Source organism: Triticum urartu, chromosome 5A (assembly GCF_056163025.1).
Source record: "Triticum urartu cultivar PI428250 chromosome 5A, HENAU_Tu73, whole genome shotgun sequence".
NCBI classification, from domain to species: Eukaryota; Viridiplantae; Streptophyta; class Magnoliopsida; order Poales; family Poaceae; genus Triticum; species Triticum urartu.
The window spans coordinates 454,802,503-454,874,591 of record NC_141877.1 but is presented as its reverse complement, the minus strand read 5'-3'; the positions used below and the strand labels follow the sequence as shown (position 1 = coordinate 454,874,591).

Here is a 72,089-nt window from a genome sequence, read left to right as displayed (position 1 = left end):
TAGTAAGTTCACCCAGAGCAGAGTGTATGGCTAGCCGATGGTGTGACCAGATACCCTTAACCATTGGTACACATGTTTTTTCGTCCGACCTAATTATCTTGGAGTCACAAGGATTGGATGTGATATTGGGTGTGGACTGGATGTCAAAGTTTGGAGGAAGCATTGACTGTGCTAGTAAGTCGATTTATCTCACCACCCCGGAAGGGAAAAGGATTAAGTATGTATCTAGGCATGTGCCTAGGAGGAGTCAAGTGAATGCCCTTACGGGAGTTGTTCAGGAGGAAGTGCCTGTAGTGAATGATTACCCGGATGTTTTTCCATAGGAGTTACCAGGCATGCCACCGGATAGAGACATTGAGTTTTTGATAGAGCTGTTGCCAGGTACAGGACCAATATCCAAGAGACCCTATCGGATGCCAGCAAATGATCTGGAAGAAATTAAGAAACAGAAGAAGGAGTTATTGGAGAAAGGATACATCCGAAGAAGTTCATCACCTTGGGGAGCCCCAGTACTTTTGGTTGAGAAGAAGGATAAATCCCTGAGGATGGTTGTTGATTATCGAGCATTAAATGAAGTGACGATTAAGAACAAGTACCCACTGCCAATGATCAATGATCTGTTTGATCAGTTGCAAGGAGCTAAAGTGTTTTCGAAGATCGATTTGCGATCGGGGTATCATCAGTTGAAGATACGAGAGAAGGACATACCGAAGACAGCGTTCACAACACAATATGTATTATACGAGTACACGGTCATGTCATTTGGACTGACTAACGCCCCTACCCATTTCATGAGCATGATGAACAAGGTGTTCATGGTATATTTGGACAAGTTTGTTGTGGTGTTTATTGATGATATTATGGTATACTCGAAAAACGAGGAGGAGCACAAGGAGCATCTGCGCTTAGTTCTCGAGAAACTCAGGGAACACCAGTTGTATGCTAAGTTTAGCAAATGCGAATTTTGGTTGAAGGAAGTCGGGTTCCTTGGACATGTTATATCGGGAGAAGGTATAGCAGTAGACCCCAGCAAAATTCAGTCAGTCACTGAATGGTTGGCACCCACTTCAGTTAGCGAGATCCACAGTTTTCTTGGACTCGCGGGATACTACCGGAGATTCATCGAGAATTTTTCCAAGATTGCAAAGCCAATGACTGAACTGTTGAAGAAGGATACTAAGTTTAAATGGACAGAAGATTACGAGGCAAGTTTCCAGGAATTGAAGAAACGTTTGACTACAGCGCCAGTACTAACACTGCCAGATATACATAAGGAGTTCCAAGTGTACTGCGATGCCTCACACTTAGGACTTGGATGTGTGCTTATGCAGGATGGGAGAGTCGTTTCGTATGCCTCACGACAACTAAAACCCCATGAGTTGAACTATGCCACGCACGATTTGGAGTTAGCAGCCGTAGTACATGCATTGAAGACCTGGAGACATTACCTTATTGGAAACCGTTGTGATGTGTACACGGACCATAAGAGTTTGAAGTACATTTTCACCCAGCAGGAACTGAACCTTAGACAGAGGAGATGGTTGGAACTTATAAAGGATTATGACATGAAGCTACACTATCATCCAGGAAAGGCCAATGTCGTAGCAGACGCCTTGAGCCGGAAGAGTTATGCTAATATCCTTGAAAGTAAGGGACTGCCGAAGGAATTAGCAGAGGACATCATGGAACTTCGATTGGAGATTATTCCTAGAGGATTTATTGCAATAATGGAGGTCCAGTTGACATTGCTGGACAAGATTCGGGAATCCCAGAAGGAGGACAAGGAGATTGCCAAGATAAAGGAGAAGATGGGCAAAGGAAAGGCCAAAGGTTTTTGTGAGGATGAGCATGATACCTTATGGTTTGAGGACCGAATCTATGTGCCCAATAACCAGAAGATCAGGAAGTTAATACTTCGAGAGGCCCATGACTCACCATACTCGATACACCCCGGAAACACCAAGATGTATTTGGATTTGAAGGAACGTTTCTGGTGGACCGGTATGAAGAAGGATATTGCCGAGTATGTAGCCGTATGTGATGTATGTCAACGCGTGAACGCAGAGCATCAGAAGCCAGCAGGACTGTTACAGCCTATGCTGATACCCAAATGGAAGTGGGATAAACTGGGCATGGACTTTATCACCGGATTGCCCAGGACCAAAGCAGGATATGATTCCATATGGGTAGTAGTTGATCGCTTGACCAAAGTAGCTCACTTCATCCCAGTGAAAACCACCTATACGAGTGCAAAGTTGGCCAAGATATATATGTCCAGTATCGTATGTCTGCATGGAGTTCCGAGGACCATCGTATCAGATCGAGGAACACAGTTTACCTCAAAGTTTTGGCACCAGTTGCACCAGACCCTGGGAACGAGATTGGAGTTTAGTACAGCATTTCACCCGCAGACGGATGGACAAACAGAGAGAGTCAACCAAATTTTGGAGGACATGTTGAGAGCCTGTGCGCTAGATTATGGATCTAGTTGGGATGACAATTTGCCATATGCAGAGTTTTCCTACAACAATAGCTATCAAGCCAGTTTGAAGATGGCACCGTTTGAAGCCCTGTATGGACGAAGATGCAGAACACCGTTAATGTGGGACGAGGTAGGAGACCGACAATTGTTTGGACCAGACTTGATCAAGGAGTCTGAGGAGAAGGTTAAATTGATTCGTGACAGACTGAAGATTGCTTAGTCCAGGCAGAAGAGTTATGCTGACTCAAAACGCAAGGAGGTAACCTATGAAATTGGAGATCGAGCATATCTGCGAGTATCACCCTTGCGAGGAGTGAAGCGTTTTGGAGTTAAGGGAAAGTTAGCCCCGAGATTTGTAGGACCGTATCGTATTTTGGAACAGATGGGAGAAGTTGCCTACAAGTTGGAGTTACCCGAGGGATTGTCAGGAGTTCATGACGTGTTTCACGTTTCACAGCTGAAGAAGTGTCATGCTGAGATGGCAGATATACTGCTAAGAGATACAGTACCCCTGGAGGCGATTCAGTTGGATAGTGATTTGACTTATGAGGAGAAACCAATTAAGATTCTTGAGTTTGCCAGCAGAATCACCCTAAGTAAGGTTATCAAGTTTTGTAAAGTTCAGTGGAGCCACCATACCGAGGACGAAGCCACCTGGGAACGAGAGGATGATCTTCGCAAAGACCACCCGCACCTATTTTCTAGCCAGCCCGAATCTCGAGGGCGAGATTCATCTTAAGGGGGGTAGGTTTTTAACATCCCAAATTTTCAATTTGGAATGTTATACATTAGATCATCATTGCATGTCATGTTTTATTGCTTTTCCGTTCTGCAATCCTCGAAATCCTAAGCAACTCAAGGACCCTCGGAGAGAGTTGGGGATTTCCCGGTTTTCATATTTGATTCTTTTATCAAATTTTGAAACGAGGATTGTGGTTTTAATTATTTTTCTCTCCGAAAATATTTCATATTAACATACAAGAGAGGAGATAAAATGACTTCTCCAAAATAAATGAAATATTGGAGGAAAAATATTAAATCAAATATTTGTTTTATTTGGATTTTATTGCAATTTTGTTTGTATTAGAAAAAAATTCACGTTTTCCAAAATTGCATTTTAGGGCCAACAAAATGTTCATCTCGTTCTAAATATTTTATTTAGACGGTGAAATTTTATTTTGGCATTTTTAGATTTTTATTTATTTTTTTAGGATTTTATTTCGGTTGGCGAAATTATTTTAAAAAAAAAGTTTCGCGCCCGACTGGGCCTAAGGCCCAGCCGAGCCAGGCCGGCCCGAGTCGCCACCGCCTCCCGCGCGCGCGCCGCCGCCTCCGACCCGGACTCCAAGTCCGAGCCGGACTCCCCCCCCTGCCGCCGCTGTCTTGCCCCCTCCCCCAAGCAGCCGCCGTCCCCTCCCCTTTAAATACCGCCGCCACCCCCCTATAGCCCAAGTCGCCGCCGCCCGCAGCCCCTCGCCCCGCCGCCTGCAGCTGCCCCCGCCCCCCACGCCGCCCCGTTGCCGCACCGGAGCCCCGCCGGAGCCGAGCCAAGGTAGTCGCCGCACCGCCCCGGTTTTCTAAAGAAAAACCGTTCGGTTTTTTTGAAACCCTAGATCCGTTTTTTCGGATTCGTCGATTTTTTGGTTCTTCTAGTTAGCGGACGTTCGTCCGAACGTTCGTTTTAACGAACGGTTCTTCGCCCTTTAGGTACAGCTAACGAACGCTCGTTCGTTAGTCTGTTCGTCAGTTTTCTTTTATCGGATTTATTCCGCGATTTTCTCTGATCGCGATTTCTGATTCGATCTTAGTTTCTGTTTATCTTTTCGCTTGTTAGTCGGAATCAGGCGATTCAAGCGCCTAGAGTTTCATCTCGAAACCCTCTTTCCGTTTAACCAACTCAAACAAGTATTCTCTACTATAAAATTTGACCTAGTTTCAGATTAGTAAACGAAGCTTCTTTCTTTCGCCGTTTGAGTTTCGTTGCTCCATTTGATTTGATTCTTTTTGCGAACCAGAGTTCTTAATTTGAACTTTCTAGTCAACCTCTTTTATTTGAGTTTTGCTTGTGCATCGTTGCTTGTTACTTATGTATGCTATTGTTTGCTTGCGATAGAACACCCGGAGTGCGAAGCGTGCTACTACGAGTCCCTAGGTTTCGCAGATCGTCAGCAAGGCAAGTAACACTTTGATCATACCCCTTTGTCACCCAGTTTTTATGCATTAGTTCCAATCCTCAAACATTGCATGATTAGGATGTCATTAACTTGTGGGTTGGGAAGTAGTTGATGAGGCAGAACCTATTACCCTGTTACATTCAAACCCTTGGGAGTTACTCTACGCGTTGCTTATATACTATGCTATGCTATGCTTGTAGACGTGGTTTGGGTTTGAGTGAAATACATGACAGATGTGAGCTTGTTAATTAATGGTTCAACTTAAGGTGGCAACTTAATCAAACAACTGGGTGGATTGAGGCACCTGGAGTACCAAGTGCTGCCTGTATTTTTTGGAAATCCCGGAGTACCCATGTGATCTTCCTATGGACCGCCACCCAGGCTCAAAGGGAACTAAGATGATTCATACTAGAAACTTCCGTGTGCAGCCACAAGCTATTACGGGCTCTAGCATAGTTGAGTAAGTTACATGAAGCTCTTGAAGAGGCAGATCAGCAGGTAGTGGGATGTAGGTTTGGTATGGTCTGTCCAGAGTAGAGAGTTAATGTTTCTGAAAGACTGTGTCTCGGTCATCCGTTTCTCAAACACCCTGTAGTGCGAGAAATCCAACGGAGGAGATCGAGTCTTGTGGGGAAAAGTGCGCAAACCTCTGCAGAGTGTACAATCTAATCATCGTTAGCCGTGTCCCCGATTATGGACAATTCTTGAGTATCTAGTACTTGGGTTATCACATGTATCTCATCATGTTTAATTAATATTGTTGGGTTGTTAATCACTTTAATTGGGATTGAGTTGGGGGAACCTTCTCAATGATGTTTCAACTACCATGATAGTAAAATTAAAATCTATTCCTTTGTTGTAGGGAAAAATTGGCTTTTCGCAAAAATTATAAACCATAGAGCTTTCCACCAGCCATATATGCATATAGTGATAGCATTATTTTGTTCTTGCTCTACTGTGTTACATTGCCAGCATATTCCATGTGCTGACCCGTTTTCGGGCTGCAACGTATTATGTTGCAGACTTTTCAGACGAGGAGTAAGGTTCGTTATGTCGTTGCCGTGCAGCTCAGCCATGCCGTTGGAGTTGATGGACTCACTTTATCTTCCAAGCCTTCCGCTGTTACCGTATTAGATGGCCTTAAGCCATATTATTGTAATAAGTTCTCTCTTGAGACATTCGATGTAATAAGTGTGTGATTGCTACTCTGTTATAAATCCTTCGAGTACTGTGTGTGTCAGCATTACCGATCCAGGGATCACACTGAAGCATAGAGACTTGACCATCTGAGGTCGGGTCGCTACATTGATATCTTTTATAATGGACTAACCGATGCTTCTAGAGACCACCTGGATAGTTGTGCTTGTTGTGTTTTCAGGGAAAGAACTGTTGACCAACCTGAATTGCTATTGAATAATATATTGAGTAATGATAATGATTTGACACTTCCTGAACCAATTCCTAAGCCAACTCCGAAGAAAAGAGGTATTCTATTTCTCGGTACTGAAGATATGCAAGAGGCAAAGAAATCTATGAAATAAAAAGGTATTAAAGCTGAAGGTGTTAAGAATTTACCGCCTATTGAAGAAATACATGTTGGGGAACGCAGTAATTTCAAAAAAATCCTACGCACATGCAAGATCATGGTGATGCATAGCAACAAGAGGGGAGAGTGTTGTCCACGTACCCTCGTAGACCGTAAGCGGAAGCATTTTGACAACGCAGTTGATGTAGTCATACATCTTCATGATCGACCGATCCTAGTACCGAAAGTACGACACCTCCAAGATCTGCACACGTTTGGCTCGGTGACATCCCACGAACTCACAATCCAACAGAGTGTTGAGGGAGAGCTCCGTCAGCATGATGGCATGATGACGGTGATGATGATGCTACCGGAACAGGGCTTTACCTAAGCACCGCTACGATATGACCGAGGTGGATTATGGTGCAGGGGGGCACCGCACATGGCTAAGAGATCAATGATCAACTTGTGTGTCTACGGGGTGCCCCCCTCCCCCGTATATAAAGGAGTGGAGGAGGGGGGAGGGCCGGCCCTCTATGACGCACCCTGGAGGAGTCCTACTCCCTCCGGGAGTAGGATTCCGCCCCTCCCTAGTTGGACTAGGAGAGAAGGAAGGGGGAGAGAGGGAGGAAGGAAAGGGGGGCACCGCGCCCCTTCCTAGTCCAATCCGGACCAGAGGGAGAGGGGCGCGTGGCCTGCCCTGGCTGCCTCTCTCTCTCCCCATTAAAGCCCATTAGGGCCCATATACTCCCCGGGGGGTTCTGATGTCTACTACACAACCTTCTTCTTGTAGAGGTTGTTGGGCCTCCAAGTGCAGAGGTTTGTAGGATAGTAGCAAATTTCCCTCAAGTGGATGACCTAAGGTTTATCAATCCGTAGGAGGCGTAGGATGAAGATGGTCTCTCTCAAGCAACCCTGCAACCAAATAACAAAGAGTTTCTTGTGTCCTCAACACACCCAATACAATGGTAAATTGTATAGGTGCACTAGTTCAGTGAAGAGATGGTTATACAAGTGCAATATGGATGGTAGATAAAGGTATTTGTAATCTGAAATTATGAAAATAGCAAGGAAACTAATGATAAAAGTGAGCGTAAACGGTATTGCAATGCTAGGAAACAAGGCCTCGGGTTCATACTTTCGCTAGTGCAAGTCCCCTAAACAATAATAACATAATTGGATCATATAACTATCCCTCAACACGCAACAAAGAGTCACTCCAAAGTCACTAATAGCGGAGAACAAACGAAGAGATTATGGTAGGGTACGAAACCACCTCAAAGTTATTCTTTCCAATCAATCCGTTGGGCTATTCCTATAAGTGTCACAAACAGCCCTAGAGTGCGTACTAGAATAACACCTTAAGACACAAATCAACCAAAACCCTAATGTCACCTAGATACTCCAATGTCACCTCAAGTATCCATGGGTATTATTATAAGATATGCATCACACAATCTCAGATTCATCTATTCAACCAACACACAGAACCTCAAAGAGTGCCCCAAAGTTTCTACCGGAGAATCACGACGAAAACGTGTGCCAACCCCTATGCATAGGTTCATGGGCGGAACCCGCAAGTTGGTCACCAAAACATACATCAAGTGAATCACGTGGTATCCCATTGTCACCACAGATACGCACGGCAAGACATACATCAAGTGTTCTATCTTTAAAGACTCAATCCGATAAGATTACTTCAAGGGGAAAACTCAATTCATTACAAGAGAGTAGAGGAGGGAGAAAACATCATAAGATCCAACTATAATAGCAAAGCTCGCGATACATCAAGATCGTACCACCTCAGGAACGCGCGCGCGAGAGAGAGATCAAACACATAGCTACTGGTACATACCCTCAGCCCCGAGGGAGAACTACTCCCTCCTCGTCATGGAGAGCACCGGGATGATGAAGATGGCCACCGGAGAGGGATTGCCCCCTCTGGCAGGGTGCCGGAACGGGTCTAGATTGGCTTTCGGTGGCTACGGAGGCTTCTGGCGACGGAACTCCCGATCTATTGTGTGTTCTGGAAGTTTCAGGATACGTAGGTATATATGGGTGCATGAAGTATGTCGGTGTAGCTTCGAGGGGCCCACGAGGCAGGGGGCACGCCCTAGGGCGGCGCCCCCCACCCTCGTGAGCACCTCCCTTGGCTCCTGACGTGGGGTCCAAGTCCATCCGGTAGCTTTCCTTCCAAAAATAACTTCTCCAGTTGATTTCGTTCCGTTTCGACTCCGTTTGATATTCCTTTTCTTCGAAACACTGAAATAGGCAAAAAAAAACAGCAATTCTGGGCTGGGCCTCCGGTTAATAGGTTAGTCCCAAAAATAATACAAAAGTAGATAATAAAGCCCAATATTGCCCAAAACAGTAGATAACATAGCATGGAGCAATCAAAAATTATAGATACGTTGGAGACGTATCAAGCATCCCCAAGCTTAATTCCTGCTCGTCCTCGAGTAGGTAAATGATAAAAACAGAATTTTTGATGCGGAGTGCTACTTGGCATAATTTCAATGTAATTGTTCTTAATTGTGGTATGGATATTCGGATCCGAAAGATTCAAGACAAAAGTTCATATTGACATAAAAATGATAATACTTCAAGTATACTAACTAAGCAATTATGTCTTCTCAAAATAACATGGCCAAAGAAAGCTATCCCTACAAAATCATATAGCCTGGCTATGCTCTATCTTCACCACACAAAATATTTAAATCATGCACAACCCCGATGACAAGCCAAGCAATTGTTTCATACTTTTGATGTTCTCAAACTTTTTCAATCTTCACGCAATACATGAGCGTGAGCCATGGAAATAGCACGATAGGTGGAATAGAATGGTGGTTGTGGAGAAGACAAAAAGGAGAAGATAGTTTCACATCAACTCGGCGTATCAACGGGCTATGGAGATGCCTATCAATAGATATCAATGTTAGTGAGTAGGGATTGCCATGCAACGGATGCACTAGAGCTATAAATGTATGAAAGCTCAACAAGAAACTAAGTGGGTGTGCATCCAACTTGCTTGCTCACGAAGACCTAGGGCATTTTGAGGAAGCCCATCATTGGAATATACAAGCCAAGTTCTATAATGAAAGATTCCCACTAGTATATGAAAGTGACAACATAGGAGACTCTCTATCATGAAGATCATGGTGCTACTTTGAAGCACAATTGTGGTAAAAGGATAGTAGCATTGCCCCTTCTCTCTTTTTCTCTCTTTTAGTTTTTTATTATTTTATTTGGGCCTTTTGTATTTTTTATGGCCTCTTTTCTCTTTTTTTCTTTGGGCTTCTTTGGCCTCTTTTTTTTCATTTTTGTCCAGAGTCTCATCCCGACTTGTGGGGGAATCATAGTCTCCATCATCCTTTCCTCGCTGGGACAATGCTCTAATATTGATTATCATCACACTTTTATTTACTTACAACTCAAGAATTACAACTCGATACTTAGAACAAGATATGACTCTATATGAATACCTCCGGCGGTGTACCGGGATGTGCAATGACTCATGAGTGACATGTATGAAAGAATTATGAACGGTGGCTTTGCCACAAATACAATGTCAACTACATGATCATGCATAGCAATATGACAATGATGGAGCGTGTGATAATAAACAGAACGGTGGAAAGTTGCATGGCAATATATCTCGGAATGGCTATGGAAATGCCATGATAGGTAGGTATGGTGGCTGTTTTGAGGAAGGTATATGGTGGGTTTATGGTACCGGCGAAAGTTGCGGGGTACTAGAGAGGCTAGCAATGGTGGAAGGGTGAGAGTGGGTATAATCCATGGACTCAACATTAGTCATAAAGAACTCACATACTTATTGCAAAAATGTATTAGTTATCGAAACAAAGTACTACGCGCATGCTCCTAGGGGGATAGATTGGTAGGAAAAGACCATCTCTCGTCCCCGACCGCCACTCATAAGGAGGACAATCAATAAATAAATCATGCTCCGACTTCATCACATAACAGTTCACCATACGTGCATGCTATGGGAATCACAATCTTCAACACAAGTATTTCTCAATTTCCTAACCACTCAACTAGCATGACTCTAATATCACCATATCCATATCTCAAAACAATTATCAAGTATCAAATTTCTCACAGTATTCAACACACTCATAAGAGAATTTTATTATTCTTGAATACCTAGCATATTAGGATTTTAAGAAAATTACCATGCTATTTAAGACTCTCAAAATAATCTAAGTGAAGCATGAGAGTTCATCTATTTCTTCAAAATAAAACTACCACCATGCTCTAAAAGATATAAGTGAAGCACTAGAGCAAATGACAAGCTACTCCGAAAGATATAAGTGAAGATCAATGAGTAGTCGAATAATTATGCAACTATGTGAAGACTCTCTAACATTTAATAATTTCAGATCTTGATACTTTATTCAAACATCAATAAAAACAAAATAAAATGACATTCTAAGAATAGCAAACATCATGTGAAGCAGCAAAAACTTAGGATCAACCGATACTAACCGATAGTTGTTGAAGAAGAAAGGTGGGATGCCAACCGGGGCATCCCCAAGCTTAGACGCTTGAGACTTCTTGAGATATTATCTTGGGGTGCATTGGGCATCCCCAAGCTTGAGATTTTGTGTCTCCTTAATTCCTCTCATATCACGGTCTCCCTAAATCTCAAAAGCTTCATCCACACAAAACTCAACAAGGACTCGTGAGATAAGTTAGTGTAAACCATTGCAAAAACCTTATCACACTCTACTGTAGCAAATCACTAAAATTATTATTAGACATTGCATACTAAATGCCTCTGCATATTTAATAGTCCTATCCTCAAATAGAATCATTAAAGAAGCAAACATATGCAAACATAACAGCAATCTGCCTAAACAGGATGGTCTGTAAAGAATGCAGCAACATCCATACTTCCCTAGCTCCAAAAATTATGAAAGAAAATTCCCACTGTAGTAAATTTATCATATCTTAATATGCAAAAGTTTTCAATATTTTATCACATTCTGACTTTTCTAGGGAATTACTGCAACATCGGTAAACTTTCTGTTTTCAAACAGCAACATGTGGACTTCTAAAATAGGCATAGTAAATACTATCAATGCCACTTTTATTGAAATAAAAGATGCAAAACATTGTTCTAAATAACAGCAAGCAAATCCTAACAAAATAAATTGACGCTCCAAGCAAAACACATATCATGTGGCAAATAAAAATATAGCTCCAAGTAAAGTTACCGATGAATGAAGACGAAAGAGGGGATGCCTTCCGGGGCATCCCCAAGCTTAGGCTCTTGGTTGTCCTTGATTATTACCTTGGAGTGCCTTGAGAATCCCCAAGCTCAGGCTCTTGCCACTCCTTATTCCATAGTCCATCGAATCCTTACCCAAAACTTGAAAACTTCACAACACAAAACTTAACAGAAAACTCGTAAGCTCCGTTAGTATAAAATAAATCACCACTTCAAGGTACTGTAATGAACTCATTCTTTATTTATATTGGTGTTAAACCTACTGTATTCCAACTTCTCTATGTTTTATAAACTATTTTACTAGCCATAGATTCATCAAAATAAGTAAACAACACATGAAAAACAGAATCTGTCAAAAGCAGAACAGTCTGTAGTAATCTGGATCAAACGTATACTTCTGGAACTCATAAAATTATAAAATAAATTTATGGACCTGAGTAATTTATCTATTAAGCATCTTCAAAAATAATTAACTAAATATCACTCTCCAAATAAAAATGGCAGCAATTCTCGTGAGCGCTAAAGTTTCTGTTTTTTACAGCAAGATCAACAAGACTTTCCCCAAGTCTTCCCAACGGTTCTACTTGGCACAAACACTAAATAAACACATAAAACCACATCTAAACAGAGGCTAGACGAATTATTTTTTACTAAACAGGAGCAAAAAGTAAGGAACAAAAATAAAATTGGGTTGCCTCCCAACAAGCGCTATCGTTTAATGCCCCTAGCTAGGCATGTTGAATTCAATGATGCTCACATAAAAGATAAGAATTGAAACATAAAGAGAGCATCATGAAGAATATGACTAGCACATTTAAGTCTAAAATACTTCCTATGCATAGGGATTTTGTGAGCAAACAACTTATGGGAACAATAATCAACTAGCATAGGAGGGCAAAATAAGCATAACTTCGAAACTTTAAGCACATAGAGAGGAAACTTGATATTATTGCAATTCCTACAAGCATATATTCCTCCCTCATAATAATTTTCAGTAGCATAATGAATAAATTCAACAATATAACCAGCACTTAAAGCATTCTTTTCATGATCTAGAAGCATAGAAAATTTATTACTCTCCACATAAGCAAAATTCTTCTTATTCGGAGTAGTGGGAGTATCATAGGAAACTTGAATACTATAAATTGTTTCCACATTAAAAGAGTAATGTTCGGAGAAGGGGTAATCATAACCATGACAAGTTTTATAAATATAATCCCTACTTTTTATAGCATAAGTATAATCACAATAATCATCATAAGTAGGAGGAATGCTATCATCATTATAATCTTGCATATCAAAACGTGGGAGACTAAAAATATCATCTTCATTAAGCGTAGCATCCCCAAGCTTAGGGAAAACATTAATTGCAGCAAATATATTCTCAAAAACATCATCTTCATCAAACATAGCATCCCCAAGCTTGGGCCTTTTCATATCATAGGCATAATCACTCATAATTAATAGTATGGATAGCACCAATAGTATAGCAATTATCATATTCTTCCAAGCAAGTGCCAAAAAGATTTTCAAGATCATAAGAAGTATCATTATCTTCCACAATTATATTTTCATGAGGCACAATAGTAATAGGGGCAGCATTATTTAGGGGAGGTATCTTTTTACCTCTCTTCTTTTTTATTTTCTTCTTCTTCACCACATCATGTGTGGGTTCAATCCTCTTTTTGGAGCTCCTTATTAATGAAATTGGTTGAATAGGAGGCTCCTCCTCGTTACCCGATCCATCATAAGAAATAATAGGAGGATATTGGGAAGTCTCTCCCCTTTCATTAGTATTCTCTTCATCTTCTATTTGTTTTCTTTTCTTTATGTAGTTGGCAATATAAGGATTTTCAATGCAATTCACCGCACAATACATATAATTTTTCTCTAGATCAAAATGAAGAACTTTATCAAGATTAAACTTTGGAATACCCTCAGTTATACGTTTCATTTCCTCATACGCCAAAAGAAGACTAAGCTCTTTATGATGCTCAAGGGTAATCAAATTATCACAATTTTTGGATACGATTCGGTCATGAAACAATTGGCATTGGAGATTTAAATGACCATGTTCATTGCAAAGTTCACAAGGGGCACGAAAAATATTGAATTTTTCAGCACAATCATCAAGACTTTCTTGCAACAATTCAGTTTCTAAGTACTTATGCCTCTTGCAATATCTATCTTCCATATTTGGTGTGTACTTACAAACCCAATGCACTCCACAAAAATTGACATGTTTATAGGAGACATTTTCATCATAACTAGTGCAATCATCATTAGTATGATGGATATTCAAAGAATTCATACTAACAACATTGCAATCATGCTCATCATTCAAATATTTAGTGCCAAACATTTTATAGATTTCTTCTTCTAGCACTTGAGCACAATTATCCTTTCCATCATACTCACGAAAGATATTAAAAAGGTAAAGCGTATGAGACAAACTCAATTCCATTTTTTTATAGTTTTCTTTTATAAACTAAACTAGTGATAAAACAAGAAACTAAAAGACTCGATTGCAAGATCTAAAGATAAACCTTCAAGCGCTAACCTCCCCGGCAACGGCGCCAGAAAAGAGCTTGATGTCTACTACACAACCTTCTTCATGTAGACATTGTTGGGCCTCCAAGTGCAGAGGTTTGTAGGACAGTAGCAATTTTCCGTCAAGCGGATGACCTAAGGTTTATCAATCCGTAGGATGAAGATGGTCTCTCTCAAGCAACCCTGCAACCAAATAACAAAGAGTCTCTTGTGTCCTCAACACACCCAATACAATGGTAAATTGTATAGGTGCACTAGTTCAGTGAAGAGATGGTGATACAAGTGCGATATGGATGGTAGATAAAGGTATTTGTAATCTGAAATTATAAAAATAGCAAGGTAACTAATGATAAAAGTGAGCGTAAACGGTATTGCAATGCTAGGAAACAAGGCCTCGGGTTCATACTTTCGCTAGTGCAAGTCCCCTAAACAATAATAACATAATTGGATCATATAACTATCCCTCAACATGCAACAAAGAGTCACTCCAAAGTCACTAATAGCGGAGAACAAACAAAGAGATTATGGTAGGGTACGAAACCACCTCAAAGTTATTCTTTCCAATCAATCCGTTGGGCTATTCCTATAAGTGTCACAAACAGCCCTAGAGTGCATACTAGAATAACACCTTAAGACACAAATCAACCAAAACCCTAATGTCACCTAGATACTCCAATGTCACCTCAAGTATCCATGGGTATTATTATAAGATATGCATCACACAATCTCAGATTCATCTATTCAACCAACACACAGAACCTCAAAGAGTGCCCCAAAGTTTCTACCGGAGAATCACGACGAAAACGTGTGCCAACCCCTATGCATAGGTTCATGGGCGGAACCCGCAAGTTGGTCACCAAAACATACATCAAGTGAATCACGTGGTATCCCATTGTCACCACAGATACGCACGGCAAGACATACATCAAGTGTTCTCAAATCTTTAAAGACTCAATCCGATAAGATTACTTCAAGGGGAAAACTCAATTCATTACAAGAGAGTAGAGGGGGGAGAAAACATCATAAGATCCAACTATAATAGCAAAGCTCACGATATATCAAGATCGTACCACCTCAAGAACGCGCGCGAGAGAGAGAGAGAGATCAAACACATAGCTACTGGTACATACCCTCAGCCCCGAGGGAGAACTACTCCCTCCTCGTCATGGAGAGCACCGGGATGATGAAGATGGCCACCGGAGAGGGATTGCCCCCTCTGGCAGGGTGCCGGAACGGGCCTAGATTGGCTTTCGGTGGCTACGGAGGCTTCTGGCGACAGAACTCCTGATCTATTGTGTGTTCTGGAAGTTTTCAGGATATGTAGGTATATATGGGTGCATGAAGTATGTCGGTGTAGCTTCAGGGGCCCCACGAGGCAGGGGGCGCGCCCTAGGGCGGCGCCCCCACCCATGTGAGCACCTCCATTGGCTCCTGACGTGGGGTCCAATTCCATCCGGTAGCTTTCCTTCCAAAAATAACTTCTCCAGTTGATTTCGTTCCGTTTCGACTCCGTTTGATATTCCTTTTCTTCGAAACACTGAAATAGGCAAAAAAAACAGCAATTCTGGGCTGGGCCTCCGGTTAATAGGTTAGTCCCAAAAATAATATAAAAGTGGATAATAAAGCCCAATATTGCCCAAAACAGTAGATAACATAGCATGGAGCAATCAAAAATTATAGATACGTTGGAGACGTATCAAGCATCCCCAAGCTTAATTCCTGCTCGTCCTCGAGTAGGTAAATGATAAAAACAGAATTTTTGATGCGGAGTGCTACTTGGCATAATTTCAATGTAATTCTTCTTAATTGTGGTATGGATATTCAGATCCGAAAGATTCAAGACAAAAGTTCATATTGACATAAAAATGATAATACTTCAAGTATACTAACTAAGCAATTATGTCTTCTCAAAATAACATGGCCAAAGAAAGCTATCCCTACAAAATCGTATAGCCTGGCTATGCTCTATCTTCACCACACAAAATATTTAAATCATGCACAACCCCGATGACAAGCCAAGCAATTGTTTCATACTTTTGATGTTCTCAAACTTTTTCAATCTTCACGCAATACATGAGCGTGAGCCATGGAAATAGCACTATAGGTGGAATAGAATGGTGGTTGTGGAGAAGACAAAAAGGAGAAGATAGTTTCACATCAACTCGGCGTATCAACGGGCTATGGAGATGCCCATCAATAGATATCAATGTTAGTGAGTAGGGATTGCCATGCAACGGATGCACTAGAGCTATAAATGTATGAAAGCTCAACAAGAAACTAAGTGGGTGTGCATCCAACTTGCTTGCTCACGAAGACCTAGGGCATTTTGAGGAAGCCCATCATTGGAATATACAAGCCAAGTTCTATAATGAAAGATTCCCACTAGTATATGAAAGTGACAACATAGGAGACTCTCTATCATGAAGATCATGGTGCTACTTTGAAGCACAATTGTGGTAAAAGGATAGTAGCATTGCCCCTTCTCTCTTTTTCTCTCATTTAGTTTTTTATTATTTTATTTGGGCATTTTGTATTTTTTATGGCCTCTTTTCTCTTTTTTTATTTGGGCTTCTTTGGCCTCTTTTTTTTCATTTTTGTCCAGAGTCTCATCCCGACTTGTGGGGGAATCATAGTCTCCATCATCCTTTCCTCGCTGGGACAATGCTCTAATATTGATTATCATCACACTTTTATTTACTTACAACTCAAGAATTACAACTCGATACTTAGAACAAGATATGACTCTATATGAATGCCTCCGGCGGTGTACCGGGATGTGCAATGACTCATGAGTGACATGTATGAAAGAATTATGAACGGTGGCTTTGCCACAAATACAATGTCAACTACATGATCATGCATAGCAATATGACAATGATGGAGCGTGTGATAATAAACAGAACGGTGGAAAGTTGCATGGCAATATATCTCGGAATGGCTATGGAAATGCCATGATAGGTAGGTATGGTGGCTGTTTTGAGGAAGGTATATGGTGGGTTTATGGTACCGGCGAAAGTTGCGGGGTACTAGAGAGGCTAGCAATGGTGGAAGGGTGAGAGTGCGTATAATCCATGGACTCAACATTAGTCATAAAGAACTCACATACTTATTGCAAAAATCTATTAGTTATCGAAACAAAGTACTACGCGCATGCTCCTAGGGGGATAGATTGGTAGGAAAAGACCATCGCTCGTCCCCGACTGCCACTCATAAGGAGGACAATCAATAAATAAATCATGCTCCGACTTCATCACATAACAGTTCACCATACGTGCATGCTATGGGAATCACAATCTTCAACACAAGTATTTCTCAATTTCCTAACCACTCAACTAGCATGACTCTAATATCACCATCTCCATATCTCAAAACAATTATCAAGTATCAAATTTCTCACAGTATTCAACACACTCATAAGAGAATTTTATTATTCTTGAATACCTAGCATATTAGGATTTTAAGAAAATTACCATGCTATTTAAGACTCTCAAAATAATCTAAGTGAAGCATGAGAGTTCATCTATTTCTTCAAAATAAAACTACCACCATGCTCTAAAAGATATAAGTGAAGCACTAGAGCAAATGACAAGCTACTCCGAAAGATATAAGTGAAGATCAATGAGTAGTCGAATAATTATGCAACTATGTGAAGACTCTCTAACATTTAATAATTTCAGATCTTGATACTTTATTCAAACATCAATAAAAACAAAATAAAATGACATTCTAAGAATAGCAAACATCATGTGAAGAAGCAAAAACTTAGGATCAACCGATACTAAGGATAGTTGTTGAAGAAGAAAGGTGGGATGCCAACCGGGGCATCCCCAAGCTTAGACGCTTGAGACTTCTTGAGATATTATCTTGGGGTGCATTGGGCATCCCCAAGCTTGAGATTTTGTGTCTCCTTAATTCCTCTCATATCACGGTCTCCCTAAATCTCAAAAGCTTCATCCACACAAAACTCAACAAGGACTCGTGAGATAAGTTAGTGTAAACCATTGCAAAAACCTTATCACACTCTACTGTAGAAAATCACTAAAATTATTATTAGACATTGCATACTAAATGCCTCTGCATATTTAATAGTCCTATCCTCAAATAGAATCATTAAAGAAGCAAACATAACAGCAATCTGCCTAAACAGGATGGTCTGTAAAGAATGCAGCAACATCCATACTTCCCTAGCTCCAAAAATTATGAAAGAAAATTCCCACTGTTGTAAATTTATCATAGCTTAATATGCAAAAGTTTTCAACATTTTATCACATTCTGACTTTTCTAGGGAATTACTGCAACATCGGTAAACTTTCTGTTTTCAAACAGCAACATGTGGACTTCTAAAATAGGCATAGTAAATACTATCAATGCCACTTTTATTGAAATAAAAGATGCAAAACATTGTTCTAAATAACAGCAAGAAAATCCTAACAAAATAAATTGACGCTCCAAGCAAAACACATATCATGTGGCAAATAAAAATATAGCTCCAAGTAAAGTTACCGATGAACGAAGACGAAAGAGGGGATGCCTTCCGGGGCATCCCCAAGCTTAGGCTCTTGGCTGTCCTTGATTATTACCTTGGAGTGCCTTGAGAATCCCCAAGCTCAGGCTCTTGCCACTCCTTATTCCATAGTCCATCGAATCCTTACCCAAAACTTGAAAACTTCACAACAGAAAACTTAACAGAAAACTCGTAAGCTCCGTTAGTATAAAATAAATCACCACTTCAAGGTACTGTAATGAACTCATTCTTTATTTATATTGGTGTTAAACCTACTGTATTCCAACTTCTCTATGTTTTATAAACTATTTTACTAGCCATAGATTCATCAAAATAAGTAAACAACACATGAAAAACAGAATCTGTCAAAAGCAGAACAGTCTGTAGTAATCTGGATCAAACGTATACTTCTGGAACTCATAAAATTATAAAATAAATTTATGGACCTGAGTAATTTATCTATTAAGCATCTTCAAAAATAATTAACTAAATATCACTCTCCAAATAAAAATGGAAGCAATTCTCGTGAGCGCTAAAGTTTCTGTTTTTTTACAGCAAGATCAACAAGACTTTCCCCAAGTCTTCCCAACGGTTCTACTTGGCACAAACACTAAATAAACACATCAAACCACATCTAAACAGAGGCTAGAAGAATTATTTTTTACTAAACAGGAGCAAAAAGTAAGGAACAAAAATAAAATTGGGTTGCCTCCCAACAAGCGCTATCGTTTAACGCCCCTAGCTAGGCATGCTGAATTCAATGATGCTCACATAAAAGATAAGAATTGAAACATAAAGAGAGCATCATGAAGAATATGACTAGCACATTTAAGTCTAACATACTTCCTATGCATAGGGATTTTGTGAGCAAACAACTTATGGGAACAATAATCAACTAGCATAGGAGGGCAAAATAAGCATAACTTCGAAACTTTAAGCACATAGAGAGGAAACTTGATATTATTGCAATTCCTAAAAGCATATATTCCTCCCTCATAATAATTTTAAGTAGCATCATGAATAAATTCAACAATATAACCAGCACTTAAAGAATTCTTTTCATGATCTACAAGCATAGAAAATTTATTAATCTCCACATAAGCAAAATTCTTATTATTCGGAGTAGTGGGAGTATCATAGGAAACTTGAATACTATAAATTGTTTCCACATTAAAAGAGTAATGTTCGGAGAAGGGGTAATCATAACCATGACAAGTTTTATAAATATAATCCCTACTTTTTATAGCATAAGTATAATCACAATAATCATCATAAGTAGGAGGAATGCTATCATCATTATAAACTTGCATATCAAAACGTGGGAGACTAAAAATATCATCTTCATTAAGCGTAGCATCCCCAAGCTTAGGACAAACATTAATTGCATCAAATATATTCTCAAAAACATCATCTTCATCAAACATAGCATCCCCAAGCTTGGGCCTTTTCATATCATAGGCATAATCACTCTCATAATTAATAGTATGGATAGCACCAATAGTATAGCAATTATCATATTCTTCCAAGCAAGTGCCAAAAAGATTTTCAAGATCATAAGAAGTATCATTATATTCCACAATTATATTTTCATGAGGCACAATATTAATAGGGGCAGCATTATTTAGGGGAGATATCTTTTTACCTCTCTTCTTTTTTCTTTTCTTCTTCTTCACCACATCATGTGTGGGTTCAATCCTCTTTTTGGAGCTCCTTATTAATGAAATTGGTTGAATAGGAGGCTCCTCCTCGTTACCCGATCCATCATAAGAAATAATAGGAGGATATTGGGAAGTCTCTCCCCTTTCATTAGTATTCTCTTCATCTTCTATTTGTTTTCTTTTCTTTATGTAGTTGGCAATATAAGGATTTTCAATGCAATTCACCGCACAATACATATAAATTTTCTCTAGATCAACATGAAGAACTTTATCAAGATTAAACTTTGGAATACCCACAGTTATACGTTTCATTTCCTCATACGCCGAAAGAATACTAAGCTCTTTACGATGCTCAAGGGTAATCAAATTATCACAATTTTTGGATACGATTCGGTCATGAAACAATTGGCATTGGAGATTTAAATGACCATGTTCATTGCAAAGTTCACAAGGGGCACGAAAAATATTGAATTTTTCAGCACAATCATCAAGACTTTCTTGCAACAATTCAGTTTCTAAGTACTTATGCCTCTTGCAATATCTATCTTCCATATTTGGTGTGTACTTACAAACCCAATGCACTCCACAAAAATTGACATGTTTATAGGAGACATTTTCATCATAACTAGTGCAATCATCATTAGTATGATGGATATTCAAAGAATTCATACTAACAACATTGCAATCATGCTCATCATTCAAATATTTAGTGCCAAACATTTTATAGATTTCTTCTTCTAGCACTTGAGCACAATTATCCTTTCCATCATACTCACGAAAGATATTAAAAAGGTAAAGCGTATGAGACAAACTCAATTCCATTTTTTTATAGTTTTCTTTTATAAACTAAACTAGTGATAAAACAAGAAACTAAAAGACTCGATTGCAAGATCTAAAGATAAACCTTCAAGCGCTAACCTCCCCGGCAACGGCGCCAGAAAAGAGCTTGATGTCTACTACACAACCTTCTTCATGTAGACATTGTTGGGCCTCCAAGTGCAGAGGTTTGTAGGACAGTAGCAATTTTCCGTCAAGCGGATGACCTAAGGTTTATCAATCCGTAGGAGGCGTAGGATGAAGATGGTCTCTCTCAAGCAACCCTGCAACCAAATAACAAAGAGTCTCTTGTGTCCCCAACACACCCAATACAATGGTAAATTGTATAGGTGCCCTAGTTCGGCGAAGAGATGGTGATACAAGTGCAATATGGATGGTAGATAAAGGTATTTGTAATTTGAAATTATACAAACCGCAAGGTAACTAATGATAAAAGTGAGCGTAAACGATATTGCAATGCCAGGAAACAAGGCCTAGGGTTCATACTTTCGCTAGTGCAAGTCCCCTCAACAATAATAACATAATTGGATCATATAACTATCCCTCAACATGCAACAAAGAGTCACTCCAAAGTCACTAATAGTGTAGAACAAATGAAGAGATTATGGTAGGGTATGAAACCACCTCAAAGTTATTCTTTCCAATCAATCCGTTGGGCTATTCCTATAAGTGTCACAAACAGCCCTAGAGTTCGTACTAGAATAACACCTTAAGACACAAATCAACCAAAACCCTAATGTCACCTAGATACTCCAATGTCACCTCAAGTATCCATGGGTATGATTATACGATATGCATCACACAATCTCAGATTCATCTATTCAACCAACACATCGAACCTCAAAGAGTGCCCCGAAGTTTCTACCGGAGAATCACGACGAAAACGTGTGCCAACCCCTATGCATAGGTTCATGGGCAGAACCCGCAAGTTGGTCACCAAAACATACATCAAGTGAATCACGTGGTATCCCATTGTCACCACAGATACGCATGGCAAGACATACATCAAGTGTTCTCAAATCTTTAAAGACTCAATCCGATAAGATTACTTCAAGGGGAAAACTCAATTCATTACAAGAGAGTAGAGGGGGGAGAAAACATCATAAGATCCAACTATAATAGCAAAGCTCGTGATACATCAAGATCATACCACCTCAATAACACAAGAGAGAAAGATCAAACACATAGCTACTGGTACATACCCTCAGCTCCGAGGGAGAACTACTCCCTCCTCGTCATGGAGAGCACCGGGATGATGAAGATTGCCACTGGAGAGGGATTGCCCCCTCCGGCAGGGTGCCGAAACGGGTCTAGATTGGCTTTCGGTGGCTACGGAGGCTTCTGGCGGCGGAACTCCCGATCTATTGTGTGTTCTGGAAGTTTCAGGATACGTAGGTATATATGGGTGCAGGAAGTACGTCGGTGGAGCTTCGGGGGCCCCACGAGGCAGGGGGGCGTGCCCTAGGGGGGTGCCCCCACCCTCGTGAGCACCTCCCTTGGCTCCTGACGTGGGGTCCAAGTCCATCCGGTAGCTTTCCTTCCAAAAATAACTTCTCCAGTTGATTTCGTTCCGTTTCGACTCCGTTTGATATTCCTTTTCTTCGAAACACTGAAATAGGCAAAAAACAACAATTCTAGGCTGGGCCTCCGGTTAATAGGTTAGTCCCAAAAATAATATAAAAGTGGATAATAAAGCCCAATATTGCCCAAAATAGTAGATAACATAGCATGGAGGAATCAAAAATTATAGATACGTTCGAGACGTATCAGGTTCCGGTAACCCCCCGATACTTTGGTATATGCGCGAACTCACTCGGAACCTTTCCGATGTCCAATCATAGGATTCCAATGTATCGATCTTTATGTATAGACCATTTCGAAACTCCTCGTCATTCCCGTGATCATATCCGGGACACCGAACAACCTTCGGTTCATCAAAACACATAAACTCATAATACCGATCATCATCGAACGTTAAGCGTGCGGACCCTACGGGTTCGAGAACTATGTAGACATGACCGAGACGTGTCTTCGGTCAATAACCAATAACGGAACCTGGATGTTCATATTGTCTCCCACATATTCTACAAAGATCTTTATCGGTCAAACCGCATAATGATATACGTTGTTCCCTTTATCATCGGTATGTTACTTGCCCGAGATTCAATCGTCGGTATCTCAATACCTAGTTCAATCTCGTTACCGGCAAGTCTCTTTACTCGTTCCATAATGCTACATCCTGTAACTAACTCATTAACTACATTTCTTGCAAGGCTTATAGTGATGTACATTACCGAGAGGGCCCACAGATACCTCTCCTACAATCGGAGTGACAAATCCTAATCTCGATCTATGCCAACTCAACAAACACCATCGGAGACACCTGTAGAGCACCTTTATAATCACCCAGTTACGTTGTGACGTTTGGTAGCACAGAAAGTGTTCCTCTGGTATTCGGGAGTTGCATGATCTCATAGTCATAGGAACACGTATAAGTTATGGAGAAAGCAATTGCAACAAACTAAACGATCATCGTGCTAAGCTAACGGATGGGTCAAGTCAATCACATCATTCTCTAATGATGTGATGCCGTTAATCAAATGAAAACTCATGTCTATGGTTAGGAAACTTAACCATCTTTGGTTAACGAGCTAGTCAACTAGAGGCATACTAGTGACACTCTATTTGTCTATGTATTCACACATGTACTAAGTTTCCGGTTAATACAATTCTGGAATGAATAATAAACATTTATCATGATATAAGAAAATATAAATAACAACTTTATTATTGCCTCTAGGGCATATTTCCTCCAGTCTCCCACTTGCACTAGAGTCAATAATCTAGTTCACATCGTCATGTGATTTAACACCAATATTTCACATATTTATGTGATTAGTTCACATCTCCATGTGACTAACACCTAAAGGGTTTACTAGAGCCAATAATCTAGTTCACATCACTATGTGATTAACACCCAAAGAGTGATCATGTTTTGCTTGTGAGAGAAATTTAGTCAACGGGTCTGCCACATTCAGAGCCGTATGTATTTTGCAAATTTTCTATGTCTACAATGCTTTGCACGGAGCTACTCTAGCTAATTGCTCCCACTTTCAATATGTATATAGATCGACACTTAGAGTCATCCAGATCTGTGTCAAAGCTTGGAACGACGTAACTCTTTAGGATAAACTCTTTGACACCTCCATAACCGAGAAACATTTCCTTATTCCACTAAGGATATTTTTCACCGCTATCCAGTGATCCACTCCTGGATCACTATTGTACCCTCTTGCCAAACTTATGGTGAGGTACACAATAGGTCTAGTACACAGCATAGCATATTTGATAGAACCTATGACTGAGGCATAGGGAATGAAAAATGTGTGCGGTGCCTCTACTAACGCCAATGTGTCCATTTTCATAACCGTGTGCGATTGGTATTCCTATCACACACGCACACTGGTCTGAAACATTTGCCGTATTACTATGAATCGCACATGCATATGATACGAAACTGTGTGTGCATCCACCGAGCATCGCAAATGTTTGATGTCGAAGAACCATCTGTTCTCTTTTTTTCATCGCACAAGCAGTTTCCTTTCTAACCGTGTGCACATTATTTTATTAGCTCCTGTATATTTTTATTTTTGTCTGTAATTTATTATTCGAATTAGAAATTTTGAAATATGAAACATGCAATTCGAATTCTCAGCACAATGGTTCAACAACGAATCATAAATAAAATTGTCAGTACAATATGTTCAATAATTACAGGATTGGACAACAATTAACTATGATGAACCATAATATTTAAAGGCGGTAAAGGTGAAGAGACAAGTGTAAATCATTTTGACTGCCGATGGTGTTGCAGAAGTGGAATCCCCATAATGTGCCTTCCTGCATGCCATAGGCACGAACCAATTTTGTCCAACCCCTTGTGACGATCGCCCGCCCATCCTTCACATATACTTATCAGAAATGTTCTAGTGCTCCCACTCACTTTCTTGTAAATAAAGGCTTCACTGCAAGTCTGTATAAAACCATATGCTTTGATCACTTGATCATAGCATATATTCCAACTCCGAGATGCTTGCACCAGTCCATAGATGGATCGGTGGAGCTTGCTCACTTTGTTAGCACCTTTAGGATTGAAAAAGCCTTCTGTTGCATCATATACAACTCTTCTTTAAGAAATCCATTAGGGAATCCATTTTTGACATCCATTTGCCAGATTTCATAAAATGCGGCAATTGCTAACATGATCCGGACAGACTTTTAAGCATCGATACAAGTGAGAAAATCTCACCGTAGTCAACACCTTGATCTTGTCAAAAACATTTTGAGACAATTCGAGCTTTGTAGATAGTAACACTACTATTAGCGTCCGTCTTCCTCTTGAAGATCCATTTATTCTCAATGACTCACCAATCATATTATGCTCAACGCAAACACCAAATAACATTTATTTTAGGTTCAACACTAATCCCGAAGGTAAAGGGAGTGTGCGATGGTGATCTTATCAACCTTGGAATCATTTCCAAAACACATCGTCACCTCGTCCTCAACTAGTCTTTGTTTATTTTGCAACTCCCGTTTTGAGTTACTACTCTTAGCAAATGAACTAGTATCAAATACCGAGGGGTTTGCTATAAACACTAGTAAAGTACACATCAATAACATGTATATCAAATATACCTTTGTTCAGTTTGCCATCCTTCTTATCCGCCAAGTATCTAGGGCAGTTCCACTTCCAGTGACCATTTCCTTTGCAGTAGAAGCACTCTGTTTTAGGCTTGGGTCTAGCTTTGGGCTTCTTCATGGGAGTTGCAACTTTCTTGCCATTCTTCTTGAAGTTCCCTTTCTTTTCCTTGCCCTTTTACTTGAAACTAGTGGTCTTGTCAACCATCAACACTTGATGCTTTTTCTTGATTTCTACCTTCGCCGATTTCAGCATCGTGAAGAGCTTTGGGAATCGTTTCTGTTATCCCTTGCATATTTTAGTTCATCACAAAGTTCTAGTAACTTGGTGATAGTGACTAGAGAGCTCTGTCAATCACTATCTTATCGGGAAGATTAACTCCCACTTGATTCAAGTGATTGTAGTACTCAGACATTCTGAGCACATGCTCACTCGTTGAGCTATTCTCCTCCATCTTTTAGGCAAAGTACTGTTAGAGGTCTCATACCTCTTGACCCGGGCATGAGTATGAGATACCAATTTCAACTCTTGGAACATATTATATGCTCCTTGGTGTTCAAAACATTTTTAAGTCCCGGTTCTAAGCCGTAAAGCATGGTGCACTAAAGTATCAAGTAGTCATCATAGCGAGCTTGTCAAACGTTCATAACTTCTGCATCTGCTCCTGCAATAGGTCCGTCACCTAGCGGTGCATCAAGGACATAATTCTTCTGTGCAGCAATGAGGATAGTCCTCAGATCACGGACCTAGTCCATTATACGTCTCCGTCGTATACTTTTCCAAACACTTTTGCCCTTGTTTTGGACTCTAACTTGCATGATTTGAATGGAACTAACCCGGACTGACGCTGTTTTTAGCAGAATTGCCATGGTGTTATTTTTGTGCAGAAATAAAAGTTCTCGGAATGGCCTGAAAATCAACGAAGATTATTTTTGGAATATATAAAAAATACTGGCGAAAGAATCAACGTCAGGGGCCCACACCTTGTCCACGCGGGTGGGGGTGCGCCTACCCCCCTGGGCGCGCCCCCCTACCTCGTTGGCCCCCTGACGCTCCACCGACATCAACTCTAACTCCATATATTCGTGTCTGAGGAGAAAAAGTAAGAGATAAGGATTCATTGTGTTTTACGATATGTAGCCGCCGCCAAGCCCTAAACTCTCTCGGGAGGGCTGATCTGGAGTCCGTTCGGGGATCCGGAGAGGGGAATCCGTCGCCATCATCATCATCAACCTTCCTCCATCACCAATTTCATGATGCTCACCACCGTATGTGAGTAATTCCATCGTAGGCTTGCTGGACGGTGATGGGTTGGATGAGATTTATCATGTAATCGAGTTAGTTTTGTTAGGGTTTGATCCCTAGTATCCACTATGTTCTGAGATTGATGTTGCTATGACTTTGCTATGCTTAATGCTTGTCACTAGGGCCCGAGTGCCATGATTTCAGATCTGAACCTATTATGTTTTCATGAATATATGTGAGTTCTTGATCCTATCTTGCAAGTCTATAGTCACCTATTATGTGTTATGATCCGTTAACCCCGAAGTGACAATAATCAGGATACTTACCGGTGATGACCGTAGTTTGAGGAGTTCATGTATTCACTAAGTGTTAATGCTTTGGTCCGGTACTCTATTAAAAGGAGGCCTTAATATCCCTTAGTTTCCGATAGAACCCCGCTGCCATGGGAGGGTAGGACAAAAGATGTCATGCAAGTTCTTTTCCATAAGCACGTATGACTATGTTCGAAATACATGCCTACATTACATTGATGAACTGGAGCTAGTTCTGTGTCACCCTATGTTGTAACTGTTGCATGATTGATCGCATCCGACGTAATTATCCATCACTGATCCATTGCCTACGAGCTTTTCATATATTGTTCTTCGCTTATTTACTTTTCCGTTGCTACTATTACAATCACTATAAGACCACAAATATTACTTTTGCCACTACCACTACTATCATATTACTTTGCTACTAAACACTTTGCTGCAGATATTAAGTTTCCGGGTGTGGTTGAATTGACAACTCAGCTGCTAATACTTGAGAATATTCTTTGGCTCCCCTTGTGTCGAATCAATAAATTTGGGTTGAATACTCTACCCTCGAAAATTGTTGCGATCCCCTATAGTTGTGGGTTATCAAGACTATTTTCTGGCGCCGTTGCCTGGGAGCATAGCTCTATTCTTTGAGTCACTTGGGATTTATATCTGCTTATCACTATGAAGAACTTGAAAGATCAAAGAACCAAGATTTTTCCCTCAACTACGAGGGGAGGTAAGGAACTGCCATCTAGCTCTGCACTTGATTCACCTTCTATTTTGAGTAAACTTGCGACACCTACACATGCTATTGATTCTGATAAGTCGCATGCCATTGATGATGCCGCTTCTGCTATGCATGATGCTTATGATGAAACTACTTCTATGCTTGATACTACTGTGCCACTAGGTGAATTTCTTGATGAACAACTTGCTATGGTTAGAGAGAATGAAATTATTGAAACTGTTGTTCCTGAGGGTTATGTTATGGATGAAGAAACTGTTAGAGACTTCTTAGCTTGCAATGATATATCTGATCTTAAGAAATTATTAGCTAAGCTTGAAGAAAAGTCTTTGAATGCTAGAATGAAATATGACCCTGCTTTTACTACTTCACCTATCTTTGTTACTGATAAGGATTATGATTTCTCTATCAATCCTGAGTTAATTACTTTAGTTGAATCCGATCCTTTTTATGGCTATGAATCTGAAGTTGTTGTGGCACATCTTACTAAATTAAATGATATAGCCACCCTGTTCACTAATGATGAGAAAACTCGTTATTACTTTATCCTTAAGTTGTTTCCACTCTCGTTAAAGGGTGATGCTAAAACATGGTTTAATTCTCTTGATCCTCGTTGTGTGCGTAGTCCCCAGGATATGATTTATTACTTCTCTGCTAAATATTTCCCCGCTCATAAGAAACAAGCTGCCTTAAGGGAAATATATATTTTTGTGCGAACTAAAGAAGAGAGTCTCCCACAAGCTTGGGGGAGGCTTCTTCAATTACTTAATGCTTTGCCTGATCATCCTCTCAAGAAAAATGAAATACTTGATATCTTTCATAATGGACTAACCGATGCTTCCAGAGACTACCTGGATAGTTGTGCTGGTTCTGTTTTCAGGGAAAGAACTGTTGATCAAGCTGAATTGCTATTGAATAATATGTTGACTAATTAAAATAATTGGACACTTCCTGAACCAACTCCTAAGCCAACTCCGAAGAAAAGGGGTATTCTATTTCTCAATCCTGAAGATATGCAAGAGGCAAAGAAATCTATGAAAGAAAAAGGTATTAAAGCTGAAGATGTTAAGAATTTACCACCTATTGAAGAAATACATGGTCTTGGTAACCCGATACATGTAGTAAAGGTAAATTCTCTCTATAGATTTGATAAATGCGAAATCCAATTTACTAAGTTTGCTAGCCAATACTTTGATGACTTTATGGTTAAACAATAAAACTTCAATGCTTATGTTGGTAGACAATTGGAACACAATGCTGATATGCTTGAACACTTGAGTGATTATATGTCTAGAGTTAAAGGTGAACTTAAACTTATTAGTAAACATGCTTCTATAGTTACCACTCAAGTAGAACAAGTGCTTAAAGCTCAGAATGATTTGCTCAATGAATTAAATAATAAGAAGAATGATAATCCTGTTAAAGTTATGACTACAGGATGTAAAATGACTCGGGAACCTTTGTATCCTCAGGGCCACCCTAAGAGAATTGAGCAAGATTTTGAGAGAATTAATGTTGATGCACCTAGTTCTTCTAAGAAGAAGAAGAAGAAAAATGATAGGACTTTAGATGCTTCTAGTGAACCTGTTATTGACACACCTGAGAATCCCAATGATATTTCTATTTCTCATGCTGAAACACAATCTGGTAATGAACATGAACCTAGTGATAATGTTAATGATGATGTTCATGTTGATGCTGAACCTAGCAATGACAATGATGTAGAGATTGAACCTGTTGTTGATCTTGATAACCCACAATCAAAGAATCAACGTTATGATAAGAGAGACTTTGTTGCTAAGAAGCACGGTAAGGAAAGAGAACCATGGGTTCAGAAACCCATGCCTTTTCCTCCTAGACCATCCAAGAAAAAGGATGATGAGGATTTTGAGCGCTTTGCTGAAATGATTAGACCTATCTTTTTGCTTATGCGTTTGACTGATATGCTTAAAATGAACCCTTATGCTAAATACATGAAGGATATTGTTACTAATAAAAGAAAGATACCGGAAGCTGAAATTTCCACCATGCTTGCTAATTACACTTTTAAAGGTGGAATACCAAAGAAACTTGGAGATCCAGGAGTACCAACTATACCATGCTCCATTAGAAGAAACTATGTTAAAACTGCTTTATGTGATCTTGGAGCCGGTGTTAGTGTTATGCCTCTTTCCTTATATCGTAGACTTGATTTGAATAAGTTGACACCTACTGAAATATCTTTGCAAATGGCTGATAAATCAACTGCTATATATGTCGGTATTTGCGAGGATGTGCCTGTTGTGGTTGCAAACGTTACTATTTTAACGAACTTTGTTATTCTTGATATTCCCGAGGACGATAGCATGTCTATTATTCTTGGAAGACCCTTTTTGAATACTGCAGGGGCTGTTATTGATTGCAACAAAGGCAATGTCACTTCTCATGTTAATGGTAATGAGCATACGGTACACTTTCCGAGAAAACAACCTCAACTCCACAGTATCAATTCTATTGAAAAAATTTCAACAATCACTATTGGAGGTTTTGAATTTCCTCTTCCTACTGTCAAGAAGAAATATGATATTCGTATTGTTGGGGACATGCATATCCCCGTTGAGGTAACCTAGTGTTATTCGAAAATTCTCCGGTTTTATGTTATTCAAAAAGAGTTTGTTAACAAGACTTGATCAACCTTGTTAGTGGATTCCTTTTGATGAGCATGAGATGGATGAATTTAGAAGGCACAACTCTCTGTACCCTCTTTTTGCTTTGTGTTATTTATATTAAATAAAGAAAAAATAGTATTTTCTGTCTGTTTTCTGAATTATCCATGCAATAAAAAATACCTCGAAAATAAAAGTTCTCCAAATGCCCTAAAAATGAAATATGATTTTTTCCAGAATATTTAAGAATTATTGGCACTAAAAACACATCAGGGGGAGTAGCCACGTGTCCACGAGGGTGGAGGGCGCGCCCCCTACCTCATGGACCCCACGTGGGTCCCCTCCACTTATCCTTGCACCCATACACTTCATCTTGCTCCAGAAAAAAAATCATCCACCTGCTCAAACCTGAGTTCTTGCTCATCTTGCTGCCATTTTCGATCACCTTGCTCAAAGCTCCATTCACAAAACTGCTTTGGGGGATTGTTCTTTGGTATGTGACTCCTCCAATGGTCCAATTAGTTTTTGTTCTAGTGCTTTATTTATTGCAAATTTTTGCTGCTTAGGTGACCCCGTTCTTGAGCTTGCATGTCAAATTTATGTGGTCAAAAGTAGTTCTAATGCATGATTTAGCCTCTGGGCACTTGTAGGAGTAGTTGCTATCGATCTTGTTGAGTTTGGTTCACTTTTATTTTGAGTCACTAAAAATTTCAGAAATTTTTCAGAGGAAGATATATGTTTAGGAAAATGTACCAAGCAAGGAAGCAAGGTCCAAGGCCTGCAATACGTGAGCCAGACCATGAACTACCAAGAGAAGCTCAAGTGCGGCCTTGTGAATGGCCGTCAAAAAATTTCATGGTCCAGGCAGGAATTAAAGAGGAATTTGAAGCATATGTGCATAGCCCTGATCTTGCGGGCTTCGTGGTAGATAAGTGCCCTCAGTACTACTACCTAACTGATTCATTTTTGAGGAGGTTTAAATTTACATCATCACACAATTCTCAAACTGTCCTGTTTGATCTTTATGATAAATCTTATACCATGGACTTAGAAGATTTTGATACTGCTTGTAAACTCCCACAGTGGGGTAATATTAGTGAACCTCGCAAATCTGAATATAAAGATTTTCTTGCTAGTATCACTATGGGGTAATCTAGAGAAATAACACAAGGTACTATAGGGAGCATTCATTTTCCTGCCATACATTATTTTGCTCTCTTTATAGGTAGATGCATTAACGGTAAGGACGAGGCATGTCACATGTGCGTTCCCGATCTTAGTCTTCTCAAGAGTGTTGTATTAAGAGATAGACAATATAACTTGGGGGCCATTGTTGCACGTAGGTTGCATAATAATAGAATTAATGGAGATTTCTTTGGTGGAATGTATGCAATCCGTTTAGCTAATTTTCTTGAGATACCCATACGTGGAGATGATATTGAGTTGCCTCCTGCTTATTTAGATTATAATGCTATTGTTTGTCATCAGTTTCCTGAGAGGAACGATCAGTCCCTCCAGTATCGACTAATCTTTGACAGACGACGTACCTATCATGTCGCTCTCCCTGCTCCTACTTTCTTTGACTTTCAGGCAAAAGGGAGATATGTTATAACCAGGGAGGAGGTGAATGAGTACGAGAGGAGGACGGAGGCAGCCCGCCTCCAAGCTGCAGCCCTTCAGGCAGTAGCTAATGCATCTCAGTACGACCCCAGCTTCAACTTTGGATATCCACCAGGCCATCCATGGGCATAGACCAACTTAGGCCAAAAGCCTAAGCTTGGGGGAGTACACATTTCTCACCGACATTACATTCATGTTCACACACTCATTCCAATTGTTGGTGCTCATACTTTTTCATTATATCATCCATGCTAGTTTATTTTCCTTTTAAGCTTTCTTCTTGTGTGTTTGAAAAACCTTAATAAAAATAAAAAAAATTAGTTGTAGCCTTTAGCTAGTTTACTTTCCATGCCTGTAGTGGTAGTAATTAAAAGAAAACCCAAAAATATTTCTCGTTCTTCTTTTGCTTGTTGGGAGATTTCCCATGTAAATAGTTTTATTTCTTTACGTGTTCTTTGGTGGTCGAGAGCAGAAGACCTTGATGAAAATGTTGAGTGGCTCTTATATGCATTATTGTTGATCTAACAAAGAGCCCATAGTACCTTGTCTTCTCCCTTGAATTGAATGCTTGCAGATTCCAGCTTAGTCCAATGCACGTGCACTATTATTATTATCCACACTATTCGGTCATGCAAATGAAAGGCAATAATGGAGATATATGATGAACTGATTGAGATGAGAAAAGCCAGTATGAACTCGACCTCTCTTGTTTTTGTAAATATGATTAGTTCGTCGTTCCTGATTCGGCCTATTATGAATGAAACATGTTTGCAATGACAATTAGATATTATAGTTGCTTATGCTGTCGGATCTGGGGTTCCAGCAGACCCTTCAGGTTCGAACACTGGGGTGCGCGTGAAGGCTTTCTCCCTCTCGATCCACTCCCTAGCTCTCTAAGATCTTTCGGACGAACTTGACGAACTCACAACATAGAAAGACACAAGATTTATACTGGTTTTGACACAAGATCCAGTGTGGTGGTGGTGGATTGCCTCTTTTGCTAATGATGAACAGTTAAAGAGGAAGAACAACCTCCTGAGGTCGAGGTGTTCTTGTGCTTGGTGTGCTTGTGTGGGTGAGATGATCTTGGATCTTCTCTCGACTTGCGATGGTGTCGATCCTCTGCCCTCCCCCACTAAGGTGGCTAGTTCTACTTATATAGGCCCTGGTCCTCTCCCCAAATATTGAGCAGGAAGGGAGCCAACAACGGCCAATGCGACAGGGGACAACTAGTAGAGGCTATCCTGACAAAAGGTGGTCTTCGACTGCAAAAGGCTCTGGTGATGACGCCGTGTTGGGCTCCATGGTCACCTCCGCCTTGCCATCCTTCTGGTCTTGGTCTTGTTGCACCAATATGGAAACCTTTGCTTGATGCATTGGTACTCCGTGCCCGTGCTTGCCCCCTTAGCACCAAAGGGGAAACAAGGACGCTGCACGCGCTGGCGCTCGCCCGGTCCTTGATCGTCATGGCTCACGTCATGAGGACTTCGCGAGGTTTGTCTTGCATTCATCTCTCCGCCCCTCGTGAGCCTGCCTGGCGAGGTCGCTCTTGAGGAGGTCTTGCGTCGTCCGCCCCGCGAGGCTTGGCCCCTCGCGAGGGTCTTGAATGTCTTGTCGATGAAGATGGGCCGTACGAACCTGCCAGCCCAGCCACGCCGTGGGCTGCAGGCAGGCAAGACTGGGGACCCCCGTTCCCAGAACGCCGACAGTAGCCCCTGGGCCCAAGGTGCGCTCGAGCTTGGCTTCGTGGCGAAGCCAAAGGGTCAAGCGCAGAGCGCCGCGGGCCCCAAAAGCCTGCAGCCTCGGTTGACACATGGCGGTTGATTGGACGTGGGCGTCTCCGCTTCCCCACGCTGCATCGGCAACTGCCCGACTTGACAAGTCTCTGCGGCATGCAAGGAAAACCATCATTACCTGTGATCGTGGGGGTGCTGGTTGGCCTTCTTCTGCTATAAATGGGGAGGGGGGCAGAGCCCCAATCGCCCATCTCTTCCCATTCCGTCTGCTTCTTCCTCCTCTGCTCCGCCACCGACTCCAATGGCGCCGTCGAATAGGTTCACCGCCGCGGAGAAAGGAAAGGCCCCTCACGAGGGGCCAGGCTCCCCGGCGCCTAAACGGGGACGCGGCCGTCCCCGCAAGCTCTCCACGACTCCCGACGTGGCCCCCTGCTCCTGGGGTGGCGCCGCGCGTGGAGGGCGTCGATCCGGTCGTGGTAGCCCCGTCTATGAGGGGAGACGTGACGTGGTTGCACGACCTCTCCGGCCACGCTTCCACTTGGCAGAGGTGCTGCCGGAGTTCGTTGTCTGGTCAGTGGATCCGGCTGGCAACTGGCTCTAGCTTTCGCGCTTCCTTGCCGACCAACTGTCGGCCCCTGGTCCGGGCGGGCTCTGGCTGCAGGCGGACAGTTGCTGCAGCAGGGCTTCCTGGGTCGCGGTCGAAGTCTCCGCCGCGGGCAACATAGCTCTGGCCCGTGGTTGGCAGACGTTCGCTCACGCAAGCGGCCTGGGCAAGCAGTGCACCCTCCATTTCAAGTCTGATGGTGATGCGACCCTCTACGTGAGGGTGTTTGGGGAAGATGGTCGCCGTGCCGGGTGCTTCCCTGAGACGAACGGCGGCGAGGAGGTGCTCGGTCTCGGCGATGGCCGCTGCGAGGGCGAGCCCGCCGGCCGCACCTCGTCCAGCTACGGTGGCTCTTCTCTTGGCGAAAGCTCCAGCAGTGGTGGCTACGACCAGTCGCCACGCCGCCACGCTCGCTTCGAAGGTGGTGGCGGGTCGTCCCGTCGTCGCGCCTCCGTGAAGCGCGAGGAGGGATCCGGCTAAGCTCAGGACATCCCTGGAAGCATGTCCCCGCGGTTCGCTGCAGCGCTGCTTTTGCTTTGTTCCTCTTTTCTTTCCTGCATCAAAATGAAACCAGAATGGGCCCGGATGGGCGTGTATCGAACTGTGATTCCTCAATCATTATGCTATGCTTGTTATTTCTATGCTGTGTCATTTATTTTGTGCAGAGATAACTTATCCTGGCGCACTCGGGGCTGCCTCTTCTTCACGAGGCACTTGTCTCCTCGTGCTCGTCTTGGCTTAGTGGTTGCTCAGGAACTGCAAAAAATTTGTTGTTAGGGGGCTCGCTAGGAGACTTATCGTTCACCCGAGCTTTAACCCAGTGCTTCATATCACGGTACCCGAGGGGCACAGATTAGGAGAGGTGTGCCGGCTTGTGGGCTCGAATGAGGGTGCCTCCCGATAAAGCAGACCGAAGGCAGAGGGAAGGACCAACACAGGAGGAAGAAACCCTCGCGAAGGCGCCTGCCTAGCCCCCTTGCGCGGTACACGCGAGAGAGAAAACAAGCAAACTGGGTTTGGAAGAAAAACGGCAAAAAGCAACGGAACCAAATCAGCTGGGAACACCAGAAGCAACTTCGATTAAGAGAAGGCGAGCCAACTACGGAAAGCAAATGAAAAGCCGCGTCCGGCACCTAGTCTAGTCTTCGACATGTTCTCACGAGCGCGGAGCTAAGTGCTGCCACTAGGCATGGGAGGGAGCCCCCGAGACCCGAGGGCGGCTCTCCGGAGACTCCGGGGCTTTTATAGCCCCACTCATTATTACGTGAGAGTGTCACGGGTGGCGATTCTTCACAGGCACCAGGCCTTACTTCACAGGCACTGGGCCTTGCTTCATGGATAGAACCTCCGGAGGTGCTGGATGTTCCAGGCGTTCTGGATGGGCACCCCGTCCTGCGTCTCCAGGCGCGCGGCGCCAGGCCTGGAGATATGGACGACCCTGAACGGGGCCTCCCACATGGGTGAGAGCTTGTGCAACCCTTCCCTGGAGAGGACCCGCCTCAGGACGAAGTCGCCTGCCTGGGGCGTCCTGGAGCGGATGTTGCGGAAGTGGTACCTGTTGGGGAACGTAGTAATTTGAAAAATGTCCTACGCACACGCAAGATCATGGTGATGCATAGCAACGAGAGGGGAGAGTGTTGTCTACGTACCCTCGTAAACCGAAGCGGAAGCGTAGACGCAACATAGAGGAAGTAGTCGTACGTCTTCCCGATCCAACCGATCCAAGCACCGTTACTCTGGCACCTCCGAGTTCTTGGCACACGCTCAGCTCGATGATGCTCCCTGGGCTCCGATCCAGCAAAGCTTCGGGGAGGAGTTCCATCAGCACGATGGCATGGTGACGATCTTGATGTTCAACCGTCGTAGGGCTTCGCCTAAGCACCGCTATAATATGACCGAGGTGGAATATGGTGGAGGGGGGCACCGCACACGGCTAAGGAATGATCACGAAGATCAACTTGTGTGCCTAGAGGTGCCCCCTGTCCCCGTATATAAAGGAGCAAGGGAGGAGGAGGTCGGCCCTAGGAGGGGGCGCGCTAAGTGTGGAGTCCTACTAGGACTCCCTAGTCCTAGTAGGATTCCACCTCCCATATGGAATAGGAAAAGAGGAAGGGAAAAGGAGAAGGAAGGAAGGGGGCGCCCCCCTTCCCTAGTCCAATTCGGACCAGACCAAGGGGAGGGGTGCGGCCACCCTTGAGGCCCTTTTTCTTCTTTCCCGTATGGCCCAATAAGGCCCAATACGTATTCCCGTAACTCTTCGATACTCCGAAAAATACCCGAATCACTCGGAACCTTTCCGATGTCCGAATATAGTCGTCCAATATATCGATCTTTACGTCTCGACCATTTCGAGACTCCTCGTCATGTTCCTGATCTCATCCGGGACTCCGAACTCCTTCGGTACATCAAAACTCATAAACTCATAATATAACTGTCATCGAAACCTTAAGCGTGCGGACCCTACGGGTTCGAGAACAATGTAGACATGACTGAGACACGTCTCCAGTCAATAACCAATAGCGGAACCTGGATGCTCATATTGGCTCCCACATATTCTACGAAGATCTTTATCGGTCAGACCGCATAACAACATACGTTGTTTCCTTTGTCATCGCTATGTTACTTGCCCGAGATTCGATCGTCGGTATCTTAATACCTAGTTCAATCTCGTTACCGGCAAGTCTCTTTACTCGTTCCATAATACATCATCTCACAACTAACTCATTAGTTGCAATGCTTGCAAGGCTTATGTGATGTGCATTACCGAGAGGGCCCATAGATACCTCCCCGATAATCGGAGTGACAAATCCTAATCTCGAAATACGCCAACCCAACATGTACCTTTGGAGACACCTGTAGAGCTCCTTTATAATCACCCAGTTATGTTGTGACGTTTGGTATCACACAAAGTGTTCCTCCGGCAAACGGGAGTTGCATAATCTCATAGTCATAGGAACATGTATAAGTCATGAAGAAAGCAATAGCAACATACTAAACGATCGGGTGCTAAGCTAATGGAATGGGTCATGTCAATCACATCATTCTCCTAATGATGTGATCTCGTTAATCAAATAACAACTCGTTTGTTCATGGTTAGGAAACATAACCATCTTCGATTAACGAGCTAGTCAAGTAGAGGCATACTAGTGACACTCTGTTTGTCTATGTATTCACACATGTATTATGTTTCCGGTTAATACAATTCGAGCATGAATAATAAACATTTATCATGATATAAGGAAATAAATAATAACTTTATTATTGCCTCTAGGGCATATTTCCTTCAGTACCGCCGCAACGCCTGCTGGTACCTTGCCACCCTCAGCGCAGCTTCGCGGCGTCGTTCCTCCCCCAGTACGAGGTCCATCCCCTGCGTGGCGTCCTGCTGTGTTACATCAAACGCCAGTACCCATGTGGAGCGATGTTTGACCTAGTGAGGGAGGACCGCTTAGGCTCCGTAGATGAGGAAGAATGGGGTCTCGCCCGTCGGCTTAGTGGCGGTGGTGCAGATGGACCACAGCACGGACTGGAGCTCGTCGGGCCAGCCCCTGCCGCAGGCCTCGAGCTTCTTCTTGAAGGTCCTGGTCTTGAGGCCTCTCAGGACCTCCGCGTTGGCACGCTTAGCCTGGCCATTGCTTCTGGGGTGCGCCACCGAAGCGTAGTAGATCTGTGTTCCATGGTTAGCACAGTATGTTTTGAAGAGGTTACTGGTGAACTGTGAGCCGTTGTCGGTGATGATGCGGTTGGGGACCCCGAAACGGCTCATGAGGCCCTTGATGAACTTGACCGCGGAACCAGCTGGGATGGTGCAGACGGCTTCCACTTCCGCCCACTTGGTGAACTTGTCGATGGCGACGTAGAGGCAGCGGTAGCCCCCTGGCGCTCGAGGGAATGGGCCCAAGATATCCAGCCCCCAGACCGCGAACGGCCATGTGAGCGTTATAGTCTGGAGGCCCTGAGTCGGCCGATGGATCTGCTTGGCGTGGAACTGGCAAGCTTCGCAGTACTTCACCAGCTCGGCTACGTCATTGAGCACCGTGGGCCAGTAGAACCCACTGCGGAACACCTTGCCGACGAGGGTCCGTGGCGACAAGTGGTTTCCGCAGTCGGCGCCGTGTATGTCCATCAGCAACTCCTTCCCTTGGTCCATGGAAATGCAACACAGCGAAACATCATTCGGTCGCTTCCTGTACAACTCACTATCCCTGATGCAGTATACCATGGCTTGACGGGCCACGCGCTCTGCGTCCTCTTCCTTCTTCGGTAGCGCCCCTTGCATTAGATATTCCTCGAATTCCTTGGTCCAACATCCCTCCTGAGGCTCGAGCGCCAAGAGCAAGTGGGCTCCTGAGGTTGGGCCACAAGCTGGGGCTCCCGTGGCTAGCGGTTGTGGGAGTTCTTCCCGAGGCCGCGCCGTGCTTGAAAGTGGCGACATCGCTGACGGCTTGAAGAGCCGCTCCTCGAAGACGCCGGGCTCTTGGGGCTGCCGCTTGGATGCCCTCCTGGCGATGTCGCCGCCTTCCTTGTTGGTTCCGCGGGGCACATGCTGTACCTCTATGCCTAGGAACTGTTTTTCTATCTTACGTACTTCTCCGAGGTACGCCTCCATGTGCTCGTCGTTTGGCTCGTACACTTTGTTGGAGAAGTTGACGAGGAGCTGTGAGTCGCCCCTAATGGTGAGGCGCTTTACTCCTAGAGCTGCCGCGGCCTTCGAGCCAGCTATGAGACCTTCGTATTCTGCGATGTTGTTGGAGACCTTCTCGCCTTGCTGAAAGCAGAGCTGCACAGCGTAGTAGAGCTTGTCCTGCGTGGGCGAGATGACTACTGCTCCAGCCCCCGCACCCTGATGCGCGAAGGCACCGTCAAAGTACATGACCCATCCGCTGGGCGCCTCACTTCCTGGCGAGGTATACCAGTCCTCGCCCACTTCCAGTGCCGGGGCGGCCATCCATTCTGCCACGAAATCCGCGAGCGCGGCTCTCTTGATGACCCTGGTGGTGCTGAACTCCAACTGGAACGCCTGCAGCTCGATGTTCCACTTAGCGACCCTTCCGGCAGAGTTGGGGCTGCTGAGCACCCTCTCCAACAGATAGGCCGAGACAACTTTGATAGGGTGGCCTTGGAAGTAGTGCCGCAACTTGCGTGAGCCACCAGGAGCGCGAGTAGGAGCTTCTGAGGCATGGGATATCGTGCCCTCGCGTCCCGTAGCACCGTGCTGACGAAGTACACCGGGTGCTCGACGAGGACCGGCGTGTTGGTGATGCTCGCGTCTTGTGCGAGCTGGGGTGCCTCCTGAGGTGACGTGACCCATGGCGCCTGCTTGCTTGCGGGAATCTTGCTGAGCTCGGTCTTCTGTTGCTACCGCCACCGCTCTTGCCGGGCCTTCCTGATCTTGCGTCATCTCGGCTGGTGACGTGGCCGGGCGCGACGCTCTCTTGGCCTGGTGCTCTTCCCGAACCGCCACCAGTGCAGCGCTAGCGGAGTATGGGGTGGCGGCAAGATAGAGTACTAGAGGCTCGAGAGGTCATGGCGCCACCAGCACCGGTGGGCTGGTCAGATATCTCTTGAGGTCCTGGAAGGCTTGGTCAGCCTCCGGAGTCCACTAGAACGGGCCCTTCTTCTTCATCAACTTGAAGAAGGGTAAGGCGCGCTCTCCCAGCTTGGAGATGAAGTGCCCCAATGCAGTCACCCGACCAGCCAGTTTCTGCATTTCCTTGAGGGTCTGCGACAGGCTCATGCCCTCGATGGCCTTGATCTTCTCCGGGTTTTCCTCGATCCCTCTGTGTGATACGAGGAATCCCGGCAGCTTGCCGGAAGTGACGCCAAACACGCACTTTTCCGGGTTAAGCCGCAAGTTCACCTGGCGCAGGTTCGCGAAAGTCTCCTCCAGGTCTTGGATCAAGGTTCTCGCCTCCCGAGACTTCACCACAATGTCGTTGACGTACGCCTCTCTGTTTCTCCCGAGCTGCCACCCTAAAGCGATGTGCATCAGCCGCTGAAAGGCCGCACCCGTGTTGCGCAGCCCGAAGGGCATGCAGGTGTAACAGTATACCCCACACGGGGTCAGGAAGGCTGTCTTCTCTACATCTTCCACCACCATCTTGATTTGGTGGTACCCTGAGAACGCATCCAGGAAGCACAGTAGGTCACACTCGGCGGTGGAGTCGACGATCTGGTCAATGCGCGGGAGAGGGAACAGATCTTGTGGGCACGCCTTGTTGAGGTTGGTGAAGTCGACGCACATTCGCTCCTTCCCGCCTTTCTTCGGCACCACGACTGGGTTTGCCAGCCATTCGGGGTACCTAACCTCACGAATGGCACCTGCCGCCTCCAGCTTGCGGGTCTCTTGGACGATGAAGGCCTGCTTCTCCATGGACTGCTGCCTCGCTCGCTGCTTCACGGGGCGCACAATGGGGCATACCCTCAAGTGGTGCTGAATCACCTCTCTCGGGACCCCCACCAGCTGATTGGGCTCCCATGCAAATATTTCCTTGTTCGCGTGTAAGAACTTCACCAATGCTTCCTCCTGGCCGGGGTCGAGGCCAGCGCCTATGGTCAAGGTGGCTCCTGATGGGTCATCCTCTTCGACCGGCACCTGCTTGGTTTCTGCCTTGTCTTGGGTGAACAGTTGCTTCTTCTTGGTTGGTGCGGCCTCCTTGGCCTCGGGGGTACCGGCGCCGACGGGCTTCGCCGCCGCGGCGGCCCTAAAGGCAAGTTTGAGTGCCATCACGGCCTCCTTGGCGTCCCCCTTGACGGTGAGGACACCTTTGCTTCCAGGCATCTTCACGAGGTTGTAGGCTGGATGAGTCGCCGCCATGAACTGGGCCAGAGCCGGGTACCTGAGGATGGCGTTGTACGGGAGGGCGATACGGGCGATGTCGAAGTCGAGAAGCTCAATGTGGTAGTTGTCGCGTGTGCCGAAGGTGACGGGGAGGCGGATCTGCCCCAGGGAGCGAGCAGCAAGAAAGGCTTGCTGAGGCTGAGCCGCACGAGTGGCACATGAAGAAGGCAGAAGGCCTCCACGGAGAGCAAGTTGAGGCTGGCGCCGCCGTCAATGAGGGTCTTGGTGACGGCCACGTCGCAGATGGTGGGCTGCAGAGCATAGGAAGCGTGCCCGAGCCGGTGGTGGTGACGGGGAGGTCTTCTGAGCTGAAGGTGAGATCGGCCTCAGGCGCGGCCCAGCCCGGTGGAGCCCCCGAGCACTGATACGTCTCCGTCGTATCTACTTTTCCAAACACTTTTGCCCTTGTTTTGGACTCTAACTTGCATGACTTGAATGGAACTACCCGGACTGACGTTGTTTTCAGCAGAATTGCCATGGTGTTATTTATGTGCAGAAACAAAATTTCTCGGAATGACCTGGAACTCCACAGAGATTATTTTTGGAAATAATAAAAAATACTGCCAAAGAATCAAGGCCAGGGGCCCACACCCTAGCCATGAGGGTGGGGGGGCGCCCCCTGCCTCGTGGGCCCCCTGGAGCTCCACCGACCTCAACTCCAACTCCATATATTCGTGTTCGGGGAGAAAAAATCAAGAGAGAAAGATTCATCGCGTTTTACGATACGGAGCCGCCGCCAAGCCCTAAACTCTCTCGGGAGGGCTGATCTGGAGTCCGTTCGGGGTTCCGGAGAGGGGAATCCATCACCGTCGTCATAATCAACTATCCTCCATCACCAATTTCATGATGCTCTCCACCGTGCGTGAGTAATTCCATCGTAGGCTTGCTGGATGGTGATGGGTTGGATGAGATTTATCATGTAATCGAGTTAGTTTTGTTAGGGTTTGATCCCTAGTATCCACTATGTTCTAAGATTGATGTTTCTATGACTTTCCTATGCTTAATGCTTGTCACTAGGGTCCGAGTGCCATGATTTCAGATCTGAACCTATTATGTTTTCATGAATATATGTGAGTTCTTGATCCTATCTTGCAAGTCTATAGTCACCTACTATGTGTTATGATCCGACAACCCCGAAGTGACAATAGTCGGGACCACTCCCGATGGTGACCGTAGTTTGAGGAGTTCATGTATTCACTATGTGTTAATGCTTTGGTCTGGTACTCTATTAAAAGGAGGCCTTAATATCCCTTAGTTTCTAATAGGACCCTGCTGCCACGGGACGGTAGGACAAAAGATGTCATGCAAGTTCTTTCCATAAGCACGTATGACTATATTCGGAATACATGCCTACATTACATTGATGAACTAGAGCTAGTTCTGTGTCACCCTATGTTATGACTGTTACATGATGAACCACATCCGGCATATTTCTCTATCACCGATCCAATGCCTACGAGCTTTCCATATATTGTTCTTCGCTTATTTACATTTCTGTTGCTATTGTTATCATCACTACAAAACACCAAAAATATTACTTTTGCTACCGTTACCTTTTTCCACCATTACCACTACCATCATATTACTTTGCTACTAAATACTTTGCTGCAGATATTAAGTTATCCAGGTGTGGTTGAATTGAAAACTCAGCTGCTAATACTTGAGAATATTCTTTGGATCCCCTTGTGTCAAATCAATAAAATTGGGTTGGATACTCTACCCTCGAAAACTGTTGCGATCACCTATACTTGTGGGTTATCAAGACTATTTTCTGGCGCCGTTGCCAGGGAGCTTAGATCTTTTCTTTGAGTCACTTGGGATTTATATCTGCTGGTCACTATGAAGAACTTGAAAGACACGAAAACAAAAATTTATCCCTCAACTACGAGGGGAGGTAAGGAACTGCCATCTAGCTCTGCACTTGATTCACGTTCTGTTTTGAGTAAGCTAGCGACACCTAAACCTGCTTCTGCTATTAATTCTGATATGTCGCATATTATTGATGATGCCACTTCTGCTATGCATGATACTTATGATGAAACTACTTCTATGCTTGATACTACTGTGCCACTTGGTGAATTTCTTGATGAACAACTTGCTAGGGCTAGAGAGAATGAAATTATTGAATCTGATAATATTGATGAAAGTGATGATGAAGGCTCTCCTAATAAATATGAATTGCCTGTTGTGCCTAAGGGCTATGTTATGGATGAAGAAACTGCTAGAGATTTTCTTGCATGCAATGATAGAAGTGATCTTAAGAAATTATTAGCTAAGCTTAAACAAAAAACTATGAATGCTAGAATGAAATATGATCCTGCTTATGCTACTTCACCTATCTTTGTTACTGATAAGGATTATGAATTCTCTATTGATCCCGATATAATTGCTTTGGTTGAATCTGATCATTTTTATTGTTATGAATCTGAAACTATTGTGGCACATCTTACTAAATTAAATGATATAGCCACCCTATTCACTAATGATGAGAGAACTCGCTACTTTTATATCCTTAAGATATTTCCGTTCTTATTAAAGGGTGATGCTAAGATATGGTTTAATTCTCTTGATCCTGGTTGTGTGCGTAGTCCCCAGGATATGATTTATTACTTCTCTGCTAAATATTTCCCTGCTCATAAGAAACATGCTGCCTTAAAGGATATATATAATTTTGTGCAAATTGAAGAAGAGAGTCTCCCACAAGCTTGGGGGAGGCTTCTCTAGTTACTTAATGCTTTGCCTGATCATCCTCTTAAGAAAAATGAAATGCTTGATATCTTTTATAATGGACTAACCGATGCTTCCAGAGACCACCTGGATAGTTGTGTTGGTTCTGTTTTCAGGGAAAGAACACCGGATGAAGCTGAAATTCTATTGAATAATATGTTGGCAAATGAAAATAATTGGACACTTCCTGAGCCAACTCCTGAGCCTATTCCTAAACCAACTCCGAAGAAAAGGGGTGTTAAAGCTAAAGATGTTAAGAATTTACCTCCTATAGAAGAAATACATGGTCTTAATTTACCGCCTGTTGAAGAAATATATGGTTTTAATCCATTACCTATTGAAGAAACACATGGTCTTGATAACCCGACACAGGTAGTAAAGGTAAATTCTATCTATAGATAAGATAAAGCTGAAAACCCTTCTGCTAAGTTTGCTAGCCAATGTTTGGATGAGTTTGATAACTTTATGTTTAAGCAAGAAGACTTCAATGCTTATTTTGGTAGACAATTGAAACAAAATGCTTATATGATTGAACACTTGGGTGATTATATGTCTAGAGTTAAAGGTGAACTTAAACTCATTAGTAAACATGCTTCTATGGTTACCACTCAAGTAGAACAAGTACTTAAATCTCAGAATGATTTACTTAATGAATTAAATAGTAAGAAAAATGATAATTCTGTTAGAGTTATGACTAGAGGTGGTAAAATGACTCAGGAACCTTTGTATTCTGAGGGCCATCCTAAGAGAATTGAGCAGGATTCTCAGAGAAATAATGTTGATACACCTAGTCCTTCTAAGAGGAAGAAAAAGAAAAATGATAGGACTTTGCATGCTTCTAGTGAACCTATTGCTAAACCACCTGAGAATCCCAATGATATTTCTATTTCTGATGCTGAAACACAATCTGGTAATGAACATGAACCTAATGAAAATGTTAATGATAATGTTCATGTTGATGCTCAACCTAGCAATGATAATGATGTAGAAGTTGAACCTGCTGTTGATCGATAACCCACAATCAAAGAATCAACGTTATGATAAAAGAGACTTTGTTGCTTGGCAACACGGTAAGGAGAGAGAGCCTTGGGTTCAGAAACCCACTTGATTTGAATAAGTTAACACCTACTAAAATATCCTTGCAAATGGCTGATAAATCAACTGCTATACCTGTCGGTATTTGTGAGGATGTGCCTGTTGTAGTTGCAAACGTTACTATTTTAAAGGACTTTGTTATTCTTGACATTCCCGAGGACGATAGTATGTCTGTTATTCTTGGAAGACCTTTTTTGAATACTGCAAGGACTGTTATTGATTGCAACAAAGACAATGTCACTTTTCATGTTAATGGTAATGAGCATACGGTACACTTTCCGAGGAAACAACCTCAAGTCCACAGTATCAATTCTATTGGAAAAATTCCATTGATTATTTTTGGAGGTTTTGAATTTCCTCTTCCTACCGTCAAGAAGAAATATCATATTCTTATTGTTGGGGATGTGCATATCCCCGTTGAGGTAACATAGTGTCATTCGAAATTTCTTCGGTTTCATGTTACTCGAAATGAGTTTGTTAACAAGACTTGATCAACCTTGTTAGTGGATTCCTTTTGATGAGCATGAGATGGATGAAGTTAGAAAGCACAACCTTCTGTACCCTCCTTTTACTTTCTGTTATATAGTTGAAATAAAGTAAAAATAGTATTTTCTGTCAGTTTTCTGAATTATCCGTGCAATATAAAAATACCCCGAAAATAAAAGTTCTCCAAATGTCCTGTCAATTTAATATGATTTTTTCTGGAATATTTGAGAATGTCTGGCACTGAGAACACATCAGGGGGAGCAAGCACCTGGCCACGAGGGTCCAGGGCACGCCCACCCCTGGGCACGCCCCCCTGCCTTGTGGGCCTACGGTGGCTCCCCTCCACTTATTCCTGCACCCACACACTTCTTCTTCCTCCCAAAAAAAATCACCATCCAGCTCAAGCATGAGTTCTAGCTCATTTTGCTGCGATTTTCGATCTCCTTGCTCAAAGCACCTCTCACAAAACTGCTTTGGGGGATTGTTCCTTGGTATGTGACTCCTCCATTGGTCCAATTAGTTTTTGTTCTAGTACTTTATTCATTGCAAACTTGTGCTGCCTAGGTGACCATGTTCTTGAGCTTGCATGTCAAATTTATATGGTTCCAAGTAGTTCTAATGCATGATATAGGTCCTAGGCACTTGTAGGAGCAGTTGCTATCAATTTTGTTGAGCTTGGTTACTTTTATTTGAAGTTACTAAAAATTTCAAAAAAATTCAGAAAATAATGAAGAGATTTTTGAGGGGCTCATCGAGCCGAAGCTCGAAGGAAAAGCAAAATGAAGAAGCAGAGAGGCCCAAATATAATCTGCCTCGCACCACGGAGGTCCGGCCGTGTGAATGGCCTTCCAATGATTTCATGAGAGCAGATGGGATTTATGATGATTTTTATGGATTGGCTGAGAATGCAGGCCTCACCGACTTCCTCCGCGACCAACGCGAACAGTATCTCTTACTCACCAATACTTTTGTGCAACACTTCTACTATTATCCTAAGGAATCACCTCCTTCAGTAGAGTTTCATTTATATGATGTGGTTAAGAAGATGTCATTATATGAATTTTTCAGGGTTTGCAAAATACCTTTCGAGGTTAACTTAGAAGAACCACATCGTAAAGATGTGGACGGGTTTATTGACATTATTACTTTAGGGGAAACTAGGAAGGTTTCTGATGCAAGAATCACTAGCATACATTTTCCTGTTTTACACTACTTTGCAATGTTTGCTAGTCGTTGCTTAATTGGTCGCGGAAACTGTGGAAACCTTAGTTTTCTTGATATTATTATTTTGTTCCATGGTTTATTCCGTGACGACTCTGTTAGTATGGGCGGTATTATTGCCAAACGGTTAAGTCTGAACCGTACAAAGGGCCCCATCTTTGGAGGTGTCTATGCTTCACGCCTTGCTGCATACTATAACATACCTATTAGGCACTATGAAAAAGAAGAAAAATTGCTGCCTACTATTTATTTAGATTATAAGAGTATGGTAGCGCACAATTTTATTGTAAAGAATAGGGAAACGGAGCTTAAATACAAATTGTTCTTTGATAAACATCATCCTGAGACTATTACCCTGCCTGCTCCTTCCTTGTTTGATTTATCTGTAGGCAAGTACCTTGTTCCGTTGGAGGCCATGCATGCCTACCAGAACCCTACATCAGGTGCAGAGCCAGAGCCGGAACCACAATTTGATCCTCCACGGCAGTCTGATTACCAGTGGGATCCGGAGGTGATTGCCAGCCAGTGGCAATCTGAGTATCCATCGTAGTACGACCCTTACAACTTTGGATATCCACCAGGCCAGCCGTGGCCAATAGACCAACTTAGGCCAAAAACCTAAGCTTGGGGGAGTATGTATTTCTCATCGACATTACATTCATGTTCACACACTCATTGCTAGTTGTCGGTGCTCATACTTTTTCATTGTAATATCTATGCTAGTTTATTTCTTTTTATGCTTTCTTGTTGTGTGTTGGATAAACCTTAAGAAAAACAAACAAAATAGTAGTAGTTTTAGCTATTTTATTTTTTGCTATAGTAGTAATAACTAAAAAGAAAACTCAAAAAGATTTCCCTTTCTTCTTTTGCTTGTTGGGAGCTTTCCCATGTAAATAATTTTATTTCTCTTCTTTTCTTTGGGGGTCGATAGGAGAAGACCATGATTAAATTTTTGAAGTGACTCCTATATGCATTATTGTTGAATAAACAAGTTTGCAATGACAATTAGAGATTATAGTTGCTCGTGCCATGCTTAATTAGCTAGGAGCTTATAATGGTTTACATTGCGTGCCAACATGCTATTAAAATGGTTGTGATGTGGTATGATAGGGTGGTATCCTCTTTTGAACGATTCGAGTGGCTTGACTTGGCACAAGTTCACGCATGTAGTTGAAACAAAATCAACATAGCCTCTACGATATTTATGTTCATGGCGCATTATATCCTACTCATGCTTGCATTCGGTGTTGATTAATTTTAATGCATGTTCATGACTGTTGTCGCTCTCTAGCTGGTCGCTTCCTAGTCTTTTTCTAGCCTTCACCTGTACTAAGAGGGAATACTGCTTGTGCATCCAATCCCATAAACCCCAAACTTATTCCACATGAGTCCACCATACCTACCTATATACGGTATTTACCTGCCGTTCCAAGTAAATTTGTATGCGCCAAACTCTAAACCTTCAAATGAAATTCTGTTTTATATGCTCGAATAGCTCATGTATCAACTAGGGCTGTCTTTATCTTCTATGTTAGGTGGGTTATTCTCAAGAGGAGTGGACTCCGCTCCTCATTCACGAGAAAATGGCTGGTCACCGGGATGCCCAGTCCCATGCTTTATGCAAATCAAATCAAAATAATTGCAAACAAAACTCCCCCTTGGACTGTTGTTAGTTGGAGGCACTCGTTGTTTCGAGCAAGCCATGGATTGATGCTTGTTGGTGGAGGGGGAGTATAAACTTTACCATTCTGTTTTGGAACCGCCTATAATATGTGTAGCATGGAAGATATCACCATCTCTTGGTTGTTATGTTGACAATGAAAGTATGCCGCTCAAAATATTATTTATCTCTGCTTTAAAACCGAGCTCTGGAACCTCTACAAATCCCTGCTTCCCTCTGCGAAGGGCCTATCTATTTACTTTTATGTTGAGTCATCATCCTCTTATTAAAAAGCACCGGTTGGAGAGCAACGCTGTCATTTGCATTCATTAATGTTAGTTTACATTGAGTATGACTTGACTGGATCTCTTTCACCATGAATTACAATGTCTAGTCAGCCCTTGATCTTTAAAGGTGCTCTACATTTATGTTTTGCGGTATCAGAAAGGGCTAGTGAGATACCATCTTGTTATATCATATCATGATTGTTTTGAGAAAGTGTTGTCATCCAAGATTTATTATTATTGCTCGCTAGTTGATTATGCCATTGATATGAGTAAACATGAGACCTAAGTGTTATTGTGAATGTGGTTAGTTCATAATCCTTGCTAAAAACTTGAATGCTGGCTTTACATATTTACAACAACAAGAGCAAACAGAGTTTGTAAAAGTTTTTCTTTATCACTTTTAGTTTGTCAACTGAATTGCTTGAGGACAAGCAAAGGTTTAAGCTTGGGGGAGTTGATACGTCTCCGTCGTATCTACTTTTCCAAACACTTTTGCCCTTGTTTTGGACTCTAACTTGCATGATTTGAATGGAACTAACCCGGACTGACGCAGTTTTCAGCAGAATTGCCATGGTGTTATTTATGTGCAGAAACAAAAGTTCTCGGAATGACCTGAAACTCCACGGAGATTATTTTTGGAAATAATAAAAATACTGGCAAAGAATCAAGGCCAGGGGCCCACACCCTAGCCACGAGGGTGGGGGCGCGGCTGCCCCCCTAGGCGCGCCCCCTGCCTCGTGGGCCCCCTAGAGCTCCACCGACCTCAACTCGAACTCCATATATTCGTGTTCGGGGAGAAAAAATCAAGAGAGAAAGATTCATCGCGTTTTACGATACAGAGCCTCCACCAAGCCCTAAATTCTCTCGGGGGGCTGATCTGGAGTCCGTTCGGGGCTCCGGAGGGGGGAATCCGTCACCGTCATCATCATCAACCATCCTCCATCACCAATTTCATGATGCTCACCGCCGTGCGTGAGTAATTCCATCGTAGGCTTGCTGGACGGTGATGGGTTGGATGAGATTTATCATGTAATCGAGTTAATTTTGTTGGGGTTTGATCCCTAGTATCCACTATGTTCTGAGATTGATGTTGCTATGACTTTGCTATGCTTAATGCTTGTCACTAAGGCCCGAGTGCCATGATTTCAGATCTGAACCTATTATGTTTTCATGAATATATGTGAGTTCTTGATCCTATCTTGCAAGTCTATAGTCACCTACTATGTGTTATGATCCGGCAACCCCGAAGTGACAATAGTCGGTACCACTCTCGGTGATGACCGTAGTTTGAGGAGTTCATGTATTCACTATGTGTTAATGCTTTTGTTCGGTACTCTATTAAAAGGAGGCCTTAATATCCCTTAGTTTCCAATAGGACCCCGCTGCCACGGGAGGGTAGGACAAAAGATGGCATGCAAGTTCTTTCCATAAGCACGTATGACTATATTCGGAATACATGCCTACATTACATTGATGAACTGGAGCTAGTTATGTGTCACCCTATGTTATGACTGTTACATGATAAACCACATCCGGCATATTTCTCTATCACCGATCCAATGCCTACGAGCTTTCCATATATCGTTCTTCGCTTATTTACTTTTCCGTTGCTATTGTTATCATCACTACAAAACACCAAAAATATTACTTTTTCTACCGTTACCTTTTGCCACTGTTACCACTACTATCATACTACTTTGCTACTAAATATTTTGCTACAGATATTAAGTTATCCAGGTGTGGTTGAATTGACAACTCAGCTGCTAATACTTGAGAATATTCTTTGGCTCCCCTTGTGTCGAATCAATAAATTTGGGTTGAATACTCTACCCTCGAAAACTGTTGCGATCCCCTATACTTGTGGGTTATCAAGCGCGTGGAAGCGGCACCGATTTGGCAGAGGAACGGCTTGATGTGGCGCTCTGAAGGCGGCGCCTGCGAGCCGCCTAGCAGGGCCGCGACCGCGTGGTGCGCCGGTGCCGCGTAGCGCGCAGTGAAGAGGTCGCGGAGCTCCTCCCAGGACGCCACCGTGGATCCTGGAAGGTTGAGCAGCCAGGCGCGCGGCTCGCCGGCGAGGGCCATGGGGAGCCGGTTGGCCATGACCTTGTCATCACCCCGGCTTCGAGGACGGCCTCCTCGTACGCCAGCAGGAAAGCTGACAGGTCTGCCGCGCCGTCGTAGCGTGGCGGCATCTCCGTCTTGAACTTGGGCGGCCACTGCACCTGCCGCAGAGCGGGGGCCAGGGCTCGGAGCCCCCTGGTCCCGTCATCAACGCTGGCCGTCGGAGTCGGGGGCAGGGCGCCTACCATGTGGGCGAAGCACGGTGTCGACGTAGCATAGATTGACAGACGAGAAGCTACGGCGCACCCCTACCTGGCGCGCCAAATGTCGGATCTAGGGTTCCGGCAGACCCTTAAGGTTCGAACACTGGGGTGCGCGCGAAGGCTTTCTCCCTATCGATCCACGCCCTAGCTCTCTAAGATCTTGCGGACGAACTTGACGAACTCACAACACAGAAAGACACGAGATTTATACTGGTTCGGGCCACCGTTGTGGTGTAATACCCTACTCCAGTGTGGTGGTGGTGGATTGCCTCTTGGGCTAATGATGAACAGTACAAGAGGAAGAACAGCCTCCTGAGGTCGAGGTGTTCTTGTGCTTAGTGTGCTTGTGTGGGTGAGATGATCCTGGATCTGCTCTCGACTTGCGATTGTGTCGATCCTCTGCCCTCCCCCACTGAGGTGGCTAGTTCTACTTATATAGGCCCTGGTCCTCTCCCCAAATATTGAGCGGGAAGGGAGCCAACAATGGCCAATTCGAAAGGGGGCAGCTAGTACAGGTTATCCTAACAAAAGGTGGTCTTCGCCTGCAAAAGGCTCTGGTGAGGACGCCGTCTTGGGCTCCATGGTGACCTCCGCCTTGCCGTCCTTCTGGTCTGGGCCTTGTTGAAACAATATGGAAACCTTTTCTTGATGCCTCGGTAGATTGACAGACTTGCAAAGATAACCAATCATACATAAAAGAATTCAAAGAAGATTCAAATATTGTTCATAGATAAACTTGATCATAAACCCACAATTCATCGGTCTCAACAAACACACCGCAAAAGAAGATTACATCGAATAGATCTCCACAAGAGAGGGGGAGAACTTTGTATTGAGATCCAAAAAGAGAGAATAAACCATCTAGCTAATAACTATGGACCCGTGGGTCTGAAGTAAACTACTCACACTTCATCGGAGAGGCTATGGTGTTGATGTAGAAGCCCTCCGTGGTCGATACCCTTTCCGGCGGAGCTCCGGAAAAGTCCCCAAGATGGGATCTCATGGATACAGAAAGTTACAGCGGTGTAATTAGTGTTTTGGCTCCATATCTGGTAGTTTGGGGGTACGTAGGTATATATAGGAGGAAGGAGTACGTCGGTGGAGCAACATGGACCCCACGATGGTGGAGGGCGCGCCTCGGGGATAAGCGCGCCCCCTACCTCATGCCTTCCTCGTTGATTGCTTGACGTAGGGTCTAAGTCCTCTGGATCATGTTCGTTCCAAAAATCACGTTCCCGAAGGTTTCATTCCGTTTGGACTCCGTTTGATATTATTTTTCTGCGAAACTCTGAAATAGGCAAAAAAAATATCAATTCTACGCTGGGCCTCCAGTTAATAGGTTTGTCCCAAAAATAATATAAATGTGTATAATAAAGCCCAGTAATGTCCAAAAGAGGATATAATATAGCATGGAACAATAAAAAATTATAGATACGTTGGGGACGCATCAAGCATCCCCAAGCTTAATTCCTACTCGTCCTCAAGTAGGTAAATGATAAAAACAAAAAAATTGATGTGGAATGCTACTTGGCATAATTTCAATGTAATTCTCTTAATTGTGGTATGAATATTCAGATCCGAAAGATTCAAGACAAAAGTTCAATATTGACATAGAAATAATAATACTTCAAGCATACTAACTAAGCAATTATGTCTCTTCAGAATAACATGTCCAAAGAAAGTTATCCCTACAAAATCATATAGTCTGGCTATGCTCCATCTTCACCACACAAAGTATTCAAATCATGCACAACCCCGATGACAAGCCAAGCAATTTTTTCATACTTTTGGTGTTCTCAAAATTTTTCAATCTTCACGCAATACATTAGCGTGAGCCATGGACATAGCACTATAGGTGGAATAGAATGGTGGTTGTGGAGAAGACAAAAAGGGAGATGATAGTCTCACATCAATTAGGCGTATCAACGGGCTATGGAGATGCCCATCAATAGATATCGATGTGAGTGAGTAGGGATTGCCATGCAACGGATGCACTAGAGCTATAAATGTATGAAAGCTCAACAAAAGAAACTAAGTGGGTGTGCATCCAACTTGCTTGCTCATGAAGACCTAGGGCATTTGAGGAAGCCCATCGTTGGAATATACAAGCCAAGTTTTATAATGAAAAATTCCCACTAGTATATGAAAGTGATAACATAGAAGACTCTCTATCATGAAGATCATGGTGATATTTTGAAGCACAAGTGTGGAAAAAATGGATAGTACTATTGCCCCTTTTATTTTTATTTTTTGGGGGGCCTTCTTTTTTTTGGCCTTTCTCTTTTTCTTGGGACAATACTCTATGAATGATGATCATCACACTTCTATTTGTTTACAACTCAATAATTACAACTCGATACTAGAACAAAGTATGACTCTATATGAATGCCTCCGGCGGTACACCGGGATAGCAATGATGCATGAGTGACTTATATGAAAGAATTATGAACGGTGGCTTTCCCACAACTAAAATGTCAACTACATGATCATGCGAAGCAATATGACAATGATGGAGTGTGTCATAGTAAACGGAACGGGGGTAAGTTGCATGGCAATATATCTCGGAATGGCTATGGAAATGCCATGATAGGTAGGTATGGTGGCTGTTTTGAGGAAGGTATATGGTGGGTGTATGATACCGGTGAAGGGTGCGCGGTATTAGAGAGGCCAGCAATGGTGGAAGGGTGAGAGTGCGTATAATCCATGGACTCAACATTAGTCATAAAGAACACACAAACTTATTGCAAAAATCTATTAGTTATCGAAGCAAAGTACTACGCGCATGATACTAGGGGGATAGATTGGTAGGAAAAGATCATCGCTCGTCTCCGACCGCCACTCATAAGGAGGACAATCAATAAATACATCATGCTCCGACTTCTTAACATAACGGTTCACCATACGTGCATGCTACGGGAATCACAAACTTCAACACAAGCATTTCTCAAATTCACAACTACTCAACTAGCACGACTCTAATATCATCATCTCCATATCTCAAAACAATTATCAAGTTTCAAACTTCTCATAGTATTCAACACACTCATAAGAAACTTTTATTACTAATCTTGAATGCCTAACATAATTAAAGCAAATTACCATGCTGTTTTGTAGGAATCTCAAAATAATATAAGTGAAGCATGAGAGAACAATGGTTTCTATAAAACAAATCTACCAACGTGCTCTAAAATATATAAGTGAAGCACTAGAGCAAAAACTATATAACTCAAAAGATATTAGTGAAGCACATAGAGTATTCTAACAATTTCCGAATCATGAGTGTCTCTCTCAAAAAGGTGTGTGCAGCAATTATGATTGTGTAAAACTAACAAATAAATACTCAAATAATACAAGACGCTCCAAGCAAAACACATATCATGTGGTAAATAAAAATATAGCTCCAAGTAAAGTTACCGATAGAAGTAGACGAAAGAGGGGATGCCTTCCAGGGCATCCCCAAGCTTTGGCTTTTAGGTGTCCTTAGATTATCTTGGGGTACCATGGGCATCCCCAAGCTTAGGATGTTGCCACTCCTTGTTCCATAATCCATCAAATCTTTACCCAAAACTTGAAAACTTCACAACACAAAACTTAAAGTAGAAAATCTCATGAGCTCCGTTAGCGAAATAAAACAAAACACCACTTCAAGGTACTATAATGAACTCATTCTTTATTTATATTGGTGTTAAACCTACTGTATTCCAACTTCTCTATGGTTTATAAACTATTTTACTAGCCATAGATTCATCAAAATAAGCAAACAACACTTGAAAAACAGAATCTGTCAAAAACAGAACAGTCTGTAGTAATCTGTAGCTAACGCAAGATCTGGAACCCCAAAAATTCTAAAATAAATTGCTGGACGTGAGTAATTTATCTACTAATCATCTTCAAAAATAATTAACTAAATATAAATTTCCAAATAAAAATGGCAGCAGTTCTCGTGAGCACTAAAGTTTCTGTTTTTTTACAGCAAGATTAAAAAGACTTTCCCCAAGTCTTCCCAACGGTTCTACTTGGCACAAACACTAATTAAACAGAAAAACACAACCAAAACAGAGGCTAGATAAATTGTTTATTATTAAACAGGATCAAAAAGTAAGGAATAAAAATAAAATTGGGTTGCCTCCCAACAAGCGCTATCATTTAACGCCCTTAGCTAGGCATAAAAGCGAAGATAGATCTAGGTATTGCCATCTTTGGAAGGCAATCCATAACTGGCTCTCATAATAGATTCATATGGTAATTTAATTTTCTTTCTAGGGAAGTGTTCCATGCCTTTCCTTAACGGAAATTGAAATCTAATATTCCCTTCCTTCATATCAATAATTGCACCAATCGTTCTAAGGAAAGGTCTACCAAGAATAATAGGACATGAAGGATTGCAATCTATGTCAAGAACAATAAAATCCACGGGCACATAATTACTATTTGCAACAATAAGAAAATCATTAATTCTTCCCATAGGTTTCTTAATAGTGGAATCCGCAAGGTGCAAGTTTAAAGAGCAATCATCAAAATCACGGAAACCTAGCAAATCACACGAAGTCTTTGGAATCGTGGAAACACTAGCACCCAAATCACACAAAGCATAGCACTCATGATCTTTAATCTTAATTTTAATAGTAGGTTCCCACTCATCATAAAGTTTTCTAGGGATAGAAACTTCCAACTCAAGTTTTTCTTCATAAGATTGCATCAAAGCATCAACGATATGTTTGGTAAAGGCTTTATTTTGACTATAAGCATGAGGAGAATTTAGCACGGATTGCAACAAGGAAATACAATCTATCAAAGAGAAATTATCATAATTAAATTCCTTGAACTCCAAAATAGTGGGTTCATTAATATTTAAAGTTTTCACTTCTTCAATCCCACTTTCAACAATTTTAGCATCAAGATCTAAAGACTCCGAATTTTTGGAACGCCTTCTAGGTAAAGGTGGATCATATTCAGTCCCATCATTATCAAGATTCATATTAAAAAACAAAGATTTAATAGGGACACGTCAATAACTTTTAGATCTTCATCTTTATTATCATGGAAACTACAAGAACACGCTTTTATAAAGCAATCTTTCTTAGCACGCATCCTAGTGGTTCTTTCTTTGCACTCATCAATGGATATCCTCTTGGATTTTAGAGACTCATTGATATCATGCTTAGGAGGAATAGATCTAAGCTTCAAAGAATCAACATCAAGAGAAATTCTATCAACGTTCCTAGCCAACTCATCAATCTTAAGCAATTTTTCATCAATCAAAGCATTGAAATTCTTTTGCGAGGTAATAAATTTTTTAATATTAGATTCAAAATCAGAGGGTATCTTATTAAAATTTCCATAAGAATTGTTGTAGGAATTACCATAATTATTAGAGGAATTACTAGGATATGGCCTAGGATTAAAGTTTCCTCTATACACGTTGTTGCCAAAATTATTCCTACCAACAAAATTCACATCCAAAGATTCATTATTATTCTCAATCAAAGTAGACAAAGGCATATTATTAGGATCAGAAGAAACACTTTTATTAGCAAATAATTTCATAGTTCATCCATCTTACCACTCAAAACATTAATTTCTTGTATCGCATGCACTTTCTTATTAGTAGAGCTTTCAGTGTGCCATTGAGAATAATTAACCATAATATTATCTAGAAGTTTAGTGGCTTCTCCTAAAGTGATTTCCATAAAAGTGCCTCCCGCGGCCGAATCTAAAAGATTTCTAGAAGCAAAATTCAATCCAGCATAAAAAAATTGTATAATCATCCATAAATTCAAACCATGTGTAGGGCAATTATGTATCATTAATTTCATCCTGTCCCAAGCTTGTGCAACATGTTCATGATCAAGTTGCTTAAAATTCATAATATCGTTTCTAGGAGAGATGATCTTAGCGGGAGGAAAATACTTAGAGATCAAAGCATCTTTGCACTTATTCCATGAATCAATACTATTTTTAGGCAAAGACGAAAACCAAGCTTTAGCACGATCTCTAAGCGAAAAAGGAAATAGCTTCAATTTAACTATATCATTGTCCACTTCTTTCCTCTTTTGCATATCACAAAAATCAACGAAGTTGTTTAGATGGGTAGCGGCATCTTCACTAGGAAGGCCGGAAAATGGATCTTTCATGACAAGATTCAGCAAAGCAGCATTAATTTCACAAGATTCAGCATCAGTAAGAGGAGCAATCGGAGTGCTAATAAAATCATTGTTGTTGGTATTGGTAAAGTCACACAATTTGGTATTATCTTGAGCCATCATGACAAGCAAGCAATCTGACACACAAGCAAGCAAGAAACGAGCAAAAAGAGGCGAATAGAGAAAGAGAGGGAGGATGGAGAGTGTCGTGGAATTGTCACGACAGATGTCCTCTTGCAAGGACTTAATCGTGGAGCCATCGCAACTAGGAAGCTTAAAGGGGTTAATCGGGACAAAGGACATGCGAGGTTTATACTAGTTCAGCCCCTTGCGGTGAAGGAAGGCCTACGTCTAGTTGGGTTGGTATTGCTTGAGGTTTCGATGACCAGGGAGCGAGATACGCTATGCCTGGTTCTCGATTGGTTGTTTCTTGCCCTAAGCCGCCGGCGGGTCGTTCCCTTATATACACGGGTTGACGCCCTGCGGCCTACAGAGTCCCGGCCGGCTCATAAACAATGTCCGGCTCGGTGACTAGTTACCTCTACCTTATGTTACAAGTCATGCCATTACAGCGGTTTGTCTCTAGAGGCCTTAAGCTCTATGAACCGACATCCTCACACTGGGTCTTGGGCTTCCTTTACGATGAGTCTTCTTTGCATAACCCGGCCCCTCCTGGCCGGCTTACTCAAATAGTTATATCCCCAACATTAGGCCCCAGATTGATTTGGACCGGTTCATGTCAATCTTAAAATACCTTAAGAATCAGTCCTTCTGTCTTCTGTCCGTGAAAAGGTCATAACCCATTGTGACGTCATCTTCTGGATCCGGGTTAACCCACCGTGACATCATCTTTTAATTAAATCCTTATCTTATTTCATCATATCTTCAACGGATGTTTGCCTTAACTGACCATCCCGAAAATCGAGGCGTCGGGGTCGTTGTAAAATGATATTCCGTCTCCTCGTTTCTCGCGCCGTTTTGGTCGGCCCCTCCTTATAAATAGATGCGACCTAGGTCTTTTTCATTTCCTTCAGTCGTCTTCCTCCTCGCACCTCCTTCTTTGCTGCTCAAGCTCCGCCGCCGCCGCCGTCGACCCCCTCATCTTCACCGACTCAGGCCACTGCATCACCCTGATTCAGACCAGAAAATGACGGCGACCCTTCGCAGTTCTTCCACATCTGTGAGTTCCTCTTTTCCCCCTTCTCAGATCTGCATTGAAACCGTCTTGAGTTCATCGTCGTTCATCACCGCCCGACGCAAACCTCCATTAGTTCTCACCTCCAATGCTTTATTTAGATTATAAAAACAGCTTAGAACTGCTGCGGAAAATGTTTGTGCTTATCCTGTATGAGAACAGATCTCATTTCCCTTGTTTTGGAAGCCCTCCGCGAGTATATGAACTTCTCTCTACTGTTTTAGGTCTAGAAATATTTTCCTTTCCAGAGCATCGTTTGATCCAAAATAATGATTGCAACTTGTGAAACCTGTTTGTTCCACACTTAGCCAAAAAACTGCGTCTGTTGACTCTGTTTCAGCCATAGTAGTCCGTGTAGCCGGTTTAAGATAATACCGGCTGTCAGCACCGCTTGCCTCTGGCGACTTAAGAAAACCTTAATCATCTTTAATACCTGCATCTGTTAAACATTATCACATAGTTACCTATATGTCATTAGGCCCCTTCTTAAGCTGCCATCTTAAATAACCCAATAATGTTTATTCTTGGGGTTATAATAAACCGGAAAAATTTCCTTTATCTTGTTGTAGGCTTCAATTTACCCAATGGCACCCAAAGCTGTTAAACCTCCGGTTACCTGCAACTGGGTCCCATCCGTTGTTACAGAGAGCAAACTGTCCGAGTTTGTAAAATCTGGCCATCTGCCCAAGAAGGATGTCATGTCTTATCGTGCTCCTGAACCGTCTGAAGAGAAACCTCAACCCAAGGAAGGGGAGGTTATCATTTTTACCGATCACATGAGCCGGGAATTTGCTCCTCCCAGTTCAAAATTCTTTAGAGATGTTCTGCACTTCTTTGACTTAAGACCTCAAGACATCGGGCCCAATTCCGTGTCAAATATCTGCAACTTCCAAGTTTTCTGTGAGGTCTACCTTGGAGAAGAACCCAGCCTACTTTTGTTCAGGGAATTGTTCTATTTGAACCGGCAGAATGAGCGGGCCAACGGGCCTAGTCTGGAGCTTGGTGGCATATCGATTCAAAGGCGGAGAGACTGCCTGTTCCCTTATGCTGAATTGCTGAGTCATCCAAAGGACTGGAACCAGACATGGTTCTACTGCCAAGATACTTCTCCGGCTGGTGAAAACCCGCTGCCCGGCTTCCGTGCATTGCGCCTTGAACCTACTCACCCGCTGCCGGATAAGTTGACTGCTATTGAACGTCTGCCACTCACCCCCAAGATCAAGAAGATTAAAGCTCTTTTAGGGGATGGCTTAGATGGCATTGACCTGGTCCGAGTCTGGGTTGCTTGGAGAATAATTCCGTTAAGCCGCCGCCCCGGCTTAATGTGTAATTATTCAGGCGAGAAAGATGACCCTCAGCGTCATAGTCCTGACGACTTACCAGATGACGTAGTGGAAGCTACAACTCAGTCTTTGTTGAAAGAGGGCACAGTGAATAGTAACGCTTTCGGCTTACTACCTTTTTGCCAGAAGAACCCGGCCCCTGCAGTAAGTTTCCAGCCATCGGGTTATCTTTTTACCATGTTATACTCTATTCTTACGCATAACCCTTTATAACCTTTTACAGGCAAATGATAACTTCTAGAAAATCCAATATGATCATGAGGCGGCCAAGACAGCGAGGGCGGCCAAGAGGGCCGAAAGGAAAACCGCCAAACCCACCACTTCAAGGAAAAGGAAGCCAAGCGCTTCTGAGTTGTTTCAGCTTGATGATACTGATGATAATGAGGATGAGGTAACTTTTTAATTTCCCTTTCTCCTTTACCACTACTTTACTGATATTAACCTTCTTTCAGGGAGACACGGGCAACAGCCAACCCGTCGAAGAAGAGGTAATTATAATTTCCTCCGACTCCGAACTTCGGCCGCGTCAGAAAATTCAAAGAGTAACCCGGAAAGTCAGATTTTCACACCCTTTGGCTTACCAAGATCCTGACTTTCTTTTGAAGCAATAGCAATTTGAAAACCGGAGGCAGACTCGGACCAGCAAGGATGCAGAGCTATCCTCCGGCTTGCCTGACACAACCCGGAAACGTCGGATTGAGGTTATCTCCAATTTATACCCTTTTTTACCTTTGGCGGGTCTAATCCGTCAACCTCTCAATTCCTCTGACTCCAATTACCAGGATACCTCTCCTTCATCCGGCGAGTCTATGCAATCAAACATGCCGGCTTTTAAGACTGCCCCTGGGTAATATCAATTTATTCACCTTTTGTTTTTCTTTCTTCATGTTTCTTTACTTATTTCTCTGCTTTACCCACAACGTGCAGGTTAAGCCCAGGAAGAAAACCAAGAAAGATAAATCGGCCCGAACCCCTATGGTGACTGAACCGGAATAGGGTATAGCTGCTCCCAACTCTTCCACACATCAACCGCCGCCTGAGCCGGCTCAAGACATTGCAGCACCAACTTCTGACCCGCCTGCTGAAGATATTCTTGATGGTTCTGTTAACCCGGAGGCATCTAGCCCAGTCAAAACGGCTAACCTAGAAGTGGAATTTCTCAAGGCTCAATTCGTTGAGCCGGCCAGGCCCACCATCCTTGCGAAATGCTCGGCTAAAGAGGAGTTGCTAGAACGCCATAAGGCCAAGATGGATATCACCGACTATACTCATTTGAGTATTGGAGAGATCGTCTCGGGCTATATCAACCAGGTGCAAAGCAGCCGTGACCTGGAAATTGACATGGTGAAACAAATACAGCAAAAATCTGAGGTATGACTTATGCTTCCTTACTTTCAATCATACTTACTGTACCAGCCCCCAAGTCTATTGCTTATGAATAAATATGTTGTAGACTTAGAAAAACTGTTAGAGCTGCTTGCCCGGCTTACAGAAAAATATTTAAACCGGATGTAACACAATACCTTTAACTTGCGATACCCATTAGCCCCCAAGTGCCAAGTATCTTTGCTTGCAAAGTATTTGGGACTTAATATCCGGGACCGGCTTAATAATTTAGAAAGCTTCGGTATACATTAGCCCCCAAGTGTCAAGTATCTTTGCTTGCAAAGTTCTTGGGACTTAATATTATTTACCGTAATATTGACTACTATCCGGTGCAATGCAGGCCATCATAAGTCAATTTGAATCGGAGATTCTTGACCTGAAGAACCGTGTGGCAGCCCAGGAGATTGAAACTCAAAAGGCTAACTCCAAATTTGAATTCAGCGTCTCTGAACAAGAGAATCTGAAGAAAAATTTTGAGTCAGAGAAGAAAATTTGGACTGACGAAAAGGCCGGACTAGTGACCCGGGCCGAGACAGCAGAGGCGTCGCTGGCAAATGCAACAGCCGAACTGACCGGCTTACAACGCCAGATATCTCGGATGGTCTCAGCGATCTTTGGTAAGTTATCTTAAGCAAGCATTAAATATTGTAAATATTCCTTCAATTGTTACCTGAGGTTTACCTTATACTTACCAATACAGGCCCCAGGAGCACAAACCTCAAGCAGAATATGTTGATCAAATTGAAGGCGGTGTATACTCTAGTAGAGCAACTGTACATCGGGTCACAACGTGCCTTGGCCGTTGTATCCTTATCAAATGATGTGCCGTACCTCTTGCAAGATGTGTTACAACGCCTTGCTGTACTTCCTCAGCGGATTCAAGAGTTGAGACGAGCCCAAGCAAGAGCCGGAGCAATTGCCGCTTTGAGTCGGGCCAAAGCCTGGTTACCAGAGCTAGACCCGGCCGACATCGCTCTTGGGTATCCAAGTTTAAAGGAGGATGGCACTCCATTTGATGAAAAGGATTTCACCACCTGTGTGAGGGATATACGCCCTGTGGCCACTCAAATTGGAAACGACACTGACCTCACCAAGTGTCAGCCGGGTTATGACAAGGAGAATCGGAGAATCCCCACGCCGCATTATGACGATGTCAGCTTGATCCCTCCAATCCGTAAGCACACCTTTTCCCCTGAAGTCGACCCAGCCGGTTTAATAGATGATGAAGCTGAGTTTGAGGCCTTGAGTGGCATTGACTGGGACTCATCATCCTTCTAGGACAAAGCAGCCGGCGGAGAGGCGGAGAAGGATAACCCGGAAGCTTCAAGTCAACCCCAAGAGTAGATTGCCAGGCGCCACCTGCTTATGTCATTGTAGAAAAACAATGCCACATCATTCAGACTCGGGGAGTCTTGTAACAGAGTAGAAAATACTTTGAGTTTTGCTATGCCTTTGCGCACGCTTATGGCCCTTAATACTTGCATAAGCCGCCGTCACTATGCACTTTGTAGTTTATATGAATCTGTTATGTCCTTTGTAGAAATGTCTTGCATTGCCCTGTCATGCTTACAGCTGCTTTTCCGGCTTATATAAGCCAACCCCTGAGGGTAAGTTTAACTCCTGAAAATTGGCACATAAAAGTTCTCCTGGTACTTAACAACCTGATGTAACCAGTATTAATCCTGGAGGATTGCAATGTATTCCATTGTATTTTCAAGAGGGTCACAAGATATTCAATGTTGATACTTGTAAAATATGATGAAAAAAATTCAAGGGTTTCTGATTTGAATACGATCAGTGAACCGTTCCAAAGGGGTTGAGCTAAGATTCGGATACGATCTGTTAGCCCCCAGTGGCTGTGGAGATGCCGATCAAGTGGGTATCGACAGCTATGTTCTCTTTGGTTCGAATACGACCTATGTTTGAACAGGAAGCCCCCAAGTGACCATAAGAGTTGTTTAATGATGCTGATTCGAATACGATCCACGTCAAACCCAAAGGGGTTAAGATATGATTCAAATATGATCAAGAAGCCCCCAAGTGAGTTTGGCAGTATGCCGATCAAGTGGGTATCGACAGCTATGTTCTCTTTGGTTTGAATACGACCTATGTTTGAACAGGAAGCCCCCAAATGATCACGGCTAGATTCAGATATGATCATAAGCCGGACCAAAGGAAAGCCGGATTCAGATATGATCCGCTTTTCCTTGGTTATCTCCACCATCTGACAAAGAAAACACATAAACCTTTTTGGGAGTGGAAAAAAGGACAGAGGTCCTGCTTTATTGCTTTATGTAATATACATCGTATAAGTATATACACATTAGAGCTGATGGCTCAAGTATAATAAGGCCGAAGATGAGCGATATTCCACGGCCGACGGGTCTCCTCCTCCGACTTACGTGAGTCTTTATGCTCCCGAACATCGATAAGGTAGTATGATCCGTTGTTCAGATTCTTGCTGACCACAAAGGGTCCTTCCCAAGGAGGGGATAGCTTGTGCATGTCAGATTGATCCTGGATGAGTCAGAATACTAAGTCGCCTTCCTGAAAGGTTCTGGACCTAACCCGGCGGTTGTGGTAGCGGTGCAGGTCTTGCTGGTAAATCGCCGAGCGGGCTATTGGCAAGTCTCGCTCTTCATCCAACAGGTCAAGTGCATCTTGCCGAGCTTTTTCATTGTCTTCCTCAACATAAGCCGCCACACGGGGTGAGTCATGATGGATGTCACTTGGTAGGACCGCCTCTGCTCCATACACCATAAAGAAAGGCGTGTAACCCGTAGATCTGATAGGTGTAGTATTGATGCTCCAAAGTACAGAAGGTAACTCCTTCACCCAACAACCCGGCGTCTGCTGCAAAGGGACCAAGAGCCGGGGCTTGATACCCCTCAAGATTTCTTGATTAGCTCGTTCTGCTTGACCATTGGATTGAGGGTGAGCCACAGCTGAAACGTCAAGCCGGATATGCTCTCGTTGACAAAACTCTTCCATAGCTCCTTTGGAGAGGTTAGTGCCATTATCAGTTATAATGCTGTGTGGAAAACCAAAGCGAAAAATCACCGTTTTCATAAACTGGACCGTCGTGGCTGCATCACACTTACTGACTGGCTCCGCCTCCACCCACTTTGTGAACTTGTCAACCGACACCAAGAGGTGCGTCTTTTTATCCTTAGACCTTTTGAAAGGCCCGACCATATCAAGCCCCCAGACTGCAAATGGCCAAGTAATTGGAATCATCCTCAATTCTTGAGCCGGCACATGGGCTCGTTGTGAGAATTTCTGACATCCGTCACATTTACTGACCAGGTCTTCTGCATCAGCATGAGCCGTCAGCCAATAAAACCCATGACGGAAAGCTTTGGCCACAAGAGATTTTGAGCCGGCATGATGACCACAATCGCCTTCATGAATCTCACGAAGGATCTCCTGACCCTCTGTAGGTGACACGCAACGTTGAAATGCTCCAGTGACGCTGTAGTGATGTAACTCGCCATTGACAATTGTCATGGACTTGGACCCCCGGGCGATTTGTCTTGCCAAGGTCTCATCTTCAGGCAACTCTCCCCGGGTCATGTAAGCCAAATAAGGCACTGTCCAATCCGGGATAACGTGGAGAGCCGCCACCAGCTGTGCCTCCGGGTCTGGTACTGCCAGATCTTCCTCTGTAGGTAACTTAACAGAAGGATTATGCAAAACATCAAGAAAGGTGTTAGGCGGCACCAGCTTACGATGAGACCCCAACCGGCTTAAGGCATCAGCCGCCTCATTCTTCCTTCGATCAATGTGTTCCACCACATAACCCTTAAAATGTCCAGCCACAGCATCGACTTCATGACGTTAAGCCGCCATAAGGGGATCTTTAGAGTCCCACTTGCCTGACACCTGTTGAGCCACAAGGTCTGAGTCTCCCAAGCATCTTACCCGGCTCAAGTTCATCTCCTTGGCCATCTGGAGACCATGGAGTAGGGCCTCGTACTCAGCTGCATTGTTAGTACAAGGAAACATAAGCCGGAGCACATAACAAAATTTGTCACCTCGAGGGGACGTTAACACGACTCCAGCCCCCGAGCCTTCCAACTGTCTGGACCCATCAAAGTGAATAGTCCAATAAGTGTTATCGGGCTTCTCCTTAGGTGCCTGTAGCTCTGTCCAGTCATTGATGAAATCCACCAAAGCTTGAGACTTAATGGCAGTGCGTGGTATGTATTTCAGACCATGATGCCCGAGCTCGATGGCCCACTTGGCGACTCGTCCTGTAGCCTCTCTGTTCTGAATAATGTCTCCCAAGGGGGCAGAACTTACCACAGTGATAGGGTGACCTTGGAAGTATTGCTTCAGCTTCCGGCTTGCCATGAACACCCCGTAAACAAGTTTCTGCCAATGAGGATATCTTTGTTTTGACTCGATGAGTACTTCACTGACATAATAAACCGGCCGTTGAACCGGATGTTCCTTACTAGCCTCCTGGCGCTCTACCACAATTGCCACACTGACGGCTCGTGAATTAGCAGCCACATATAACAGCAAAGGCTCTTTGTCAATGGGAGCTGCAAGAAGTGGCGGCTCAGATAACTGCCTCTTCAAATCCTCAAAAGCAGCATTAGCAGCATTACTCCAGACAAAGGTGTCTGCCTTCTTCATAAGTTGGTACAGCGGTAGGGCCTTCTCACCTAACCGGCTTATGAACCGGCTTAAAGCGGCAACACGACCCGCCAGTCGCTGAACATCATTGATACATGCCGGTTTAGCCAAAGAAGTGATTGCCTTAATCTTCTCCGGATTAGCCTCCATGCCCCTGTTTGAGACCAAGAATCCCAAAAGCTTGCCTGCAGGCACACCAAATACACACTTCTCCGGGTTAAGCATCATTTTGTAAACCCAGAGATTGTCAAAGGTTTCTCTAAGATCAGATATCAAAGTTTCCGCCTCTCTTGATTTCACCACTATGTCATCCACATAAGCATGAACATTGCGTCCAATATGATTGTGGAGACAATTCTGTACACACCGTTGATAAGTCGCCTAGGCACTATTGAGCCCAAAAGGCATAGACACATAGCAGAAGGCTCCAAACGGAGTGATGAAAGCCGTCTTCTCCTGGTCCTTAACTGCCATCTTGATCTGATGATAACCAGAGTAAGCATCCAAAAAGCTCAAACGCGCACAACCCGCCGTAGCATCAATGATTTGATCAATACGGGGGAGAGCGAAAGGATCAGCCGGGATAGGATTCATTCAACTCCTCCGCCCTGGTTAGCTCCGCCTCGTCAAACCGGAGCCCGAGTTACAGTAGACACATGGAGTCAGAGGCCTTGTCAAGTAGCGCTCAGCGCCGGAACCAACTGCGTATCCCTTGAGCCCTTCGAAGCTGCCCTTCAAGAACTCAAATCCACCGTGCGCTAGCCCCACGGTGGGCGCCAACTGTCGTGGAATTGTCACGGCAGATGTCCTCTTGCAAGGACTTAATCGTGGAGCCATCGCAACTAGGAAGCTTAAAAGGGTTAATCGGGACAAAGGACACGCGAGGTTTATACTAGTTCAGCCCCTTGCGGTGAAGGAAGGCCTACGTCTAGTTGGATTGGTATTGCTTGAGGTTTCGATGACCAGGGAGCGAGATACGCTATGCCCGGTTCTTGATTGGTTGTTTCTTGCCCTAAGCCGCCGGCGGGTCGTTCCCTTATATACACGGGTTGACGCCCTGCGGCCTACAGAGTCCCGGCCGGCTCATAAACAGTGTCCGGCTCGGTGACTAGTTACCTCTACCTTATGTTACAAGTCATGCCATTACAGCGGTTTGTCTCTAGAGGCCTTAAGCTCTATGAACCGCCATCCTCACGCTGGGTCTTGGGCTTCCTTTATGATGAGTCTTCTTTGCATAACCCGACCCCTCCTGGCCGGCTTACTCAAATAGGCCGGAAAATGGATCTTTCATGACAAGATTCAGCAAAGCAGCATTAATATCACAAGAAACAGCATCGGTAAGAGGAGCAATCGGAGTGCTAATAAAATCATTGTTGTTGGTATTGGTAAAGTCACACAATTTGGTATTATCTTGAGCCATCATGACAAGCAAGCAATCTGACACACAAGCAAACAAGAAACGAGCAAAAAGAGGCGAATAGAGAAAGAGAGGGAGGATGGAGAGAGAGGGCGAATAAAATGGCAAGGGTGAAGTGGGGGGAGAGGAAAACGAGAGGCGAATGGCAAATAATGTAATGCGGGAGATAAGTGTTTGTGATGGGTACTTGGTATGTTGACTTTTGCGTAGACTCCCCGGCAACGGCGCCAGAAATCCTTCTTGCTACCTCTTGAGCACTGCGTTGGTTTTCCCTTGAAGAGGAAAGGGTGATGTAGTAGAGCAGCGTAAGTATTTCCCTCGGTGTTTGAGAACCAAGGTATCAATCTAGTAGGAGGCCACGCACGAGTCCCTCGCACCTACACAAATAAATAAACTCCTCGCAACCAACGTGATAAAGGGGTTGTCAATCCCTTCACGGTCACCTACGAGGGTGAGATCTAATAGATATGATAAGATAATATTTTTGGTATTTTTTATGATAAAGAGAAATAAATATGCAAGTAAAATAAATGGAAAAGGAAGATTAATATGATGGAAAATAGACTCAGGGGGCCATAGGTTTCACTAGAGGCTTCTCTCGAGAGCATAAGTATTACGATGGGTGAACAAATTACTGTTGAGGAATTGGTAGAATTGACCATAGTTATGAGAATATCTAGGTATGATCATGTATATAGGCATCATGTCCAAGACAAGTAGACCGACTCCTGCCTGCATCTACTACTATTACTCCACACATCGACCGCTATCCAGCATGCATCTAGAGTATTAAGTTCAAGAGAACAGAGTAACGCTTTAACCAAGATGACATGATGTAGAGGGATAAACTCATGCAATTTGATATAAACCCCATCTTGTTATCCTTGATGGAAACAATACAATACGTGCCTTGCTGCCCCTACTGTCACTGGGAAAGGACACCGTAAGATTGAACCCAAAGCTAAGCACTTCTCCCATTGCAAGAAAGATCAATCTAGTAGGCCAAACCAAACTGATAATTCAAAGAGACTTGCAAAGATAACCAATCATACATAAAATAATTCAGAGAAGATTCAGATATTGTTCATAGATAAACTTGATCATAAACCCACAATTCATCGGTCTCAACAAACACACCGCAAAAGAAGATTACATCGAATAGACCTCCACAAGAGAGGGGGAGAACTTTGTATTGAGATCCAAAAAGAGAGAATAAGCCATCTAGCTAATAACTATGGACCCGTAGGTCTGAAGTAAACTACTCACACTTCATCGGAGAGGCTATGTTGTTGATGTAGAAGCCCTCTGTGATTGATACCCCCTCCGGCGGAGCTCCGGAAAAGGCCCCAAGATGGGATCTCGTGGATACAGAAAGTTATGGCAGTGGAATTAGTGTTTTGGCTCCGTATCTGGTAGTTTGGGGGTACGTAGGTATATATAGGAGGAAGGAGTACATCGGTGGAGCAATGTGGGCCCCACGAGGGTGGAGGGCGCGCCTGGGGGGGTAGGCGCGCACCCCTACCTCATGCCTTCCTCGTTGATTGCTTGATGTAGGGTCCAAGTCTGCTAGATCATGTTCGTTCCGAAAATCACGTTCCCGAAGGTTTCATTCCGTTTGGACTCCGTTTGATATTCTTTTTCTGTGAAACTCTGAAATAGGCAAAAAACAGCAATTCTGGGCTGGGCCTCTGGTTAATAGGTTAGTCCCAAAAATAATATAAAATTGTATAATAAAGCCCAATAATGTCCAAAACAGGATATAATATAGCATGGAACAATCAAAAATTATAGATACATTGGAGACGTATCATCTAGCTAGTCGCTTCCCAGTCTCTTTCTAGCCTTCACTTGTACTAAGCGGGAATACTGCTTATGCATCCAATTCCATAAACACCAAAGTTATTCCATATGAGTCCACCATACCTTCCTATACACGGTATCTACCTGCCGTTCCAAGTAAATTTGTATGTGCCAAACTCTAAACCTTCAAATAAACATTCTGTTTTGTATGCTTGAATAGCTCATGTATCAACTAGGGTTGTCTGTATCCTCCATGCTAGGTGGGTTATTTTCTCAAGAGGAGTGGACTCCGCTCCTCACTCACGAGAAAATGGCTGGTCCCCGGGATGCCCAGTCCCATGCTCAAATCAAATCAAAATAATTACAAACAAAACTCCCCCAGGATTGTTGTTAGTTGGAGGCACCTGTTGTTTCTGGCAACCCATGGATTGATGCTTGTTGGTGGTGGGGGAGTATAAACTTTACCATTCTGCTTGGGAACCGCCTATAATGTGTGTAGCATGGAAGATATCGAGATCTCTCGGTTGTTATGTTGACAATGAAAGTATACCACTCAAAATATTATTCGGCTCTATTTCAAAATCAAGCTCTAGCACCTCTACAAATCCCTGCTTTCCTCTCCGAAGGGCCTATCTATTTACCTTTATGTTGAGTCATCATCCTCTTATTAAAAAGCATCAGTTGGAGAGCACCACTGTCATTTGCATGTATTATCGTTAGCTTACATTGAGTATGACTTGACTGGATCTCTTTTACCATGAATTACAATGTCTAGTCAGTCCTTGATCTTTAAAGGTGCTCTGCATTTATGTTTTGCGGTCTCAGATAGGGCTAGCTAGATACCATCTTGTTATATCATATTATGATTGTTTTGAGAAAGTGTTGTCATCCGAGATTTATTATTATTGCTCGCTAGTTGATTATGCCATTGATATGAGTAAACATGGGACCAAAATGTTATTGTGAATATGGTTAGTTCATAATCTTTGCTGAAAACTTGAATGCTGGCTTTACATATTTACAACAACAAGAGCAAACAGAGTTTGTAAAAGTTTTTCTTTATCAACTGAATTGCTTGAGGACAAGCAAAGGCTTAAGCTTGGGGGAGTTGATACGGCTCCGTCGTATATACTTTTCCAAACACTTTTGCCCTTGTTTTGGACTCTAACTTGCAAGATTTGAATGGAACTAACCCGGACTGACGCAGTTTTCAGCAGAATTGCCATGGTGTTATTTTTGTGCATAAATAAAAGTTCTCGGAATGGCCTGAAAATCAACAGATATTATATTTGGAATATATAAAAAATACCGGCGAAAGAATCAACGTCAGGGGGCCCACACCCTGTCCACGAGGGTGGGGGCGTGCCCCCTGCCTCGTGGGCCCCCTGACGCTCCACCGACCTCAACTCCAACTCCATATATTCGTGTTAAGGGGAAAAATAAGAGAGAAGGATTCATCACGTTTTACGATAAGGAGCCTCCGCCAAGCCCTAAACTCTCTCAGGAGGGCTGATCTGGAGTCCGTTCGATGCTCCGGAGAGGGGAATCCGTCGCCATCGTCATCATCAACCTTCCTCCATCACGAATTTCATGATGCTCACCGCCGTGCGTGAGTAATTCCATCGTAGGCTTGCTGGACGGTGATGGGTTGGATGAGATTTATCATGTAGTCGAGTTAGTTTTGTTAGGGTTTAATCCCTAGTATCCACTATGTTCTGAGATTGATGTTGCTATGACTTTGCTTTACTTAATGCTTGTCTCTAGGGCCCGAGTGCCATGATTTCAGATCTGAACCTATTATCTTTTCATGAATATATGTGAGTTCTTGATCCTATCTTGCAAGTCTATAGTCACCTATTATGTGTTCTGATCCATTAACCCCGAAGTGACAATAATCGGGATACTTACCAGTGATCACCGTAGTTTGAGGAGTTCATGTATTCACTAAGTGTTAATGCTTTGGTCCGGTACTCTATCAAAAGGAGGCCTTATTATCCCTTAGTTTCCGATACGACCCCGCTGCCACGGGAGGGTAGGACAAAAGATGTCATGCAAGTTCTTTTCCATAAGCATGTATGACTATATTCGGAATACATGCCTACATTACATTGATGAACTTGAGCTAGTTCTCTGTCACCCTATGTTATAACTGTTGCATGATTGATCGCATCCGACGTAATTATCCATCACTGATCCATTGCCTATGAGCTTTTCATATATTGTTCTTCTCTTATTTACTTTTCTGTTTCTACAATTACAATCACTATAAGACCAAAAATATTACTTTTGCCACCGTTACCACTACTATCATATTACTTTTCTACTAAACACTTTGCTGCAGATATTAAATTTCCAGGTGTGGTTGAATTGACAACTCACCTGCTAATACTTGAGAATATTCTTTGGCTCCCCTTGTGTCGTATCAATAAATTTGGGTTGAATACTCTACCCTCGAAAACTGTTGCGATCCCCTATACTTGTGGGTTATCAGTCCGCATCATTGCTACTATCATCTTTCAACATAGTTTTTCTCTAGGAACATATCAAAAAATAAACGGCGAGATACATCGCGAGCTATTGATCTACAACATAGTTATTCAAATACTATCAGGACTAAGTTCATGATAAATTAAAGTTCAATTAACCATATTACTTAAGAACTCCCACTTAGATAGACATCCCTCTAGTCATCTAAATGATCACGTGGTCCAAATCAACTATACCATGTCCGATCATCATGTGAGATGGAGTAGTTTTCAATGGTGAACACTACTATGTTGATCATATCTACTATATGATACGCTCAACCTTTCGGTCTCCAGTGTTTCGAGGCCATATCTGAATATCCTAGGCTCGTCACGTTTAACCCGAGTATTCTGTGTGTGCAAAACTGGCTTGCACCCGTTGTATGTGAACGTAGAGCTTATCACACCCGATCAT

At 43.1% G+C, this 72,089-nt stretch overlaps 1 protein-coding gene across 1 annotated transcript; it reads right to left on the bottom strand.

The window, feature by feature from the left end:
- Nucleotides 1-35,065: 35,065 nt before the first annotated feature.
- On the bottom strand, nucleotides 35,066-39,192 carry LOC147971886 (uncharacterized). Its single transcript, XM_087524164.1, has 2 exons — nucleotides 38,650-39,192; nucleotides 35,066-35,137 (listed from the first exon to the last, which is right to left on the bottom strand). The coding sequence occupies exons 1-2, from the start codon at nucleotides 39,190-39,192 to the stop codon at nucleotides 35,066-35,068; spliced, it is 615 nt and encodes a 204-aa protein (XP_087380290.1).
- Nucleotides 39,193-72,089: the final 32,897 nt, after the last annotated feature.

What these genes read in the sequence shown, in the direction of transcription:
- LOC147971886 (XM_087524164.1), bottom strand. Translation starts at nt 39,192, where the DNA reads ATGGAGGCGTACCTCGGAGAAGTACGTAAGATAGAAAAACAGTTCCTA. An exon ending in CACGGACCCTCGTCGGCAAG is followed by an intron (nt 35,138 to 38,649) that starts GTGTTCCGCAGT and finishes ATTTTGATGCAG; the next exon opens with GAAAGAAAAGAGGAACAAAG.